The sequence below is a fragment of the Salvelinus alpinus genome, chromosome 2, assembly GCF_045679555.1.
Source record: "Salvelinus alpinus chromosome 2, SLU_Salpinus.1, whole genome shotgun sequence".
Lineage (NCBI taxonomy): Eukaryota > Metazoa > Chordata > Actinopteri > Salmoniformes > Salmonidae > Salvelinus > Salvelinus alpinus.
The window spans coordinates 24,376,583-24,448,671 of record NC_092087.1 but is presented as its reverse complement, the minus strand read 5'-3'; the positions used below and the strand labels follow the sequence as shown (position 1 = coordinate 24,448,671).

Here is a 72,089-nt window from a genome sequence, read left to right as displayed (position 1 = left end):
TTAGCTAAATATAGTTCACGGTTTTTCCAGGTTTCCTTGTTTCACTCTTAATTTTTTATTTTTTATTTATAGAGTACCAGTCCATAACAACGCTTAAACCACATCAAGAGACCATTTGAGGTCTGGGAGAAAGAAAAAAATATATATAATTGGAGGGTGTAGTTTACCTTTAAATCAATTGCTCACCTAGCAAAAGACCGTTGTGTTTGGCTAGCTGTGTTTTGTACTGTAGCCTACCAATCTACAGTGTAGGCTACATGATGTGATGGCAGGGTTTGCCAAACAAATGCCCCCCCAATGGATACAAATCATCATGATATCACGTAGACCTACTTTGCAGTCAACATTTAATTGGGCTGTTTTTTTTTTTTATATTTCAAAGCCTTTAGAAATGTTTATTCAAACAGCACACAATGATTGAATTGCATATCGCAAAGATTTAACCAAGACTTCGGACCAAACTATTTGAATACCTGGTTTGCATACCCATTGTTGCCTTAGAATTTACTTGTAGATATCATAAGTTGAAACATCTTTCCTACCTACCCTACCGTTGTCGTTTCTGATTCAGAGGGGTTGGGATAAATGCGGAAGACACATTTCAGTTGAAGGCATTCAGGTATGCCTTCAGGTATCCCCCTTCATTTTGTGAGCTGCTGCACCGTGTGCGGCACGTGTTTGATAAATAATCTACATAAAGAACTAACATTTTCAGGAATTCATCTGTTTTTTCATCAATTATGTAGCCTAGATTGAAAATAGCATTATTACAATATTATTTTCACTGGCCCAAGCGGGCCAATGATGTGGATGGTTGACTGGCCAAGGGGGGGTCCAAAACCTCCCCAGGCCAGCGGGTATCATTTACATTTACATTTAAGCGGGTATCCTTGTATGTCGAGCCCTGCTTTGTTGGTTTCTTTCAGGGTATCTATAGAATGTATCCTACAAGGTTATGAGGGGGTGATGTTACTTTATGGAGGATAGGTCTTTACCTAAAAGCTTTGCCCTGGTTGCGAGGTGAGGTCCCAGCCCCGTCGTTCCCACCATCCTTCCCCGATATGTCGGGGACTGGAGAATCCTCCATGGGTGATATGATATTCTCCTGCACGAAAAAACAACAAGATTAAAGAATTTAAATTCTACATTTTAATTATAAACTATTCAAATCAACTAGTTATTTGCAGGGTTAAGTTCTCAAAAGTCATTTAGAATTGTATGCGTAGTCAACAATAAAGCCTAAGATACAGTCGAAGTCGGAAGTTTACATACTAAGGTTGGAGTCATTAAAACTCGTTTTTCAACCAATCCACCAATTTCTCGTTAACAAACTAGTTTTGACAAGTCGGTTCGGACATCTACTTTGTGCATGACACAAGTAATTTTTCCAACAATTGTTTACAGTTGTTCACTTATAATTCACAACTCCAGTGGGTCAAAAGTTTATATACACTAAGTTGACTGTGCCTTTAAACAGCTTGGAAAATTCCAGAAAATTATGTAATGGCTTTAGAAGCTTTCTGTTAGGCTAATTGACATAATCTGAGTCAATTGAAGGTGTACCTGTGGATGTATTTCAAGGCCTACCTTCAAATTCAGTGCCTCTTTGCTTGACATCATGGGAAAATCAAAAGAAATCAGCCAAGACACCAGAAAAAAAAATTGTAGACCTCCACAAATCTGGTTCATCCTTGTGAGCAATTTTCAAACGCCTGAGGGTACCACGTTCATCTGTACAAACAATAGTACGCAAGTATAAACACCATGGGACCATGCAGCCGTCATACCGCTCAGGAAGGAGACGCGTTCTGTCTCCAAGAGATGAATGTGCTTTGGTGCGAAATGTGCAAATCAATCCCAGAACAACAGCAAAGGACCTTGTGAAGATGCTGGAGGAAACAGGCACAAAAGTATCTATATCCACAGTAAAACGAGTCCTATATCGACATAACCTGAAAGGCCGCTCAGCAAGGAAGAAGTCACTGTTCCAAAACTGCCATTAAAAAGCCAAACTACGGTTTGCAACTGCACATGGGGACAAAGATCGTACTTTTTGGAGAAATGTCCCCTGGTCCGATGTAACAAAAATAGAACTGTTTGACCATAATGGTCATCGTTATGTTTGGAGGAAAAAAGGGGGAGTCTTGCAAGCCAAAGAACATCATCCCAACCGTGAAGCACGGGGGTGGCAGCATCATGTTGTGGGGGTGCTTTGCTGCATAAGGGACTGGTGCACTTCACAAAATAGATGGCATCATGAGGTTGGAAAATTATATGGATATATTGAAGCAACGTCTCAAGACATCAGTCAGGAAGTTAAAGCTTGGTCGCAAATGGGTCTTCCAAATGAACAATGACCCCAAGCATACTTCTAAAGTTGTGGCAAAATGGCTTAAGGACAACAAAGTCAAGGTATTGGGAGTGGCCATCACAAAGCACTGACCTCAATCCTATAGAAAATTTGTGGGCGAGCAAGGAGGCCTACAAACCTGACTCAGTTACACCAGCTCTGTCAGGAGTAATGGGCCAAAATTCACCCAAATTATTGTGGGAAGCTTGTGGAAGGCTACCCGAAACGTTTGACCCAAGTTAAACAATTTAAAGGCAATGCTACCAAATACTAATTGAGTGTATGTAAACTTCTGACCTACTGGGAATGTGATGAAAGAAATAAAAGCTGAAATAAATCACTCTCTCTACTATTATTCTGAGTGGTGATCCTAACTGACCTAAGACAGTGAATGTTTACTACGATTAAATGTCAGGAATTGTGAAAAACTGAGTTTAAATGTATTTGGCTAAGGTGTATGTAAACTTCCGACTTCAACTGTATGTGACCTCAACAAGAGCTTGAAGGAGCCTCTGTGTGAGAGGACCGAAGGGACAACCATCCTCTGGGGGGTCGTGCTGGGACTCTGACTTCTTTAGCAAGGCATCCACATCTGAGAGAATAAAAGCATTCTCATATCAGACAAGTACACATGATAATTTCTATGCTGAATGTAGACAGACACAATACCCATTTATGAAGGCTCATCCATTCAATACATACTGTATGTCATCATTCCCATCCCTGGCGTGCACTCACCTTTGGCATCGAGCTCAGATAGTGGTCCCATGAGGCTTTTCTTCTTGTCGTTGGCTCGTGCTCCTTCCCTCTGTTCCTCCAGTAGATCCTCCTGAGCCCATCGCTGAGAGAAGTGTTTCCCCAATGCTGGAATCTTTACAATATAACCAATACTATTAATCTATGTTTTCTCCTTGGGGAAATCTGTAACAGAGGATGTGAGTAACACACCATTCCAAAGCACAACTCTTATCTGAATTGTCACAGAATACCTACTATCAGATATGCTAGTAGTGCTTGGGATCTAGCTACTAATGCACTACTAATGAAGCTAGCTACTAATGCAATGAGCATAATATGACATAAAACACAAAAGGGTTATGATTTTGGACATTCAATATTGTACCTTGTAGTATTCAGCCTCATCATCCGGGGGCTTCAATAGTTCTTCCAGAACCCGGATTTCTTCATTTGTGATGTCAGCACAGTATGGCTCTACTGATGCCCAAAATCTGGAAAACATAATAGACAGATGCATGTGGGACAATGAAAAACAAACACATATCCTATACTCAAACCAGCTTGTGTCTGTAAGTGGCCTTAGAGCACTGTTAAGGGTGTCCACCTACCGTGCCCAGAGTGGGTGAAAATGCCTTTGGTGATGAAATTTCACTTGTTATAAAATACATTTTACCAAAACAAATATGATTGATGTTCTGAATCGTTCAGTGGGGTCTTTCTCTAACATATCATTAACCTTATATCCAAAAAGTAACCTAATACATCCAATAATAAGCGCCAAGCTCTGTTGACATACAGTTGAAGTTGGAAGTTTACATACACCTTAGCCAAATACATTTAAACTCAGTTTTTCACAATTCCTGACATTTAATCTGAGTAAAAATTCCCTGTCTTAGGTCAGTTAGGATCACCACTTTATTTTAAGAATGTGAAAAGTCAGAATAATAGTAGAGAATTATTTATTTCAGCTTTTATTTCTTTCATCACATTTCCAGTGGTTCAGAAGTTTACATACACTCAATTAGTATTTGGCAGCATTGCCTTTAAATTGTTTAACTTGGGTCAAACATTTCAGGTAGCCTTCCACAAGCTTCCCACAATAAGTTGGGTGAATTTTGGCACATTCCTCCTGACAGAGCTGGTGTAACGGTGTCAGGTTTGTAAGGCCTCCTTGCTCGCACAAGCTTTTTCAGTTCTGCCTACAAATGTTCTATATGATTGAGGTCAGGGCTTTGTGATGGCCACTCCAATACCTTGACTTTGTTGTCCTTAAGCCATTTTGCCACAACTTTGGAAGTATGCTTGGGGTCATTGTCCATTTGGAAGACCCATTTGCGACCAAGCTTTGACTTCCTGACTGATGTCTTGAGATGTTGCTTCAATATGTCCACATAATTTTCCAACCTCATGATGCCATCTATTTTCTGAAGTGCACCAGTCCCTCCTGCAGCAAAGCACCCTCACAACATGATGCTGCCACCCCCGTGCTTCACGGTTGGGATGGTGTTCTTTGGCTTACAAGCCTCCCCCTTTTTCCTCCAAACATAACAATGGTCATTATGGTCAAACAGTTCTATTTTTGTTTCATCAGACCAGAGGACATTTCTCCAAAAAGTACGATCTTTGTCCCCGTGTGCAGTTGCAAACCGTAGTCTGGCTTTTTTATGGCGGTTTTGGAGTAGTGGCTTCTTCCTTGCTGAGCGGCCTTTCAGGTTATGTCGATTTAGGACTCGTTTTACTGTGGATATAGATACTTTTGTACCTGTTTCCTCCAGCATCTTCACAAGGTCCTTTGCTGTTGTTCTGGGATTGATTTGCACTTTTCGCACCAAAGCACATTTATCTCTAGGAGACAGAACAGAACGCGTCTCCTTCCTGAGCGGTATGACGGCTGCATGGTCCCATGGTGTTTATACTTGCGTACTATTGTTTGTACAGATGAACGTGGTACCCTCAGGCGTTTGAAAGTTGCTCTCAAGGATGAACCAGATTTGTGGAGGTCTACAATTTTTTTTCTGAGGTCTTGGCTGATTTCTTTAGATTTTCCCATGATGTCAAGCAAAGAGGCACTGAATTTGAAGGTAGGCCTTGAAATACATCCACAGGTACACCTTCAATTTACTCAAATGATGTCAATTAGCCTATCAGAAGCTTCTAGCCATGACATAATTTTCTGGAATTTTCCAAGCTGTTTAAAGGCACAGTCAACTTAGTGTATGTAAACGTTTGACCCACTGGAATTGTGATACAGTGAATTATACGTGAAATAATCTGTCTGTAAACAATTGTTGGAAAAATTACTTGTGTCATGCACAAAGGAGATGTCCGAACCGACTTGCCAAAACTATAGTTTTAACAGGAAATTTGGGGGTGGTTGAAAAACTAGTTTTAATGACTCCAACCTAAGTGTATGTAAACTTCCGACTTCAAACTGTAGCGGTGCAGATTTCTTGAATATTTTACATTTTGTGGTCGTCATCTTCAAAGTTGTTTCCGTGGATCGCAAAAAGAAAAATTAGCATGACCGGCGCTGAATGAAATGTTAAAGGCCTTGAAATAAAAAGCTTGGTATGTGCTCAGTTAGGGCTGTGGCGGTCATAACATTTTCTCAGTTGGTGATTGTCATGCAAATAGTTGCAGGTCTAATGGTAATTGACCGTTAATTAAAATAAACACGTTTAGCATCTCCTGGCTTCCACGCATAGCCTACAAGCCACTGATGCAGACCTTTGGAACAGTACATAAAAAAAAGTATAATAAATCAATTTAATATAGCGTACACAATCACAATAAATCCATTATTTATTTTAGACAGGTTTAAACAAACATCATATGAAGAAAATGTAGCCTATTTTAGAAGAGCATATTATGAGTTGGCCTTATGTTAGGCCCTGATCTGGCTATGCCATATGACTGTGGGCTACGCTAGTTCACTTAGTAGACAAGATTTGCTTAGAATTCAGTGGCATTATTTTATAGTATGAAGAATACAATTGAACATTGATGAATATAATAGATAGGGAGTGCGCACATGCGGCTATTCTGTGAGCCGTTAACAAAGAAACAGGTCCTCCTAAACTCAGCAAAATAAGAAACGTGCTCTCACTCAACTGCGTTTATTTTAAGCAAACTTAACATGTGTAAATATTTGTATGAACATCACAAGATTCAACAGCAGACAAACTGAACAAGTTCCACAGACATGTGACTAACAGAAATTGAATAATGTGTTCTTGAACAAAGGGGGGGGGGGGGGGGGGATCTAAATCAAAAGTAACAGTCAGTATCTGGTGTGGCCACCAGCTGCATTAAGTACTGCAGTGTATCATCTCCTCATGGACTGCACCAGATTTGCCAGTTCTCGCTGTGATATGTTACTCCACTCTTCCATCAAGGCACCTGCAAGTTCCCGGACATTTATGGGGGGGAATGGCCCTAGCCCTCACCCTCCGATCCAACAGGTCCCAGAAGTGCTCAATGGGATTGAGATCCGGGCTCTTCGCTGGCGATGGCTGAACACTGACATTCCTGTTTTGCAGGAAATCAGCCATACTGCTCGTTCTGTGCGTGGTGGCATTGTCATGCTGGAGGGTCATGTCAGGATGAGCCTGCAGGAAGGGTACCACATGAGGGAGGAGGATGTCTTCCCTGTAACGCACAGCGTTGAGATTGCCTACAATGACAACAAGCTCAGTCCGATGATGCTGTGACACACTGCCCCAGACCATGACGGACCCGCCAACTCCAAATCGATCCCGCTCCAGAGTACAGGCTCATTCCTTCGACGATAAACGTGAATCCAACCATTACCCCTGGCGAGACAAAACCGTGACTCGTGAGTGAAGAGCACTGTTTGCCAGTCTTGTCTGGTCCAGAGACGGTGGGTTTGTGCCCATAGGCGACGTTGTTGCCGGTGAGGTCAGGTGAGGAACAGCCTTACAACAGGCCTACAAGCCCTCAGTCCAGCCTCTCTCAGCCTATTGCGGACAGTCGGAGCACTTTTATTTTTTAAATTGTATTTTACCTTTATTTAACTAGACAAGTCAGTTAAGAACAAATTCTTGTTCAGGGGCAGAACAACATTTTTACCTTGTCAGCTCGGGGATTCGATCTTGCAACCTTTCGGTCACTAGTCCTACGCTCTAACCACTAGGCTACCTGCCGCCCCGAGTCTGAGCACTGATGGAGGGATTGTGCGTTCCTGGTGTAACTCAAGCAGTTGTTGTTGCCATCCTGTACCTGTCCCGCAGGTGTGATGTTCGGATGTACCGATCCTGTGCAGGTGTTGTTACACGTGGTCTGCCACTGCGAGGACGATCAGCTGTCCTTCCTGTCTCCCTGTAGCGCTGTCTTAGGCGTCTCACAGTACGGACATTGCAATTTATTGCCCTGGCCACATCTGCAGTCCTCATGCCTCCTTGCAGCATGCCTAAGGCACGTTCACGCAGAAGAGCAGGGACCTTTCTTTTGGTGTTTTTCAGAGTCAGCAGAAAGGCCTCTTTAGTGTCCTAAGTTTTCATAACTGTGACCTTAATTGCCTACAGTCTGTAAGCTGTTAGTGTCTTAACGACCGTTCCACAGGCGCATGTTCATTAATTGTTTATGGTTCATTGAACAAGCATGGGAAACAGTTTTAAACCCTTTACAATGAAGATCAGTTATTTGGATTTTTACAAATTATCTTTGAAAGACAGGGTCCTGAAAAAGGGACATTTCTTTTTTTTCTGAGTTTACATGCTTAATTTAGAGTTATTTATGCAACCTTAGTTGTGAAAAAACATTAGGCTATATGTTTTGATTTTTAATACATTCTAAGGCTGCATGATGCGACTAATGATTGGAAAAAAGTTGCATGAAAGGCATGAGCTCTGATTCTTGTGCTGGCTGCACACACTTAATCAGTCTCTCATTGACAATTTGACAAGTACTTGTTAATATTCTCACCCATCAGACTATTCTTAATTTAATCTGGTCTTTACATATAGCCTACTAATATATGTGTGGAATATTTTTATTTAGCCCACAAAAAAAAAACATGTAATCTGTAGCCAGCACTCGAATAGCGAATGGAAGTTACATGCGTTACGTTTTTAATACGCAAGCATAGGCGGCGCGTCCATAAGGCTAGGGGAAGCTTTCCCTAAAGTAAAATGTTGTGAATTGTTTTAAAATATCATTGCTTACAGTCGGAAGGAAAGGCAGCGTGCACAATTTGGGCAGATTATTGTTGAGTTGCGACTGTCTGTGAAAAGTAGAGAGGCCAAGCCAGGCATTTCACAATATTTAAAAATACAATCGCAGGAAAACATAGTTTAGAAAGAAAATGTTTATTGCTGTAAAGAGAAGACAATGAAAAGAATAATCTCTCTTTTAGTTAACAAAATTCTCAACTGAATTGCGCGAACAACAGTATAGCCTATCATATTGGCACCAGCAGAGAGCATCAGCAATATCCCCTGTGAGTGCACACTGTGCATATTCACTATTTATCATTGTTGAGTCAGTGCTACATAAAACAATTCTCCAGTCATATAAAGTGTAGTAGAATTGCATGAAATGTGTTTATAACAGGCCAAATTTTTCCCATGAAAAGAAAGAAATGTATCTAATATAAAATATAGCCTAGGCCTACTCTACACACTCAGCTGCATTGAACAGGGTTTTTTAAAACAGTGATTGAGTTAAATTAGAAGCCTAAATTATAACTATTCAATCTACTCATCACATTACGAATAGTAAGCTATTTTACATAAGTCTGAAAATGCTATGATGCAACGAAATACGTTTTATTCTAAAGGTGCATTTTTATGGTGAAAATTTGCTGCCCCCAAACTTGAAACTCACGCACCACATATGTATGCCAGGTAAGCTACACTGGTTATAAAGCGGATTAATGTGCTTAATTTTAAGAATTGAGCAATAAATATAGAAGCACGAGAAAGATAGGATCCTCTTAAATAGTGGCTAGTCAAAACTCTTTTCACACGCGACTGGACTTATAAGAACACATTTCACATTTCTGTAGGCTATGTGCTCTCCAACCGTGTTCCAGGGCTCTTAGACTTACAGGTTACATTTTTACTTATTTGGTCACTTTAGTTGTGATACAAATCTTATCAAAACATATAGGCCTATGGGCTAGGTTGCATGATGTGTGCGACTAGGATTTGAAAAAGTCACAAAAAAAAGGCATGTGCTGTTTCTTGCCTTAGGCTGCACACACGGCATCATTCACAAGTGATACTACTGTCACCAATCAGACTACACTCAATTTAATATTTTCTTTACATATACTTAATAATATATGCGTTAAATTAGTTTTGATTTAGAATGGACCATTATCACGCACCCGCCAGAACAGGGGCAGAGAAAAAAGTTATCATATGCACATAAATAGTGAATGGAGGACGCTTTTCCCTCTGTTCATTTTCATGCCAGTCAGTTAAGGCTACTCCTGATGTAAAGTGAAGCAATGTGCATAATATTAGGAAAGTTGAGAAATAAATATAGTAGGCCTAGCCTATAGAAAGCTGATGGTATCCTCTTCTTCTTAATAGAGTCCATCAAAACTGTTTTCTCACACAATTGCATAGCCTGTAGAAATGTTGCGCAACATGAGTCACCCAAATTCTAGCCATCCTACAAGGGTAAACACTTAAATAACATTTGAACAAATTATGACAGAGACATGAGGTGTGGACCATTTGTTTTCTTAGAAGATTATCTACACAATTAACATATTATGTTACTCATTGGTCAAAATATGCGGACACCCTACACTATTTGAGTTAGATGTGATTGTTACTGACCTGTTGGGGGCATCGTTCTTAGGATTACGGGGAATGTCCTGTGGATCCTCACTTAACTCGTACTCCTGGACTTTGGGCTGTAGATTTTTGGATTTGGGTCGCCCAGGACCAGGCCCGTGACTGCCCTTTCCATCGAGTTTCTGCTTCTTAGGTTTGTGACGTGATGAAGCTGAAAGGTCTGCATCCTTTCCCAGCTTCAGAAAGCGCTTGTCCCCTTTCTTATCCTGCCAGTCTGTGAGGATCTGAGAAAATAGGGACCAGTCACCAACACCAGTCACCAATTTGTAACATCAGGCAAGTATCAGACCACTTGCAGTTTCAGAACCACTATGGCACCAAAATATCTTTCCTGTCCAACATTACAGATGGAGGTGTAGCAACAGCAGGTAGAGCAAGGAGGCAAAATAAGATATTATTAGATTAATTTTTTAGACGCACATTTTCTCCTTTCCTCCGCCCCTGACTGCATGTGCTGCCATAGAAATAGAATGAATAGAACACGCTTTCCCATTCAAGTCAATGATAGCCGCCAGTCCATCCATTATGCTATCGCGAGTGTACCCATAGGAGAAAAGCAGGAAGCAACAGCAAGAAGTGTACCCATCAATATGTGCTGTGATTTGTTGATTCAACTCAACTGGCATTACAAAAAATACATTCCATTGCGTGAGCTACATCAGTTAATATCATTTAATTTGAATGAACACTGTACATTAACATGGAAGTTATTACATCACAATACCAGGCAGCAATTGCGAGTGTACCCATGAGTTTACAAGTCAAATTGCCAGGGTTAGAGGTTGCCAACCCATTATATTCATTGTTTGCTACAACACCTTGCTTGTTTCTGCAAGGGGCAACAAAGCTCCATCATGTTGTTAAGAGTCCATGTTATTGGCAGCGATTACAGCTATGAGTCTTTCTGGGTAAGTCTCTAAGAGCTTTGCATACCTGGATTTTACAATATTTGCAATTTTATTTTATTTTATTGTTAAAGCTCTGTCTAATTTGTTATTGATCATTCCAAGACAGACATTTTCAAGCCTTGCCATTGATTTAAGCCGATTTAAGTCAAGACGGTAAATAGGCCACTCAGGAACAATGTACAAAACATTAGTAGTACCTTCCTAATAGGCTAATTGAGGCTATTTTGCCCTCAAAATAGCCTCAATTCGTTGAGGCATGGACTCTACAAGGCGTCGAAAGCGTTTCACAGGGATGCTGACCTATGTTGACTCCAATGCTTCCCACAGTTGTGTCAAGTTAGCTGGATGCCAGTCGGGTGGTGAACCATTCTTGTAACACACGGAAAACTGTTGAGCGTGAAAAACCCAGCAGCGTTGCAAATCTTAACACACTCAAAACGGTGCACCTGGCACCTACTACCATATCCCGTTCAAAGGCACTTAAATCTTTTGTCTTGGCAATTCACAATCCATGTCTCAATTGTCTCAAGGCTTAAAAAATATTCTTATTCTTTATCTGTCTCCTGCCCTTCATCTACACTGATTGAAATGGATTTAACAGATGACATCAATAAGGGATCATAGCTTTCACTTGGATTCACCTGGTCAGTCTAAGTCATGGAAAGAGCAGGTGTTCGTAATGTTTTGTACACTAAGTGTATTTGGCCTTGTGTTTTAGGTTATTGACCAGCTGAAAGGTGAATTTGCCTCCCAGTGTCTGTTAGAAAGCAGACTGAACCAGGTTTTCCTCTAGGATTTTGCCTGTGCTTACTTACACTATATATACAAAAGTATGTATGTGGACACCACTTCAAATTATTGGACTTGGCTGATTCAGCAACACCTGTTGCTGACAGGTGTATAAAATCAGGCACACAGCAATGCAATCTCCATAGACAAAAAACTAAATCGGCAGTAGAACGGCCTTACTGAAGAGCTAAATTGCTTTCAACGTGGCACCGTCACAGGATGCCACCTTTCCAACAAGTCAGTTCATCAAATTTCTGCCCTGCTAGAGCTGCCCCGGTCAACTGTAAGTGCTGTTATTGTGAAGTGGAAACGTCTAGGAGCAACGACTTAGCCACGATCTGTTAGGCCACACAATCTCACAGAACGGGACCGCCAAGTGCTGTAGCACGTAGCGCATAAAAATCGTCTGTCCTTGGTTGTAACACTCACTAACGAGTTCCAAACTGCCTCTGGAAACAACGTCAGCACAATAACTGTTTGTCGAGAGCTTCATGAAATGGGTTTCAATTGCAGAGCAGCTGTACACAAGCCTAAGTACACCAGGCGCAATACCGAGCGTCAGCTGGAGTGGTGTAAAGCTCACAACCATTGGACTCTGGAGCAGTGGAAACACATTCTCTGGAGTGATGAATCACGCTTCACCATCTGGCAGTCCGGCGGACGAATCTGGGTTTGGCGGATGCCAGGAGAACACTACCTGCCCGAATGCATAGTGTCAACTGTAAAGTTTGGTGGAGGAGGAATAATGGTCTGGGGCTGTTTTTAATGGTTCGGGCTCGGCCCCTTAATTCCAGTGAAGAAAAATCTTAACGCTACAGCATACAATGACATTCTACTGTAGAGGATTCTGTGCTTCCAACTTTGTGGAAACAGTTTGGGGAAGGCCTTTTCCTGTTTCAGCATGACAATGCCCCCGTGCACAAAGCGAGGTCCATACAAAAATGGGGTGTCGAGATCGTTGTGGAATAACTTGACTGGCCTGCACAGAGCCCTGACCTCAACCCCATCGAACACCTTTGGGATCAATTGGAACGCCGACTGCGAGCCAGGCCTAATCGCCCAACATCAGTGCCGGACCTCACTAATGCTCTTGTGGCTGAATGGAAGCAAGTCCCCACAGCTGTGTTCCAACATCTAGTGGAAAGCCTTCCCAGAAGAATGGAGGCTGTTATAGCAACAAAGGGGGGACCAACTCCATATTAATGCCCATACTTTTGGAATGAAATGTTCAACGAGCAGCTGTCCACATACTTTTGGTCATGTAGTGTAGCTCTATTCCATTTGCGAAATGTTTTATACACTCAGTGAGAGTCCCAGATGGAAGGCAAACTGAGAATAGTGATGGATATGGAGAATTTTCCCAATACGATTATGAATAATTATAATTTTTATTGATCGGAAAAAAGTAATTGTCAGCTGCCATTTCTCTTTCACTCCAACAGTGTGAAGCACTGCGCGTTCTAAACAACAATTGGCTAGTTCTTGTCTGTAAGGAAATGGGCGGGGTATAGGTTGAGCATGCTGCAACGATTGGATTAGAACAAGCCACTCTCCCTCTGCTCTCATTTCCCCAGACAGACACACGCACACAGATTGGTTAGTGTGAACCATGCCTCGATCCCAACAACTTTCACAGCACCTTAGAAGATGCATTATTTCTTTTTTTATTTCACCTTTATTTAACCAGGTAGGCCAGTTGAAAACAAGTTCTCATTTACAACTGCGACCTGGCCAAGATAAGCTAAGCAGTGGGACACAAACAACACAGAGTTACACATGGAATAACCAAACATACAGTCAATAACACAATAGGAAAAAATCTATATACAGTGTGTGCAAATGAGGTAAGATTATGGAGGTAAGGCAATAAATAGGCCGTAGTGGGGTAGTAATTACAATTTAGCATTTAAACACTGGAGTGATAGATGTGCAGAAGATTAATGTGCAAGTAGAGATACTATGGTGCAAAGGAGCAAAAAAATAAATAACAATATGGGGATGGGCTATTTATGGATGGGCTATTTACAGATGGGCTATGTACAGGTGCAATGATCTGTGAGCTGCTCTGATAGCTGAAGCTTAAAGTTAGTGATGGAGATATGAGTCTTCAGCTTCAGTGATTTTTGCAATTCGTTCCAGTCATTGGCAGCAGAGAACTGGAAGGAAAGGCGGCCAAAGGAGGAATTGGCTTTGGGGGTGACCAGTGAAATATACCTGCTGGAGCACGTGCTACGGGTGGGTGCTGCTATGGTGACCAGTGGGCTGAGAAGGCGGGGCTTTACCTAGCAGACTTATAGATGACCTGGAGCCAGTGGTTTGGTGACGAATATGAAGCAAGGGCCAGCCAAGGAGAGCATACAGGTCACAGTGGTGGGTAGTATATGACCTCGTCTGGAGGTTAGTTAACACAGTGTCCAAAGAAGGGCCAGAGGTATACAGAATGGCGTCGTCTGCATAGATGTTGATCAGAGAATCACCAGCAGCAAGAGCGACATCATTGATGTATACAGAGAAAAGAGCCGGTCCGAGAATTTAATCCTGTGGCACCCCCATAGAGACTGCCAGAGGTCCCGGACAACAGGCCATCCGATTTGACACACTGAACTCTATCTGAGAAGTCGTTGGTGAACCAGGCGAGGCAATCATTTGAGAAACCAAGGCTGTTGAGTCTGCCGATAAGAATGTGGTGATTGACAGAGTCGAAAGCCTTGGCCAGGTCGATGAATACGGCTGCACAGTATAGTCTATCGATGGCGGTTATGATATCGTTTAGGACCTTGAGCGTGGCTGAGGTACACCCATGACCAGCTCGGAAACCAGATTGCAAAGCGGAGAAGGTAAAGTGGGATTCGAAATAGTCGGTGATCTGTTTGTTAACTTGGCTTTCGAAGACCTTAGAAAGGCAGGGTAGGATAGATATAGGGCTGTAACAGTTTGGGTCTAGAATGTCTAGATGACCGCGGCAGCTTTACAGTCTTTGAGGATCTCAGATTATTTGAAAGAGAGGTTGAACAGGCTAGTAATAGGGGTTGCAAACAATTGCGGCGGATAATTTTAGAAAGAGAGGGTCCAGATGGTCTAGCCCAGCTGATTTGTAGGGGTCCAGATTTTGCAACTCTTTCAGAACATCACCTATCTGAATTTGGGTGAAGAAGAAATGGGGAAGGCTTGGGCAATTTGCTGTGGGGGGTGCAGGGCTGTTTACCGGGGCAGGGGTAGCCAGGTGGAAAGCATGGCCAGCCATAGAAAAATGCTTATTGAAATTCTCAATTATCTTGGATTTATCGGTGGTGACAGTGCTTCCTAGCCTCAGTGCAGTGGGCAGCTGGGAGGAGGTGCTCTTATTCTCCATGGACTTTACAGTGTCCCATAATTGATTGAGTTTGTGCTACAGGATGCAAATTTCTGTTTGAAAAAGCTAGCCTTTGCTTTCCTAACTGCCTGTGTATATTGGTTCCTAACTTCGCTGAAAAGTTGCATATCGCGGGGGCTAATCGATGCTAATGCAGTACGCCACAGGATGTTTTTGTGCTGGTCAAGGGCAGTCAGGTCTGGAGTGAACCAAGGGCTATATCTGTTCCTGGTTCTACATTTTTTGAATGGGGCATGCTTATTTACGATGGTGAGGAAAGCACTTTTAAAGAATAACCAGGCATCCTCTACTGACGGAATGATGTCAATATCCTTCCAGGATACCCGGGCCAGGTCGATTAGAAAGGCCTGCTCGCTGAAGTGTTTTAGGGAGCGTTTGACAGTGATGAGGGGTGGTCGTTTGACCGCAGACCCATTACGGACGCAGGCAATTAGGAAGTGATCGCTGAGGTCCTGGTTGAAGACAGCAGAGGTGTATTAGAGGGCAGGTTGGTCAGGATGATATCTATGAGGGTGCCCGTGTTTATGGATTTGGGGTTGTACCTAGTAGGTTCATTGATAATTTGTGTGAGATTGAGGGCATCTAGCTTAGATTGTAGGACGGCCGGGATGTTTAGCATGTCCCAGTTTAGGTCACCTAACAGTACGAGCTCTGAAGATAGATGGGGGGCAATCAATTCACATATGGTGTCCAAGGCACAGCTCGGGGCAGAAGGTGGTCTATAACAAGCGGCAACAGCGAGAGACTTGTTTCTGGAAAGGTGGATTTTTAGAAGTTGAAGCTCGAATTGTTTGGTCACAGACCTGGATAGTATGACAGAACTCTGCAGGCTAACTCCGCCCCCTTTGGCAGTTATATCTTGTCGGAAAATGTTATAGTTATAGTGAGTCCATGACCTCAAGCTTAAGAGAGGTTGTGTGATGCAACAAGACAATGACCCAAAGCACACAAGTAAATCAACTAAAGAATGGCTGAAAAGGAAGAAGATTTGTGTTTTGGAATGGCCAAGTCAGAGTCCTTACCTTAACCCAATTGAGATGCTGTGGCATGACCTGAAGAGGGCTATGCAATCAAGACAACCCAGAAATATTGATGAACTGAAACAGATTTGTAGGGAGGAATGGTTCAAAATTCCTCCTCAACGTTGTGCAAGTATTATAAGCAGCTACAGGAAACGTTTGGTGGAGGTTGTTGCTGCTAAAGGAGCATCTACAAGTTACTAAATTCACAGGTTCACTTACTTTTTCCAGCCTGCAAAGTGGATATTTACTCAATGTCTTCAATAATAATTTGAAGAGTACAACTGTTTGTGTGTTATTAGTTTAGTCAGATTGTGTTTGTCTATTATTGTGACTTACATGAAGATCAGACCACATTTTATGAGTAATCAATGCAGAAATCCATGTAATTCCATAGGGCACAAACATTTTTCTTGCAACTAAGTGTCGGGAGAGAAAAGTTTTGCTCCTCTCTAAAGTAAAACAATATATGGGGCAAGTGAATTAGCCTACCTTCATCTAAATCTGTCTGGAATATATGCAGGCAGTAGTAGCCAGCCATGTATTAGGCAATTTATTATTCGTTGATAATTGAATAGGACTAAGTAAATAAATCATGTGCATTTTCATCTGTCAGGGTAATTTACCTTTTAACAATGTGCGTGAATGAGTGAAGGTACATAACGATGCGCTCTGAGTGATAGCGCAGTAATGCGCACTTGATGTACAGGCTTTAACAACATTTAAAGCGCACTTCCTGGTTTTCAGATTACGAGTATTGAGTGTGATAAAACAACAGATACGACTATGATGAGATCGTCACACCCCTAACTGACACCCCTATGCCATCTTAATTTACCCAGTGTATCAAGAGATTTACCATTCAAATAAAAAGTATTACCATTATGTTGTTATGTAGTTAGATTGGTAAAAACATAGTCAAATTTGTTTGATTTTAAAATTGATGCATTATCATACGCCCCTGGGAAATTGTAATCAAAATTGTCAAATGTAATGATATTGAATATGGGCCATCAGCCTCCTTGACCGGTCGTTCTCTAATATTGACCTGTGGTATAGTAATAGTTAACGTGTGTAAAAGTGTAGTGCATAAGGGAAGTACCAAAACACCTTGATATAGGGGAGGCGCATGCATGCTGATGAGGAAATGTGGCTAGGATGGAAGAAAATACTTTCATAAAACTTGCAAAGGTCAAATATAAACCAGGGGGAAAAACACAGTACCCTCCCGTGTCCAATAAAAAATAAATAAAACACAACCCTCCCCCCTTCACCCCAGTAAATTTAGAACTGTCCCTTATGACCATTGGTTACATAACCATGGGTTATACAGTAATTGTGCAAGCCCTAGAGGCAACTGAATCATTGGGCAGTCCAATGACACAAAAGCTAGTCAATTACTCAGTGACATTAAATATGTGCCCATTGACTCCTGTCTTACCTGTCTCTGTTCCTCCAGAGCTCTGAGACGACGGCTGGCAGAGGACAGGAGAGTCTCCAGCTCCAGCTGCAGTGTGTCCAGCTCTTCAATACCGATGCCATCGTCCTCTGAGCGCCCGAGCACTGCAGTGTAGCGGGGGCACACCTTCACATGCTCTACTGGCTTAAAGTCATAGTACTTTAGTGGCGGGCAGTCCTTCAACTCACTCATCTTGATGGTTAGAGTGGGCTATGTCTGTGTGGAGAGGCAGAGATAAAGTGCACCTTTGATCATACAAAAATTTACAGACTCATACATAATCATGAAACTAAGTTTTTTTTTAAACACACACACAAACATGCCTGCTTTTGTTCCAGCCCAGTATTAATCCACTTCATTCAACTATTAACGGGCTGGTTGAATCTGGTGGGTTAGTACTGCGCTGGAACTAAAATCTGCACATCCTGTGCGGGTCCCCCCAGGACTAGGGTTGATAGCTAGAACGCTCCATCTGTCCAAAAAAAAGAAACGCTCCTCACATTACTCACTGAACTCCATTAGCCTACTACTACTAACTTCAAGACCCGGGAACAACGTTGGTGATTGCCATTGAAGATATCGTGAACATTAGCGCGTTAGCTAGCTTAGCTAACCAGCTAACGTTAGCTAGCTTTAGCACAGTACCAGTAGTATCTGCGCTCAACGACCGGTGTTGCTTCCGAAACAAAAGTGACCATTCATAATATCATTCAGAACCCCAAATACAGTTTATAAATCGACAAAATAGTGGTTTGATTGCAAATACACCATGTAAATGGACCAAATGTTGAATATTTACGCACCAATATTTACCTCTTGACTGGCATCCATTATTGATTGAACCATCTGTGGAAGAGGGGGGATAAGAATATTCAGTAAGAGGGTCTCGTGCATTAACATACCAGCTATTATTGAGGCAGAAAAAAAATGAACAATATTTCTCTGAGTGTTGAATGATTCTCAATTGTTAATACTTTATTTGAGCAATTCCCATGTGACGAATACAGTGACCCTCTAAATTCTAGAATGGCATCCCTGACAAATACCAAATTGTATTTGGGGATGTGGATTCATGGTAACGGGAATCAAACGAATATTACGCGTCTAAATGTTTTTGTTTGTCGCTAATTTAAGTGTATTTGTAGGTATACTATTACAATAGTCGGTCATATAGTTATGATTTTTAGATGAGCAAATTCACTAAATTATAATTTTATTTAACTCCCCTAAAAAGTGAGGCCAACAAATGGATGCGTCCAAAGATGTTTTAGATAGCAGAAAGATGGCCGCGACGACCGTCAAGTCGAAATCCAATGAAACGCTCTATTCGCTGTGATATGAGATTTGCGGAAGAGGAGTTGGCAGGCGTGGCAAAGTAACTTCCGCCTTTAAAACCCACTACAACAGAGAAATGGTGAGTGAGTTGAATCTCTATTTAATCAGAAATACCGATTATATTCTCTGCTTTTAAATTCCCAGGTTGAACCTTAATCTTGTAGGTTGAACCTTAATCTGGTGGTTTGACAGGACGCCCTAGGAAAAAAGTATTGATCAAAGCAAGACAGACTAGAAATCTCTGACAACACCACAACATTATTAGATCGTTCAATACTATGCAAATGAATGAGGCTAATATGTTTGTAGTAACATGGTTGTAGCAAAACCTGTGACCATGGTACTGCCTGTCTAGAGGTCCAGACAGCAGTCTGTCTGAGATGGACATGTAAAGCCTTAGTAAAAAATATAAAAAAATCTGGATGATTGTCGTGATAATTGAAATGTAATAGTGATGTTTTCTATCCGTGAGTTAATGTTGGCACTACCTCCCTCAGACAGCAACCCTGCGCCCATACTTGAACGCTGTGCGTGCCACACTGCAGGCCGCCCTCTGTCTGGAGAACTTCTCCTCTCAGGTAGTGGAACGCCACAACAAACCAGAGGTGGAGGTCAGGTGAGTTGTGTGTGAAAGAGTCTCTCTCTCTCCTCATGATGACATTAGTGTTATTTGTGACACTGTCTTTTCTCATAACAGGAGTAGTAAAGAACTCCTACTACAGCCTGTGGTGATCAGCCGCAATGACAAGGAGAAGGTCCTAATCGAGGGCTCCATCAACTCTGTGCGAGTCAGCATTGCTGTGAAGCAGGTCAGGGAATATGACCCGTCTTTTTGCTTTCAATGTTATCCTTCCATTATCTTGATGTTGTGTGTTTGAAATCAAGCCTTTCATATAGATTTGAAAGCTATCGGTTGTAATCAGTATGGAAACAAAAGTGTGTTTAATGCAAATGCTGATTAGTGCACTGTAATTGGCTCCATCAGGCTGATGAGATTGAGAAGATCCTGTGCCACAAGTTCATGCGCTTCATGATGATGAGAGCGGAGAACTTCTTCATTCTCAGGAGGAAACCGGTTGAGGTGATAAATGAAAATCAACTTAGACGTTCATGTTTTAAACTGGGGTTGAAGGAACCAGTGAGATTCATATCAGGAAAGAAAACAGATGCAGAAATAGAAACAGGAAATTATTCAATTGGTGTTGTTGGTATTGCTGTTGTTGGACTTGCTAATTAAAAAAAAAAAACATTTTCTCTTTCTTCGTCCATCTTTCCATCCTGTCATGTAGGGCTATGACATCAGTTTCCTCATCACCAACTTCCACACGGAGCAGATGTACAAACACAAGCTGGTGGACTTCGTCATCACCTTCATGGAGGAGATCGACAAGGAGATCAGCGAGATGAAGCTGTCTGTCAATGCCCGTGCCCGTATTGTAGCGGAGGAGTTCCTCAAGAATGTAAGACTGCTATGTGTTAGAAGCAAAACCATCTACATTTTATAGAAACGTGGTCAAATCAGTGGGACTAATGGAACAGTATTATGATGCTTGTCAATGCCTTCCTTTTGTTGCAGTTCTGAGTTGTCCTCTCATCCCTCACTGATCATATGACTTGGCCATCACCATGGATCTGTGAGACAGGGCAGGCTCAAGGGTCCGATAGCAGGAAGAGGGTGGAGAAGCGTACTGTAAGTGAACAACCAATCAGCAAGGAATACCCTAGAAAAGTGACCAATCCAGTGTGTGTGGCACCCAACTGCGTCTCACAAGTATTTCCCTGTACTCATAAATATTGATGACTGTATATAATTAATTATTTTCTAATTAGAACAAATCTCAAAGCCAAGGCGGGTCCTTAAAAGTATTAACCAGGTTGATATTCATGATTACCGGGACAATGAGAATGTGTTGTTGCAACTGAAACAGCCTGTGTTGTTTTTATACATTCTGTGACTTTATGTACTATTGTATTTTGTTACAACAAAGAAAATGTAACCTCAAAATGTAACGATCATCATGGAGATAAATAAAAAAAATATGTATGTTTACATTTTATTACAAGATATCACAGATTTATTGAACTGTCCTAAAATAAACCATGTTTGAAATTATCACCAATAAAACTCATGAGAGCTTGTTTGTAGTTCTGAGTAATGGTGCTCGTGTGTCCCATCCATGCTCTTCTTTTTGTCCACATCCTCATTCTTGAAGTTGAGTGTGTGTGTATACCATTAGATATGTACACTGAGTATACATAACATTAGGAACACCTGCTCTTTCCATGACAGACTGACCAGGTGAAGGCTATGATCCCTTATTGATGTCACTTGTTCAATCGGTATAGATGAAGGGGAGGAGACGGGTTAAAGAAGGATTTAAAATCTTGAGACAATTGAGACATGGATTGTGTATATGTGCCATTCAGAGGGTGTGCCTTTGAACAGGATATGGTAGTAGCAGGGGACAGTCGCACCGGTTTGAGTGTGTCAAGAACTGCAATGCTGCTGTGTGTTTTCACGCTCAAAAGTTTCCTGTGTGTATCACGAATGGTCCACCACCCAAAGGACATCCAGCCATCTTGACACAACTGGGAAGCATTGGAGTCAACATGGGTATGCGTTCAGGTGGAATGCTTACGACACCTTGTAGAATCCATGCCCTGATGAAATGAGGCCGTTCTAAGGACGAAAGGGGGTGCAACTCAATATTAGTGTTCATAATGTTTTGTACACTCAGGGCACTTTAATTTCAAATTATATTTCTGTGGCACTAGCTGTGTTGTTTGGGACTCAAGTATCTGCTAAGATCAGCTGTTTCTCTTCAGTTTGCGCAGAGTAAGGCTCACTGTATTATTTCAGGTGTGAGAAAGGAGAAGTGAATGTGTTGCTGGTTCTAAAATGAGCGAGTCAGATCTTGCATGTTTCCTGGTTAGAGTGTGGGCCTGTAGCGCTGAACTGGGGGGAAGGTAGCTGAGCGTTGGGCAAGTAACCGAAAGGTTAGAATCCCTGAGCGACTGTGAAAAATCTGATGTGCTGTTAAGCAAGACACTTAACCCTAATTGCTCCTGTAAGTTGCTCTGGATAAGAGTCTCTGCTAAATGACTAAAATGTAACTAAAACAGACTGGTTGTAGTATTTATTTTGTTTACGGTTTCCCTCCGTTCGTAAGCCATAAGCTGCAAACACATTTCATTATGGCCAATTATTATCTTCAAATATTATTTTCATAACACTGAGTTCCAGCATATTCATTCAACACTGGTGCTTCTTGGTAATTTGTATGCAGTTATGTGCTTGGCTGATTTTGAGAAAATCCAACTGTTAGGTAATCTGTAATAGAGGAACTATGTTCGATGAATCTGAGGCAGCTGTATAAAAACACATCTTTATTGAAGATTTTGAAAAATCACAGGAAAAACATTTAGAAAAACACAGGAAAAATGATCAAAATTTTGGATTCAATAGCAGCCAACATAAGCACCAACAATTGAATATGCCCACATATTTGCATATGCTGATGGTGTAGCCATCACATTTTTATAATTGCACATCTCAAAATACTTTTTAATATAAAACATTGACATGAAGAACAATAGTGACACTTCTGAGGTTCAAAATGGACAAGTGAATCACACAATCAATAGTTTGAGGGGCTCATACTTTACAAAAATAAGTTGCAGTCCATTTCTCTCCTAGACAAGACAACGCTGTAAGCTATATATAAAGCCTTAACACACATAAACCAAACTACTAACAAGGACTTACTGCTCTTCCTACCATGAGAATGGAGCAGCAAAAGGTAATGGGTCTGAGTAATTCCCTGAAAGCATACCCCAAAACCCTAGAATGCAAGCAGAACTGTTCATTTAATTCCCATTTCTGTTTGGACCTCTAAACCATTGGTCTGAATGTGCTGTAGACTGACTGAGATAACTACGGAGGAGTAATAAGGCCAACTGATACAATTGTACAGGCCAATTGAGGATGCTTACAGAAAAGCCAAAAGGCTCTGGATCCTTCAGTTAACATTGCTCTGAACATAGACACCAAAACAGGACAAGAATGTGCTCAGAGAGGGAGAAGGGGCAGAAAAACAACCTGGTCTCAGAGCAAAACGTGTTATATTTTACTCAAATCCTTGCCACTCCATTTAGTATGATACACTATATATACAAAAGTATGTGGACACCCCTTCAAACCTGCTGACAGGTGTATATAATCGAGCACACAGCCATGCAATCTCCATAGACAAACATTGACAGTAAAATAGCCTTACTGAAGAGCTCAATGACTTTCAACATGGTACCACCTTTCCAACAAGTCAGTTTGTAAAATGTCTGCCATGCTAGAGCTGCCTGGTCAACTGTAAGTGCTATTATTGTGAAGTGGAAACGTCTAGGAGCAACAACGGCTTAGCTGCGAAGTGGTAGGCCACACAAGCTCACAGAACGGGAACGCAGAGTGCTGAAATGCGTAAAAGTTGTCTGTCCTCGGTTACAACACTCACTACCGAGTTCCAAACTGCCTCTGGAAGCAACGTCAGCACAAGAACTGTTCGTTGGGAGCTTCATAAAATGGGTTTCCATGGCCGAGCAGCCCCACACAAACCTAAGATCACCATGCGCAATGCCAAGCGTCGGCTGGAGTGCTGTAAAGCTTGCCACAATTGGACTCTGGAGCAGTGGAAACACGTTCTCTGGAGTGATGAATTACACTTCATCATCTGGCAGTCCCGCGGACAAATCTGGGTTTGGCGGATGCCAGGAGAACGCTACCTGCTCGAATGCAGTGTCAACTGTAAAATTTGGTGGGGGAGGAATAAAGGTCTGGATCCCTTAGTTCCAGTGAAGGGAAATCTTAATGCTACAGCATACAATGACATTCTAGACAATTCTGTGCTTCCAACTTTCTGGCAACCATTTGGGGAAAGCCCGTCCCTGTTTCAGCATGACAATGCCTCTGTGCACAAAGCGAAGAGTGGAGGATGTTATAGCAGCAAAGGGGGGGGAGGGATTCCATATTAATGCTCATGATTTTGTAATGAGATGTTCGACGAGTAGGTGTCCAAATGTAGTGTGTGTTACTTAAAGTTAGGTTACATTACATTGACCTACAAATGTAATGTCGATCGTACAATATAATATGTATTGTAGGACGTATAGTATCCTACGTCTTGATCGTTTAGTATGATATATTGCGTTCGACTGCTTTAGTAGGATATGCTACGTTCCACTGCTTTAGTATAATATATTACATTTGACTGCTTTAGTATGACATGCTCCGTTAGGTTAGGAGTTAGATTAAAGGGTTATGGTTAGGGGAAAGGTTAGCTAACATGCTAAGTAGTTGCAAAGTAGCTTAAAAAGTACAGTGCTTTCAGAAAATATTCATACCCCTTGACTTATTCCACATTTTGTTGTGTTACAGCCTGAATTTAAAATGTATTAAATCGTTTTTTCCCCCTCACCCATCTTCACACAAAACCCCATAATGACAAAGTAAAAACATGTTTGTAGAAACTTTTGCAAATTTATTGAAAATTAAATACAGAAATCTCTCATTTACATAAGTATTCACACCCCTGAGTCAATACATGTTAGAATAAGATTTGGTGAGATTACAGCTGTGTTTTTCTGGGTAAGTTTCTCAAGAGCAACACCTGGATTGTACAATATTTGCCCATTTTTTTTTTTTTTTATTCTTCAAGCTCTGTCAAGTTGGTTGTTGATCATTGCTAGACTGACATTTTTAAGTCTTTAAAACAGAACAAACTAGGCCACTCAGGAACATTCAATGTTGTCTTGGTAAGCAACTCCAGTGTATATTTGGCCTTGTGTTTTAGGTTATTGTCCTGCTGAAAGGTGCATTTTTCTGTTGGAAAGCAGACTGAACCAGATTTTTCTCTAAGGATTTTGCCTGTGCTTAGCTGTATTAATTTATTTTATCCTAAAACAACTCCCTAGTCCTTGCCGATGACAAGGATACCCATAACATGATGTAGCCAACACCATGCTTGAAAATGAGTGGTACTCAGTGATGTATGGATGTTGAATTTGCCCCAAACATGATGCTTTGTATTCAGGACATTAAGTTTATTTATTTGCAATTTTACTTTAGTGCCTTATTGCAAACAGGATGCATATATATTTTTATTCTGTACAGGCTCCCTTCTGTTCACGCTGTCATTTAGGTTAGTATTGTGGAGTAACTACAATGTTGTTGATCCATCCTCAGTTTTTCCCTATCACAGCCATTAAAAACGAACTATTTTAAAGTCACCATTGGCCTCATGGTGAAATCCCTGAGCGGTTTCCTTCCTCTCCGGCAACTGAGTTCGGAAGGATGCCTGTATCTTTGTAGTGACTGGGTGTATTGATACACCATCCAAAGTGTAATTCATAACTTAGCTTTGCTCAAAAGGATATTCAATGTCCACTTAATTCTTTTTTATTTTTTTTACCAATCTACCAATAGGTGCCCCTTTGTAAGACATTGGAAAACCTCCCTGGTCTTTGTGGTTGAATCTGTGTTTGAAATTCACTGCTCGACTGAGGGACCTTAGAAATAATTGTATGTGTGGGGTACAGAGATGAGGTAGTCATGTTAAACACTACTATTGCACACAGAGTCCATGCAATTTATGTGACTTGTTAAGCGAATCTTTACTCCTGAACTTATTTAGCCTTGCCCTAACAAACGGGTTGAATACTTATTGACTCAAGACATTTCTAAAAACATTATTCCACATTGATATTATGGGTTATTGTGTGTAGGTCAGTGATACATTTAAAATGTAATCAATTTTAAATTCAGGCTGTGTCAATACTTTTCCGTAGTTGCTAAAATGCTAATGTTGTCTGTGATGAGATTCGAACACACAACCTTTGGGTTGCTAGACATTCACGTTATACGCCTACCCATCCACCCTCCTTTTGTTTTTGCTTTAAGTAATCTATCATCCCAAACATATAACTAATTTACCATACTAATTTGAGTGTGCCAGATGTACGCAGGCTAATGTAATGTAACCTAACAAAGTAACATATCATACTTAATGGAGTGGCATGGATTTTTGTAAAATACAGCACCAGTCAAAAATTTGGACACACCTACTCATTCAATGGTTTTTCTTTATTTTTACAATTTTATACATTGTAGAATAATAGTGAAGATATCAAAACTATGAAATAACACATATAGAATCATATAGTAACCAAAAAAGTGTTAAACAAATCAAAATATGTTTTATTTGAGATTCTTCAAAGTAGCCACCCTTTGCCTTGATGACAGCTTTGCACTCTTGGCATTCGCTCAACCAGCTTCATGAGGTAGTCACCTGGAATGCATTTCAATTAACAGGTGTGCCTTGTTAAAAGTTCATTTGTGGAATTTCTTTCCTTAATGCGTTTGAGCCAATCAGTTGTCTTGTGACAAGGTAGGGGTGGTATACAGAATACTATTTGGTAAAAGACCAAGTCCATATTATAGCAAGAACAGCTCAAATAAGCAAAGAGAAATGACAGTCCATCATTACTTTGAGACATGGTCAGTCAATTCTGAAAATGTCAAGAACTCTGAAAGTTTCTTCAAGTGCAGTTGCAAAAACCATCAAGCGCTATGATGAAACTGGCTGTCATGAGGACCGCCACAGGAAAGGAACACCCAGAGTTACCTCTGCTGCAGAGGATAAGTGCATTAGCATTACCAGCCTCAGAAATTGCAGCCCAAATAAATGCTTCACAAGAGTTCAAGTAACAGACACATCTCAACATCAACTGTTCAGAGGAGACTGCGTGACTCAGGCCTTCATTGCTGCAAAGAAACCACTACTAAAGGACACCAATAGTAAGAAAATACTTGCTTGGGCCAAGAAACACAAGCAATGGACATTACACCGGTGGAAATCTATCCATTGGTCCAATTTTCCAAATGTGCGATTTTTGGTTCCAACTCCCGTGTCTTTGTGTGACGCAGAGTAGGTGAACGGATTATCTCCGCATGTGTGGTTCCCACCATGAAGCATGGAGGTGGTGGTGTGATGTTGCTTTGCTAATGATACTGATTTATTTAGAATTCAAGGAACACTTAACCAGCATGGATACCACAGCATTCTGCAGCTATATGCCATCCCATCTGGTTTGGGCTTAGTGGGACTATCATTTGTTTTTCAACAGGACAATGACCCAACACACCTCCAGGCTGTGTAAGGGCTACTTGAGCAAGGAGAGTGATGGAGTGCTGCATCATGCAAGGAGAGGGATGGAGTGCTGCATCAGATGACCTGGCCTCCACAATCACCGACCTCGACCAAATTGAGATGGTTTGGGATGGTTGGAACGCAGAGTGAAGGAAAAGCAACCAACAAGTGCTCAGCATGTGGGAACTCCCTCAAGACTGTTGGAAAAGCATTCCAGGTGAAGCTGGTTGAGAGAATGCCAAGAGTGTGCAAAGCTGTCATCAAAGCAAAGGGTGGCTACTTTGAAGAATCTAAAATATATTTTGATTTGTTTTACACTTTTTTGGTTACTACACAATTCCATGTGTTATTTCATAGTTGTGATGTCTTCACTATTATTCTACAATGTATAAAATAGTACAATCAAAGAAAAACCCTTGAATGAGTTGATGTGTCCAAACTTCTGACTGGTACTGTGTTTTGCTTTGAGACCAGGCTGTGAAAACATTACATCGCCCAACAAAGAACCATCAATTGAGTGAGTTGCACAGATAGAATGTCCACTGACTCTGTACCACTAGAGACACAAGTAATGACACGTAGTAACAGGGAGGTAGAGGAGAGAGCCCAAACTTCAATCCGAGTGGCTTGCATTTCAGAGATGAGGTGGGACTGTCTGCAAGGCATCTTCTGTGGTGCGATGAACGTTGACGTTCTGAAAGAGGAACATACACGTTTTACATCCCTTTGAAGACACACCAGAATGACGAATCAAATCTCATTTCCATGGAGTTTCAAAATAAGGGACATGTTCTGTGGTTACCAACTTCAAAAAAAAAGTCCCCCATAGCTTCAAGGCATAGAAGTCCTAGAACAAGGCATTTCATTTCAGTGAGTGACACTATGTGCTATACACAGTGAAATTTGTTTATGTTTGCGGCAGAGATAATGGTTTAGAGAAATAGATATTAGTTTAGACAACTGAGCATTATTGTTCCTGGTCAGCTGATTATGTACACTTCCGAGCCCGTGTCTAGGACAAGTAAATGTATGTATGAAAAAGGCATGTTTTGCAGTTGGCTTTGTGGATGAGGAGAATTACTGTTATGGTGATGGGTACGGTGTCAGGAAGAGATGCACTGTTCTACAAACAGTTGTTTATATTGAGTCTGATGAATAGGCATTAGTACTCTACAGAGGAAATTACTTCCAATACAGCCTCTGCATATTAATAAAAGGTTGAGGACCAAATGCTCTGCATAGCACAGTAAAAGAGGTTTATGAACACATTTATAGAACAAAAATGTGAGGGTCAATGTATCGATACATAAAATACAGCAGGGCTGGTCAAGTCGATTTTATTAACATAGCCAGTAAACAGTGATATGTAAATTACTTCCTCATATTCCATATGGAGCAGAGACCTTCACATTCTAATAAAAAAAATTCCTCTGGGCCGTCTTCATACATGATTATAAAATTAACATTTAATCTAACTTGATCAAATTAAAAATACACTAAACTGAATGAACTTTTAAAAATAACTAATTAAAGAAACACTCAAGAGTTTAGGTTTCAGAGTAAAGGTGCAAAACACTACCTCATCAAGTAGACATTTGTGCAACGCTATGAACACCGACAGACACACATTCAACTTTTAAACTAATTAAGACAGTGAGTCACATTGAAATCCAGACTCACTACTGACAAATAATAATAAAATACTGAGCTTCCCGAATAAAAAAGTGACATACATCCATGAGACTAAATTTAAAAAAAGGTTATCCTAAAATGAAAATATTTGAACTGAAATTTGCTTCGGGTTAATCGCTTCACATTTGGCAGTTCAACATTGATTTACAAAACCATTATGTCAATTTGGAGAGGGAGAAAAGCAGCAGGTCAATAAACAAAAGAAATGACACCAGACCCTTATGGTAGGGATATTTACAAATTAACTAGATTCCAGTTAATTATAATTATTATTGAATACTCCAAAACAAATCAGAGTACTTCTGATGTCAGGAAGTAAAGAGGGTATGGAGTGACTGAGGACTAAGTGTCTGATTGAAGGACAAGTTAATGGGGCAGGGCCAGAAGGAGGAGTGGAAAGAAGGGAGTGTGAGAGCATGAGGGATACTATCTCACTGATGAGCTGGTACTGTTAGCAAAGCCTCCTCAGCCATCCGCGACACCTTTACGTTCTGTTCAGCAATGAAACAAAAGGTTGGGGTCAAACATCAGGGAAACAAAATAGCTATAATGGAAGGATGGGTGGGAAAGACAGGGGGCTCTATTCTAACAAACCTAGCGCAATGGTAAATCTTAGCGCTGGTGGTAGCGTTATAGGTTCAGGGTGAGTCAGAAATAGTTTTGCCATTTTCACAACTGGAATTATAGGCAGAGTAGTTGGTGGTGGCGTGAAAGGGCTGGGTTTTGATGAATAAAAAAGTTGAGTGTGTCAAGACTTGGCCCTTCACTGGCCAATCAGAACATAAACCATAACTAAATATGCAGTTGCTTCAAGTTGTGTATTTATGGTCTTTTATGTATTGTAACCCCAATTCGAATGTTAGTCCGTTACAACCTAGTTTGCTAAATATGTTGAACATGTCAGCCCACATTGTTCTAAAACACATTGCTTCAATATGGAAACATAGGCAACAGCATTCGCACTGATACAGGGGCAATGTCTACTGTAAATTGCAGTCTGGACATGCCAAACGTAGTCAACAAGCAACATTAAATTCACTAGGCTATTGATAAGGCCTAAAATGACAGTCCACAATTCTAATAAAAACAAAATAACTTGTTTTAAATAGGCAATGTCTAAATAGAGTTACAGGCACCATAATTGCTCCCCATGGGCATATAATACAGACCAGGCAAATAAGACTATGGAGGGTTTTACACACATCCAAACTTTTCACAGGAGCTGGATAAAGATCCAAAGTAAAGAGAACGGGGAATGTCCACTCACCATTATACTTCACAACTGTAATGTTTTATAAACATCATGGAACCACCTTACAGATCATATTTGCACTTCTCCAGAAATAGCAGACAAAATGTCCATTGCATTGAAGCCAATACTAGGCTCCTGTCAATTGTATCATTAAAAAAATAATAATAATCTGTCGTTGATATGGCATTATGAGGACTGAATATTTTGGAAGAGCATGTCTTCGGTAAATCGGATGTGGGGTGCTCTTTGAAAATGGGGATGGATAGCCTACTTGAACAAGCAAAACGCAGGTATGTGAATTGTGAATAATTAAAATGCACAAGGGCTTAAACCTCCAATATTTAAAAGCACTCCCAGTAGAAACCATTTATTCAAAAGCTACCTTTGGCCAGGATAAAAAGGCATACCTATGCGATGTTGCTAAACCAGCCTTGTTTAACGGGAGGGTAGGCTATGCTTGTTTTTTAATCCAATTAAATGAAAGGGGCGGAAATCAATAATTTGTTAACGTTTCTAAATATAAGGTTCACTGGCACATGTCTCCTTCCATTGGCACTGTGCATCATGGCTGGATAGGCTGCACTTCTGCTCTCAAAATCATGCCATTATCAACAGCGTTACCGTTAAGACCTGCATTTTGTGAGTCTTAAAACTTACCATTAGTGCTGCATGAAATTTTAACTTTTGCCTTTGTTTTTAAAGGACACACCTCAAATATTGCCACCCCTCCCAGCTCAGTGCAAACGAGCTGATGTTCGACAGGTAAATTGACAAACCTGGCGTTAGTACTGGAAAATGGCAGTCTGTCATTTTTTTTACATGCCTAAATTGCAAACTAATGTGCATTTGACACTAGTGCCTCCTTAGCACCAGCTGAAAACAGAGCCCAGGATGTGATAAAAGTCCATTTAATAATTTAATTATCAAAGTTAATTTGAATAGTTACACTCCCTAAATGCTTCTCTACGTATACGATAAAGAAATGTCATGAACATGATTCCTAATCACACAGATTTCACCTGATGATATAACATCATGAATCATGTCGTTCCATCCCACTATCCTCTAATTGGTTTATTCAGGATGAGCGTGTGAAATGGTGTTGGACAATGGATGAAGGTCACAACATTAGTCACAATCATCATCTTTAGTACTGATACCAGTGCACATGACATCTTTACAATAAAAAATCCACTCTAAGCATTACTATTAAACACTCCTCTGATTATGAAGCCATTGCAACCAGGACTGTTGAAAAGCACCACAGCTGCACAGGTTACAGAGTTTAGAGTCATCTGTCAAGCGTAGCACAGATTCCCCCTTATGTTTACCAAATCTGCCACCAAATCAGTATCTGTGTGTGCAAGTATGTAGATATACCAACCTCCGGTCTATCTCTGTGAGTGTTCACTGCGTCCACATTTAGGTAGATGGACTCCACCTTACAGCCTGAAAACACAGAGCACAGAAAGGTGCATTCTTGCATTATAAACAACTAAATCCAATGTGAAATATTTCTGTTATTTCACAATTCACAGTGAAGCAGGTACAAACAGGCCTGCGTAGCAGTGGAAGGCCAGTCTTACCATAAGCCACTGGTGTGAGCTTCAGCACGGTGTGCAGTGGGCACTTCAAGTAGGGCAGCTCCTCTGAGAAACAACACACAAACATTACCAAGGTCTCTTCAGAGATGTTGAAATCGGGTTCAAGTCTGGTCTCTGGCTGGGCCACTCAAGGACATTCAGAGACTTGTCCAGAAATCTATTACAAAAGAGATCTACAAAAAAGGGACTAAACAACACCTTCCATCGGTCTTATCCAGGAGAGACAACGAGACTGACCTGCGGTCTTATCCAGGAAGTATGCCAGCAGGCAGCGCATGATAGCCTGGTGACAGACAACCAGGATGTTCTCCTGCCTCTCCAGCTCCATGATGACCGGCTCCAGACGCTGCACCAGGTCTTCATAGGACTGAGGGGACAGGTCAACGGTCAGGTACACTCAGAGACAGACAGACCAACCAAGACTCTCACTCGGCCAAAAAGGGTGACAAAAACTTAAGGCAGGGGATAAAAAACACCCCCCAAAAACCAGGGAACAGACAAATACTACAAGATGAGAAATTATCTTCAGTAATGGGGTCTACAGTGGAAAACAATGTAGAAAGCATTTTTGCAAATTAATACAAAATTAAAACTGAAATATTACATTTACATAAATATTCAGACGCTTTACTCAGTACTTTGCTGAAGCACCGTTGCCAGCGATCACAGCCTCGAGTCTTCTTTGGTATGACGCTATAAGCTTGGCACACCTGTATTTGGGAGTTTCTCTCCTTCTCTACAGATCCTCTCAAGCTCCATCAGGTTGGATGGGGAGAGACGCTGCACAGCTATTTTTAGGTCTCTCCAGAGATGTTGAAATCGGGTTCAAGTCTGGTCTCTGGCTGGGCCACTCAAGGACATTCAGAGACTTGTCCCAAAACCACTCCTGCATTGTCTTGGCTGTGGGCTTAGGGTCGATGTCCTGTTGGAAAGTGTTCCTTCGCCCCAGTCTGAGGACCTCAGTGCTCTGGAGCAAGTTTTCATCAAGGCTCTCTGTACTTTGCTCCGTTCATCTTTCTCTCAATCCTGACTAGTCTCTCAGTCCCTGCAGCTGAAAAACATCCCCATGGTATGATGCTGCCACCACCATAGGGATGGTATTGGCCAGGTGATGAGTGGTGCCTGGTTTTCTCCAGACGTGACGCTTGGCATTCAGGCCAAAGAGTTCTATCTTGCTTTCATCAGATCAGAGAATCTTGTTTCTCATGGTCAGAGTCCTTTAATTACCTTCTGGCAAACTCCAAGTGGGCTATCATGTGCCTTTTACTGAGGAGTGACTTCCGTCTGGCCACTCTACTATAAAGGCCTGATTGGTAGAGTGCTACAGAGATGGTTGTCCTTCTGCAAGGTTCTCCCATCTCCACAGAAGAACTCAGGAGCGCTGTCAGAGTGACCATCGGGTTCCTGGTCATCTCCCTGACCAAGGCCCTTCTTCCCTGATTACTGCAGTGTCTTAATTGTCCAAACACACAGCTGCTTTCCAACTATATATTGCTATAGAATTTTCACAAATGCCTTACTCTGTCAATCCCAAACATTCCATGAAAGTATGAAAATGACCATATCGAAGTGCTCGCTTGTCAAAAACATTGTTAAGAACTGTACAGCTCTTCAGCAGAAGCAAATCCTCACACATATTTCTTGACACATAAAACCAGCATTCAGGTTGGCAGAGCACTTCCATAATACATAAAGATGATTTAACAAATTAGGCATTAGAGAATGTTCTTCTCACTCACCTCTCCCTTTGGGTAACGGTAGCGGTATTTGTCCTGGTCCCTCATTGCAAACTCCAGCGGGTAGTGCTGCTGGATCTCCTCATACATCATCTCCTCACACACACCCTGAGGATAAACACACATGCACCACTTCAGTTACTCAAACACACCACAACATATTTAGTAAATCACAGACTTGCACAATTTTCTAAATCTACATCTGTATATTGCATTTTAGTTACACTGTTTATGCACACTCCATATTTATTTATATACTGGGTTCTTGACAAATCTCACTAATATATCTTCTGCCGATGCAGTCCGGACCCTGAACAGCACCTACCCCCAGGCCAAAAGACTGCTAAATAGTTAACCAATAGCTACTGGTAGTTAACCAGGGGCTACTAGTAGCTCGCAACCTGTTAGAGACCCCTGGTATAGATTGTAGCTATGGGGGTAGTCGGCTGTACCTGCACCAAAACTCCAGTATTTTTCCTTCATAGCCTGTTCTCCATCTTGTTTTTAAATAGGGAGCCAATTTGTTGTCAGCACTTTTATTTCCATGATCAGCAACTGCTGGGGGGGGGGGTCCGTAAAGGGGGAGTAGAAGGAAGAAAGAATGTCCATGGGGGAGTAGAAGGGAGAAAGAATGTCCATGGGGGAGTAGAAGGGAGAAAGAATGTCCATGGGGGAGTAGAAGGGTGGAAGCAGCAGGATAAAGAATGTCCATAGTGGGAGTAGCAGGTAAGTTGAGGGTGTGGTTGAAGGGGATGTCCATGAGAGGGGGGGAGCAGGTAGCTGACTAGTTGTTGTGGCTATTCAGCAGCCTGATGGTCTGAGGGTAGTCTCAGTTCAGTTTTTGCCATGATGCTCCTGCACTGCCCACGTCTGAATGATTGAAGCAGGGAGGACAGGGCATTGGTTGGGTGGATGGGGTCTCTGATGATCTTCTTGGCCTTCCTGCAACATCTGGTGTTGTATGTGTCCTGTAGGGCAGGCAGTGCGCACCCACCCTCTGAAGAGCCGTGCGGTCTGCTGCGGTGAAGCTGCCGTACCAGGCTGTGATGCAGCCCAATGCTCTTGATGGTGCTCCTGTAGAACACTGAGGGGCCTCGGGGCCAAACTGCTTCAGCATCCTGAGGTTGAAGAGTCGCTGCCGTGCCTTCATCACTATGGTGTGTGTGGTTAGACCATTTCATTTTCTTTGAGATGTGTACGCAGAGGAATTTTATTGATGAGGATGGGGGCGTGTCCAGCCTGGTTCCTCCTGAAGACCACAATCAGCTCCTCTGTTTTGCTAACGTTTAGGGAGAGGTTGTTTACCTGGCACCACGCCATCAGTGTCCTACCTCCTTCCTGTAGGCTGTCTCGCCGTTGTTGGTGATCAGGCCTACTACTGTCGTGTCGTCAGCTAACGTGAATATGGAGTTGGAACTGTGAGGCCACGCAGTTGTGGGTATACAGAGAATACAGGAGAGGACTGCGGACGCATCCTTGTGGTTCCCTATGTTGAGGATCAGCGTTGAGTAGGTAATGCTGCCTACCTTCACCACCTGGAGGCAGCCCGTCAGGAAGTCCAGGACCCAGATACATAGGGAGGAGTTCAGACCCAGGGCTGTGAGCTTTGTAATGAGCATATAGGGCAATATGGTATTGAAGGCCGAGCTATAGTCAACGAACAGCATCCTCACATATGCATTCCTTTTGTCCAGGTGGGTAAGGGCAGTGTGCAGTGCAATGGCAATTGGATCTGTCAGGGCGATAGGCGAGTTGGAGAGGGTCAAGTGTGTTGGAGAGGGAGATTGGTGAGAATCTATTTAATCATTTTTAATTTAATTCAGTCTAACACAAAATGTGGAATAAGTCAAGGGGTATAAATAAACTCAGCAAAAAAAAGAAACGTCCTCTCACTGTCGACTGCATTTATTTTCAACAAACTTAACATGTGTAAATATTTGTATGAACATAAGATTCAACAACTGAGACAAACTGAACAAGTTCCACAGACATGTGACTAACAGAAATGGAATAATGTATCCCTGAACAAAAGGGGGGTCAAAATAAAAAGTAACAGTCAGTATCTGGTGTGGCCACCTCATGGACTGCACCAGATTTGCCAGTTCTTGCTGTGAGATGTTACCCCACTCTTCCACCAAGGCACCTGCATGTTCCCGGACATTTCTGGGGGGAATGGCCCTAGCCCTCACCCTCCGATCCCACAGGTCCCAGGTGTGCTCAATGGGATTGAGAACCGGGCTCTTGACTGGCCATGGCAGAACACTGACATTCCTGTCTTGCAGGAAATCATACACAGAATGAGCAGTATGGCTGGTGGCATTGTCATGCTGAAGGGTCATGTCAGGATGCCTCAGTGTAACGCTCATTCCTACGACGATAAACGCAAATCCGACCATCACCCCTGGTGAGACAAAACCTCAATTCTTCAGTGAAGAGCACTTTTTGCCAGTTCTGTCTGGTCCAGCGACGGTGGGTTTGTGCCCATAGGCGACGTTGTTGCCGGTGATGTCTGGTGAGGAACATCCTTACAACAGGCCTACAAGCCCTCAGTTCAGCCTCTCTCAGCCTATTGCAGACAGTCTGAGCACTGATGAAGGGATTGTGCGTTCCTGGTGTAACTCGGGCAGCTGTTGTTGCCATCCTGTACCTGTCCCGCAGGTGTGATGATCGGATGTACCAATGTTGTTACACGTGGCAAGGACGATCAGCTGTCCGTCCTGTCTCCCTGTAGCGCCGTCTTAGGCGTCTCACAGTACCCACATTGCAATTTATTGCCCTGGCCACATCTGCATTCCTCATGCCTCCTTGCAGCATGCCTAAGGCACGTTCACGCAGATGAGCAGGGACCATGGGCATCTTTCTTTTGGTGTTTTTCAGTCAGTAGAAAGGTCTCTTTAGTGTCCTATGTTTTCATAACTGTGACCTTAATTGCCTACCGTCTGTAAGCTGTTAGTGTCTTAACAACCGTTCCACAGGTGCATGTTCATTAATTGTTTATGGTTCACTGAACAAGCATGGGAAAACCGTGTTTAAGCCCTTTACAATGAAGATCTGTGAAGTTATTTGGATTTTTACAAATTATCTTTGAAAGACAGGGTCCTGAAAAAGGGACGTTTCTTTTTTTGCTGAGTTTACTTTCTGAAGGCACTGTAGAGTCATGAGAACTGCAATATATATCGTATCGGCACCTGAGTATCGTAATATCGGATTGTGAGGTCCATGGCAATTCCCAGCCCTAATAGATTGCATTTAAATTACTTTTAGGAGCTAGTAACATAAGCATTTTGCTGCACCCTCTATAACATCTGCCAAACTGTGTATGTGACCAATAAACTTTAATTTGATATCACACAGGTGGCACTGTGCAATATTGAGAAGGCGTGGGTGAGTTCTTACCGCGTCTATCTCGTTGAGCGCCTTCCACTGCTCGTACGGCACAGACACTGCCTCAGCTGTCTGGATAGTCCTCTTCATCTGGCTGGTCCACACCTTCAGATCACTGATTTCCTGAGACTGGATGAACTGGCCCAGATAATTGGCAAACTGCACATGGAAAAAATCCACACAAAAGAGAAAAGAGAAAAAAAATAAAAAATAAAAATATGTAAACTTATTCAATATTAAAGAAATTAAAAAGTAGAATATGTAAGGTACAGATCAAGTCTAGGGATAGAGTTAGCCATACCTCCTTGCCCCTGGGGGAGAGTCCAGAGTCTCCTCCAATGCAGCCCTTGACATTGAGGTCACTCTCTCCATGGCGACACAGGTAGATGGAGCGTGGTGTGATGTGGATGTTCATGAGGTAGTAGACGATCCGGCTCTGGATGTGGTCCTGGACCTGGTTCACCAGGTACCTCCGGCCCACGTCCATAATCTTGATGTAGGACAGATCCCTGGGAGAGAGGGGGCGAGGGACAGGCCAGAGAGCTTTAGGAATCCCGTACTTTACAAGAGAGAACACCTCTTAGAAACAACACGCATTGAAACCAGCTTTAAAAAATTTCACATTAAAAGGACAAGCAATGTAATTGACTGATGTAATTGGAAATTATTTGATTCATTATTTTCATGTATTTGACAGACAAGATGGCGCCGACAGACATGATCACCCTATTTCTAGCTCCTAGACAACTTTGTAGTATTCTTTGGTGTTATTTCTTACATTATTTGCTAAGAATGTTTCTTGTATTATTACCGACAGCCGTAAATAACTTTCAGATATTCAAGCAGAAATTTGACTTCCAGGGCTTCCGAGTGGCGCAGCGGTCTAAGGCACTGCATCGCAGTGTGGGAGGGGTCACTACAGACCCGGGTTCTATCCCAGGCTCTGTCGCAGCCGGGAGACTCACGAGGCTGCGCATAATTGAACCAGCATCGTCCGGGTTAGGGGAGGGTTTGTCCTTGTCGCATTGCGCTCTAGCTGCTCCTTGTGGAAGGCCGGGCGCATGCGCGCTGACTTTAGTCGTAAGCTGTACGGTGTTTCATCCGACACACTGGTGCGGCTGGCTTCCGGGTTAAACGAGCAGTGTGTCAAGAAGCAGCTTGGCGTGGTCGTGTTTCTGACAATGCATGGCTCTCGACCTTCGCCTCGCCCAAGTCCATACGGGAGTTGCAGCGATGGGACAAGACTAACTACCAATAAATTTGACTTCCCAGACATGGATCCTTTGTTTAAACTTCCAGAGGCAGCCGTAATCATGCCGGGAGCTGCACTAAAGAGGTAGAAGGAGTAGGGCCCTAGTCAGACTCAGGTGTTGCTGCTTCCTAGTATATTACTCGCCAATGTTCAGTCCCTGGACAATAAAGTAGACGAGCTCAGGGCAAGGATCTCCTTCCAAAGAGACATCAGGGACTGTAACATACATGACTCTCTAGGGATATATTGTCCCCGTCCATTCAACCAGCGGGGATCTCCGTCCACTGTGCAGACCTGAAGAAAGAACTGGATAAGAAATGCGGAGGGGTTTGTTTCATGATTAACAACTCATGGTGTAATTGTGGTAACATACAGGAACTCAAGTTCTTTTGTTCTCCAGATCTGGAATACTTCACCATCAAATCCCAACCACATTACCTCCAGAGAGAATTTTCTTCGGTCATTGTCACTGCCATGTACACTACCATTCAAAAGTTTGGGGTCACTTAGAAATGTCCTTGTTTTTAAAGAAAAATCACATTTGTCATCCATTAAAATAACATCAAATTGATCAGAAATACAGAAATACAACCATATAATATGGTTTGAGAAAAACAATATTGGTAGGCCAATATGCTGTTAAAATGCATTAGGCCTACAGCACAAACCTCATTCCTACCTCCCGGTTTTATTAAGTTGTTGCATAAGTCATGTTTAAGTCATGTTTCTGTTGGTGATCACTGCCCTAGACCCACTACAATTTGCATATGTACCAAAAAGATCCACGGACGACGCAATCGGCATTGCACTGCACACGGTCCTTTCCCACCTGGGCAACAGAAATACCCATGTAAGAATGCTGTTCATTGACTACAGCTCAGCCTTCGATACCATAGTGCCCTCCAAGCTCGTCACTAAGCTCAGGGCACTGGGTATGTCCCCACCCTGTGCAAATGGGTAATAGACTTCCTGACGAGCCGAGTGGTGAAAGTAGAAAACAACACCTGGACCACGCTGATCCTCAACACGGGGGCCCCACAGTGCATGCTCAGTCCCCTCCTGTAGTCCCTGTTCACCCATGATTGCGTGGCCACGCACATCTCCAACTCAATCATCAAGTTTGCTGACAACAACAGTGGTAGTAGGCCTGCTTATCAACAGCGATGAGACAGCATACAGGGAGGTGACTGTTTTTTGATCATTAATACATTTTAACAATTTCTAGAAAACAGTCTTAATTTTGTCATTATTGTACATATATACACACACACATACATTTTGTAGATCCATTTTAGAATAAGACTGTAACTCAACAAAATTTGGAAAAAGGGTCCCATATGTTTAAGTAGTTGTCACTTGTTAGTCTATAATTATCTGTTGTAACTAAATACAGATGTTATTACCTTTGACCTGTTGAACTGCCAGAATCAAATTGTAAGTGTTGAATGCTATGGTTAAAGTTTGCACCAGACTGGATTCGAGGACACACTGAATATATCTGTGACACCGTGTGATTCTGTAGCAGCTGATGTTGTGACTTCCTACAAGCTTCTCGGGGTGGTGAGAAGGCCCGTTAAACATTCTTCGCTTCTGCTCTGGAGGTGTTCTCCCTGAAATCTTGTAATAAACTGTATTGATTTTGATTGGCTCTCAATGACTACTCTCCTTTTTGTTCACCCGGAAATTCTTGTACTGTTAAGTATCCCTATATTCCTGTTATTACAGTGCTATCACTCTTATTAGTACGACTGCGCAGTAGTCTCACTGGAGATGGACCTGGCCTGAGTGTGATGTGACTATGTTCTGTGGTAATAGGGTGAAGTAAACGTTGTTAAACTGGAACCTAGTCTGTCTTTTTTTAAATTATATATATTTTATTTTTGCATTTTCCAATTAAGAACATTCAAAACAAAAGTGAAAATATACTAGACAGCAATAGGACAAAGTGACACTAACAGACGAGCGTACATTTTAAAAAAGATAATAATTGTATATACAAACATACAATAAATAAGTCATAATAAAGAGTCAAATTTAAAATAATAATGAGACATTGGATCATATGGTCACCTGCCGTAAGCTACATATTATACATTACGTGTGAAACATTATATAAGGGTTATATAGAGATTCAATCAATGTGATGTGAGGGGAGATTCTCCATATAGTCAATAAAAGATTGCCAAATTCTGTAAAACGTCTAACTTATTCCTCAAGCAGTAAGTGATTTTCTCTAGTGGGATACAACTACTAACTTCCGATAGCCACATTGCAACTGACAGGGGGGAATCCGATTTCCATTTCAAGGCAATACATTTCTTGGCAATTGCTAGCAATATTTCTGTCAGCTTTATAGTATGTCTTTGCCTAAGATTGGAGTTAGTAAAGTTACCCAGTAGACAGACCTCCGGGTCTAAAGGGAATGCAACCCCGCGGATTGAGGATATGGTATCGCATACCCCCTGCCAGAAACTGTGTAGTTTTGAACACTGCCAAGTGGAATGGAGGAATGTTCCTTCATCTGAGCCACATCTAAAACATAGGGAGGAGATATCAGGGTTGAACTTGTGCAGTCTAGATGGGGTGATATAGAGCTGATGGAGGAAATTAAACTGGATCAGTCTGTATCTGGAGTTCAATGTGGATGTAACACCATCCCTGCATAGGTCACTCCATAGACCCTCATCATGATCAATACCCAGATCTTTTTCCCATCCAAGTTGAGGTTTATCTAGCTCAGGCAGTGTTAGTCCTGACGTAAGAGCATCGTAAAACACGGGAAATGGTCTTGAATAGTGGTTGGTCTGCGTGGCAGAGTTGTTCAATAGGTGAAATCTTAGGTAGGTTCCATTGTCCCTTGAGAGTCACCGTAATAACGTTTCATAGTTGTAGGTAGCTAAAGAAGTCCCTGTTAGGCAAATGGTATTTCTGTTTCAGCTGATCAAAAGACATAAGAACTCCCTCCTCATAACAATGTTCCAGAAGAGTGGTACCCTTATCAGACCATGGTCTTAAGTTACTATTCTGGAAAAACATAGGGATCAATCTATTGTTCCATAGAGGGGTTTTAGGGGAAAGAAATCCCCCTCGTCTGAACAGCTCATGCAGTTTGCACCATGCCAGGACAGAATGTATGATTAAAGGGTTGTCTGTGATGGTTTTTATAGATTTTATGTCCCATTTGTAAAACAAATCTGCCTCAGTGTCATCATTTACCTCAAACTTTTCAATGTTCAACCATGAAGGAGAGGGATCATTGTCAAACCTCTGAGCCAGAACCCTAGACTGTGCAGCCCCAGTAGTACATTCTAAAATTGGGGAGGTTTAAGCCCCCTTGACCGTAATCAAGGGTCAGTTTATCCAGGCCAACTCTAGGGGTTTTGCCTTGCCAGATAAACCGTCTGGTCAGCTTGTCGAGAGAGGAAAAGAATGCTGCGGGAACAGGGATAGGGAGAGATTGAAACAAATATAGAAATCTGGGCAGAACATTCATTTTAATTACATTTATTCTACCCAGTAGTGAGAGGCAAGTCCATCCATTTACAAAGGTCTGAGAAGTGTTCACTCAGGCGCTCTCTGTCTTCCTCTGACAGGCATGGGAGGTTGAGAGTGGAGAGAAAGGAGTCGATCTCTGATAGATCATCGCTTGATTGGGAAGTGTAGAGGTCTTCATAGTATTTCATTAATTTCAGTAGTGTCGAAAGATCTCATTAGTAAGAGTTTCTATATTGTCCTCTTACTCTGCTTTCAGTTGCCATGCCAATACTTTGTGTGCTTTCTCTCCAAGCTCGTAATAACGTTGTTTTGATTTAATGATTGATGGCCCTCTCAGCTTGATATGTGTTCAGAATATTATATTTCAGTTTATTTACCAAAAGCCTGTATAGATCTTTAGTCGGGCCTCTTTGGTAGGTTCTCTAGCTCAGAGATTTCAGATTCAAGGACATTCAGTTCCGCACCGTGTTTTCTCTTCAGCCCTTTAGTATAGGAAATTATCTGTCCCCTCAGATAGTTTCATTCTTTGGGACACATTTTAAAGCTTGTCAGGAGCGGAGGGTTTGTTTGTCAAAGTAAAAATATTGATCTGCTCTTTGATGAATGCACAAAATTCGGGTTGCTTTAGGAGTGTAGAATTTAGTCTCCATCTATATGCTCCATTTACCTTGGTAGGAATGGAGATTGATAATACGAGGAGAATGGTCACTAAGCAATCTGGGGAGATACTCGATATCTAACACTATGAAATAGTTGGGTCGATAGTAAAAAGTTATCTATGCGTGTGTGTGTGTGTTGTGTGGGTGTGAATAAAAAGAGTAGTCCCTATCCTGTGGGTGCAACTGTCTCCAGATGTCTAGCAAATTAAGATCTTTCATGAATGACATGGTGAGCTTGCCGGCTTTGGTAAGAAGTGAGGGTTTATCAGAGGACCTATAAAGAACTGTATCAAGGCCTCCCGGGTGGCACAGTGGTCTAAGGCACTGCATAGCAGTGCTAGCTGTGCCACCAGAGACTCTGGGTTCGAGCCCAGGCTCTGTCGCAGCCGGTTGCGACCAGGAGGTCCATGGGGCGACGCACAATTGGCCTAGCGCCGTCCGGTTTAGGGAGGGTTTGGCCGGAAGGGATATCCTAGTCTCATCGCGCACTAGCGACTCCTGTGGCGGGCCGGGTCGCTAGGTGTACGGTGTTTCCTCCGACACATTGGTGCGGCTGGCTTCAGGGTTGGATGCACGCTGTGTTAAGAAGCAGTGTGGCTTGGTTGGGTTGTGTTTCGGAGGACGCGTGGCTCTCGACCTTCGTCTCTCCCGAGCCTGTACGGGAGTTGTAGCAATGAGACAAGGCAGTAACTACTAACAAATTGGATATCCAATTATCTAAACTAAAATTAAAATCTCCTCCAACCAGTAGCCATCCTGGTGGTGCTTGAGCAACCTGAAGGAAGACATTCTGAATAAACATATGGTCATCGAAGTTAGGAGCATAAATAGGGTCCAAGACTCCGAAAACATATGCCCCTGCACCGAAACAAACCTGCCCGAGGGATCAGAGATGGTGTTGTTGACGCAGAAGGGGATGTGTCTACTTATCAAAATTGCAGTTCCTCTTGCTTTGGAGTTAAAAGAGGACGCAAAAACGTGTCCTACCCATTCCCTCTTCAATTTCTTGTGTTCACTGGCTGTAAGGTGTGTTTCTTGTAAAAACACAATGTCAGCCTTTGCGACGTCTGGTGAGATCCGCGCTCATATCCGGGAAAAGGATATCACCATCTTGCCATTGATGGTGATGTCCCCTTTGGCTCTTGCGAGTTGCAGTATCTTCTCTCTGTCCTGGAAACAGAGGAACCCGATCAGGAGGGCCCGTGGGGGCTCATCTGGCCGGGGTTTCAGCGCTGATGTTCTGTGGGCACGTTCGATTTCACGGCTTGGTGAAGTTGATTATGCCTAGAACATCAGGGATCCATTGAGTGAAGAAACGGACCGGGTCACGGCCATCGCTGTCCTCTTTCAATCCCACCACACGGATATTGCTATGTCTGTTCTGGTTCTCCATCTGGTCTAGCTTGTTTTTGAGGTAGGCATTGTCCTTCTGCAGTTGTAGCAGAACCTGGTCCTGTTGAGTGATTGTATCTTCAACTGTGCTAATGCGCAACTCCGCCTTAGTCGTTCTCAAAAGGAGACCATTCATGGAGGATTTCAGGTCGTCATTGGAAGAATGGAGTTCAGCCGATTTCTTGTCAATTTTCAGAGAAAGACCTTTATTACCATCCCGAATTTCCCGAAGGAGAGTAGCCAGCATGTCGGCAGAGCCAGTCTGGAACTGTTGTCTGAGTATGAGGGCTAACGCTAATCTTGCTAGCTGTAGCATTATCGTTATCTTGGGAATCAACAACGTTTTGGTCGTCCTTCTTGCCTCTTGGTCGGAGGTCCATGGCTCTTTGGGAAGGTAAGTACTTGACAATTTATCAGCCGATGTTAGAATATTGTTTCAATGCTGTTATTTAGGTAATAATGGAATAACTTTGAAGAGCTCGGTTTGTCAATGTCTGCTCAGCTCCACAGCATCACGTGCTCCTCATTGTGTCTTTGGGTTTACATTGGTAGCAGAGGATGGCCAATAACTACAATGTGCCACCTCACTTCGACGAGAAGAGGTTGTATGAAAGTTGTGAAAATTTACTTGGAATCTGGACACGGGTTACTAATCTGGACGAGAAAAAGCAAGCACTTGTGCTCGTGGGAAGAGCGAGAGATACAGTACAGGAAATATCCGTGGAGGATTTGAACAAGGATGACGGTATGAGAACTGATCAGAGCACTGGATTCTGTGTTTCTTAAAGAAGAGAAAGACCATGCCTACGAGGCATACTTAAAACTTTGACAGTGTTAGAGACATTTCGGTTGCAATGACGGACTACATAATAGATTTCGAACAGCAGTACAATATGACGCGCAAGTACAACATGGTTTTCCCAAATGCAGTGCTAGCTTTCAAGTTGCTAGATACTGCCTGTCTTGATGGTAGGAAGAAACAGTTGGCTTTGACTGCTTGTACTGTGCTGACTTTTGCGTCCAATCTGAAAACTGAACTAACTGTTAAATACATGGACAGAGAAAGTGGTATTCCACACACAGCAACAGTCATTGGACGAGCAGGAAAAGCCAAAAGAAAACACCAGAACTGGTACAATTTTCAGTACTCTGAACCAGCTACACTTTCTGGTACAACAGGGTCAAATTACCTGTGACTTGTAGATCATCTCAGAATTGAACCAATGGAAAACTGAGAAAAACAGAATGACATTCAAAATGATGTACTCGATACAAAGGACGTGTCATTTGACTCAGCTAAATTAGATGCGCTCAGTAATTGGAGGAAAAATTTAGTGTTTGAGGAAGTCACAGACATTGGCCAAAAATGTGTCTCAACAAGGTAGGTGTGTTCCCTTAAAGCATCCTTAACTGGAATAGTGCCAAAAGCACATCTAGTGGCTAGAGGTTTTGACGAGCTGGCTGCTAAAGAACTCAGTCACTCAGATTGCTGCTGACAGTGATCTGCCAGAAAAAAATGGAAATGTCATTCCATAGACATCAAATGTGCATTTTGCAGGGAACAAAGCTGTCAAGAGACATTCACATCCGACCTCCGCCTGAACTAAGACCTAAGGAAACTAAAAAACTGTTTGTATGGCCTGGCAGATGCATCACTCTACTGGTACAACAAAGTCAAGGCAACAATGCTGTGTACAGGTGGAAAATTGTCACAAGTGGATCCTGCAGTCTTCTATTGGCTTGATCAAGACTGCAATGTGACTGGAGTACTTGCCTGTCATATTGATGACTTCATCTGGGGTGGCTCACAGACCTTTGCTACAACTGTGATTCCACACCTCAAAGCTGTTTTCCTGGTTTCACGTCTGCTGCAGAGGCAGTTGAGCTTATTTCTCAAGTCAGTTGTTCGAATGAAGCTAGGAGTGTTCATGTTTCAAACATGTTCTCAAATGCCATTGAAATGGCAGCAGAGGTATGAGAACCAGCATATTCTTAAGCATGCAATGCGGCTTTCCTCAGTAGGAAATCCTCGGCGACCCACTGTGCTCGACCAGTCGGCGAAAGCCAACATCATCCACGACAGAGAACGGTTTATTATCAAGGGCATTGAATTCCATTATCTTGGCGTTAATGGATTTCGCATTTGAGTTGTCTGGCTGAAATGTTCTTAATCTTTCAAATGACTGCTCGATCCACACAGAAGACAATGAAAGGCTAGGTGTTGCACGTGTAGTGCTATATTTTTCGTGGCGCCATTATGGGATCTACCTACGTTATATAGGTACGCAAGTCAGCTTTGATATCGATTTTGCACATCGGCCGATGCTGGCATTTTTAGCTAACATCGTCCGATTCCGACATGCTTACCGATATATCATGCATCCCGACTTTAAACCGGTCAACATACACAAGGCCGCAGGGCTAGGCGGATTACCAGGACGTGTACTCCGAGCATGCGCTGACCAACTGGCAAGTGTCTTCACTGACATTTTCAACCTGTCCCTGACTGAGTCTGTAATACCAACATGCTTCAAGCAGACCACAATAGACCCTGTGCCCAAGAACACTAAGGTAACCTGCCTAAATGACTACCGACTCGTAGCACTCACGTCTGTAGCCATGAAGTGCTTTGAAAGGCTGGTCATGGCCTGCATCAACACCATTATCCCTGAAACCCTAGACCCAGTCCAATTTTCATACTGCCCCAACAGATCCACAGATGATGCAATCTCCATTCATTGACTATAGCTCAGCTTTCAACACTTTAGTGCCCTCAAAGCTCATCACTAAGTTAAGGACCCTGGGACTAAACACCTCCCTCTGAAACTGGATCCTAGACTTCCTGACAGGCCACCCCCAGGTGGTAAGGGTAGGTAACACCACATCTGCCACACTGATACTCAACACAGGGGCCCCCTCAGGGGTGCGTGCTCAGTCCCCTCCTGTACTCCCTGTTCACTCATGACTGCACGGCCAGGCACGACTCCAACATCATCATTCAGTTTTTTGATGACAACAGTGGTAGACCTCTCCATCAACGTGATCAAGACAAAGGAGATGATTGTGTACTACAGCACACACCCATTCTCATCGACAGGGCTGTGGTGGAGTGGGTTGAGAGCTTCAAGTTCCTTGGTATCCACAAAACCAACAAACTATCATGGTCCAAACACACCAAGACAGTCATGAAGAGGGCACGACAAAGCCTATTCCCCCTCAAGAGACTGAAAAGATTTGGCATGGGTCCTCAGATCCTCAAAAGGTTCTACAGCTGTACCATTGAAAGCATCCTGACTGGTTGCATCACTGCCTGGTATGGCAACTGCTCAGCCTCCGACCGCAAGGCACTAAAGAGGGTAGTGCGTATGGCCCAGTACATCACTGGGGCCAAGCATCCTGCCATCCAGCACCTCTATACCAGGCGGTGTCAGAGGAAGGCCCTAAAAATTGTCTCTGCTACCGCACGGCAAGCGGTACCAGAGCGCCAAGTCTAGGCCCAAAATGCTTCTCAACAGCTTCTACCCCCAAGCCATAAGACTCCTGAACAGCTAATCAAATAGCTACCCAGACTATTTGCATTGTCACCCCACCCCTCTTTTACACTACTGCTATTCTGTTTATTATCTATGCATAGTCACTTTAACTCTACCTACATGTACATATTACCTCGACTAACCAGTGCCCCCGCACATTGACTCTGTACGAGTCACCACCTGTATATAGCCTCGCTATTGATATTTTACTGCTGCTCTTTAACTATTTGTAACTTTTATTTCTTATTCTTTTCTAGGTTATCTATTTTTTACTTAACACGTATTTTTCTTAAAACTGCATTGTTGGTTAAGGGCTTGTAAGTAAGCATTTCAATACAACACCGGTTGTATTCAGCGCATGTGACAAATAAAATGTGATTCCATTTGATTATTAGTACGCTTGCGCAGTAGTCTCACTGGAGATGGACCTGGCCTGAGTGTGGTGGCGACTATGTTCTGTGAAGTAAACGTTGTTAAACTGGAACCTAGTCGTTGTGTAATTTTGAATTAACAGTTACAACTGTAAAAGCAACAACTTTTGAATAGAAAACTGTCCACAGAACGCTTTTCGATGAAATAGTAGGAGACAACTCTTTGTTCCTCATTGAGATAAGATGCTCACCTGTCCAGAACTTCGTCCAGGGTCTCATAGGAGTTCTCATAACACTTGATCCTCTTCTTGAAGTCCTCCATAGCCTCCTCTGTGTTGCAGTTGGTGTAGTCAGGGCTGCCCAGCTTCACTTGCTGAGCAGAGAAATAGACAGTGGAAATAAGACTTATTGGTGCTCTCTATAAAGAGTTATCAACAGGAACTGTGGATGATCACTCACCACAATGTTTTCTGCAATGACTTCAGGGTCTTCACAAACAGACTCTACAAAAAACACCTAGGAGAAATGGGAATACAGTAAACCCCCAGGATAGACAAAACATCTAAGTCACATAGATGGGTAGGGTGTTAACCAACAAAACCAATGCATGCGTGACCACAAGGCTAAAAACAGACAGGGTTGGCTTACAATCAAAGGATTATTGACAACATGTAAGTTATATTTTGTCTGCAAATGTTAATTGAAAAATAGATTTGCCCAATAAGCAGTTGTTCGCTTTCAGATACATTGTTACAGTTGTTGGTGAGCTAGCGACCCTAGCCATGTTACTGCAGATATGACGTGTCATAACAAGAGATGGTACCAAGAACAAAATACAACCAGCTGAAATAAACCATCTACAATTCATCACACAGCAGCTTCTAGTTATTGCCGCTAGCTAGGGCTGATAAATCGAATTCAGATCAAAATTTAGATATTGACATGTGCAATATCCATATAGCAAGAGGCTGGCTACAATTTTCTCCTTTCTTTGACATGCCATTAATACAACAAAAAACGACACTACGGTACCTCCAATGAGATGCGCTAGACTCTGTTTATTCCCTCTGTACAAGCACAGAGGATGCTGACCAATCACAAGCGGGCTCTCTCACCTTCTGCATGGCATGCTCATGCTGGCCAATCCGCATAGAGCGAGCAGTTACATGCTGGTGAAGAGAGAGTGCGAGTCGGAAACACAAATGCTGCTAGTCCCAATAAGAAGCCGATTTGGTGCCAAAGAAGGGCGCATCTTCAGTGATGGCAGTATTTCGGCTACAGGCAATCCGGTGTCAACCAAATGCAAGTGTTTTGCAAAATGTACCTCAGAGTTGTGGTGACAAGAGGCAACAACAAATCTATTCCATAATTTGAATTTAAAAAACATCCCGCCGACACAGAAATCACAGAGGCAATTAACTATCACATAGCCAAAGACATGGTTCCTATTTACACAGTCAGCAAAGGCTGCTTCAACAAGATGATAAACAAGCTGGACAGGAGATACAAGATTCCATCTCGCACATTTATTTCTCCCAAGTCGCCATCCCAACACTGTATAACAAACTTAAGGAGAAGTTTAAACATTGAATGTTGTGTTGAATGACTGGACCAGACTCCAATGTTTTGGACACAGGATGCACCTTGTAATCGATAGACTACGTGTTACATGTTTTTAAGGCACTGACTTAACATTTAAATTATAATAATGATGGAGACTACCTCTACATAATTACACAATCATAAGACTATTCCATCTGCAGCCTATGGCTGCCTGAATAAACAATGAACTTAGTTTATTTAAGAACTAATAGGCCTAATGGTAAAATAGGAACTCATGTTAATGAATTAATGAATAAGTGCTGCGCTTATAGCACACTATACATTTTATGATCATGTTTTTCTTTTTTTTCTTCTTTTTTTTCCCACCTTTATTTAACCAGGTAGGCTAGTTGAGAACAAGTTCTCATTTACAACTGCGACCTGGCCAAGATAAAGCAAAGCAGTTGACACATACAACAACACAGAGTTACACATGGAATAAACAAACAGTCAATAATACAATAGAAAAAGTATATATACAGTGTGTGCAAATGAGGTAAGATAAGGGAGGTAAGGCAATAAATAGGCCATGGTGGCAAAGTAATTACAATAAACCAATTAAACACTGGAGTGATAGATGTGCAGAAGATGAATGTGCAGGTAGAGATACTGGGGTGCAAAGGAGCAAGATAAATAAATACAGTATGGGGATGAGGTAGTTGGATGTGCTATTTACAGATGGGCTATGTACAGGTGCAGTGATCTGTGAGCTGCTCTGACAGCTGGTGCTTAAAGCTAGTGAGGGAGATATGAGTCTCCAGCTTCAGTGATTTCTGCAGTTCGTTCCAGTCACTGGCAGCAGAGAACTGGAAGGAGAGGCGGCCAAAGGAAGAATTGGCTTTGGGGGTGACCAGTGAGATATACCTGCTGGAGCGCGTGCTACGGGTGGGTGCTGCTATGGTGACCAGTGAGCTGAGATAAGGCGGGGCTTTACCTAGCAAAGACTTGTAGATGACCTGCAGCCAGTGGGTTTGGCGACGAGTATGAAGCGAGGGCCAGCCAATGAGAGCATACAGGTCGCAGTGGTGGGTAGTATATGGGGCTTTGGTGACAAAACGGATGGCACTGTGATAGACTGCATCCAATTTGTTGAGTGTTGGAGGCTATATTGTAAATGACATTGCCGAAGTCGAGGATCGGTAGGATGGTCAGTTTTACGAAGGTATATTTGGCAGCATGAGTGAAGGATGCTTTGTTGCAAATGTTCAAAATGTATGTTTGTTAATATGTAGGTGTAATAATCCTATCTATTATTATATGTAGCCTATAACAATGTTGGAACATAGTTCTACATTCATATAATCTCATTTTATAAGTGATTTTCTATACCCTGACAGTTGGTTTAACCATGTCTGATGGAATTACCAAGTTTTCACCCAAGTGTTGAAAATTGCAATTCATAATTGATATTCCAATATCTGGCCCCACAAAAAATAAATTGCTATTCGATTTTTTGTTGTTGTTGAAGAAGCCAACATTACCTTGAAGCCATTCCGCTCAGCAAACGCGGTGATGGTCCCTCTCCTCTCTCTAGTGGTGTTAGTGGCATCAAACACCTGGAGAAAGAACGAAACACACACCATCACACAAACTGCCAGAACCACTCCACTGTAATCCATATACAAATAAATACACAATGAGATATCACAGCATTTCATGACGGGATAATCCCATCCCAATGTTAACGGGCAATTCCACCACTTTCAACCTAATTTTCATTATCTACATCACAATACCAGTGCCAACATAAGTGTAAAACACACATTTATTTCTACAGCACATTTCTATCACAGAAACACACCACTTCCACATATGTAGACACTAGTATTGTGCTTGTAAAAATGTAATACGGGATTGAAAAGTGTCGGAATTGACAGTTAATGCGCACATAATCCGGCCACAATATTATATTTGTTTTTATAGTGATTGTACACACCGCAACTTGGCCTCCTTTGTCAGCGAGGTACTGTCTGACATCATTCAGTGCTGCTGACGCACACTGCCTACAAGGGACAGTGGGAAAATTGAGTCAGAGGCAGCAGTGACAAGACTAAAAGAGCCACTGGTGGGTTAGCAGAGACAAATAAATGTAGGTTGCTTAATCACAGACACTGGTTAAAAACAGGAAGTAATATCATATAATACCGTGATATTGTTAGGCAATTTAAACCTGGTTAAATAAAGGTGAATTCAAATAAATAAAATACAAAATTGGGGGGATTCAAGGACAAGTGGATCTTCTCAGTGTTTTAACTTGTTCACAGTAGAGGATCAAAGCACTGGAAATGTTTCTTACTGTCTGATCTTCAGGCCCTCCTCGTTGTCTGGACGGAAGAACTCAAAAGACTTGTAGATCTTCACACACTCACGCCGGTACTGCCCAACATTGAACTCTAAATAGGGGAAAGAAAGAGTTACATGCTTTACTTTTCTAGATACTATTACAGACTAGAGGTCGACCGATTAATCGGAATGGCCGATTAATTAGGGACGATTTCAAGTTTTCATAACAATCGGTAATCTGCATTTTTGGACACAGATTGTGGACATTTTTTTTTAACCTTTATTTAACTAGGCAAGTCAGTTAAGAACACATTCCTATTTTCAATGACGGGAACGGTGGGTTAACTGCCTTGTTCAGTGGCAGAACGACAGACTTTTACCTTGTCAGCTCGGGGATTCGATCTTGCAACCTTCCGGTTACTAGTCCAACGCTCTAACCACCTGCCTTAGATTGCACTCCACGAGGAGCCTGCGTGGCAGGCTAACTACCTGTTACGCGAGTGCAGCAAGAAGCCACGGTAAGTTGCTAGCTAGCATTAAACTTATCTTATAAAAACAATCAACCTTAACATATTCACTAGTTAACTACACATGGTTGATGATATTACTACGTGTCCTGCGTTGCATATAATCGATGCGGTGCCTCGAATCGCAGCCTACTTCTCCAAACAGGTGATGATTTAACAAGCGCATTCGCGAAAAAATCTCTGTCATTGCACCAATGTGTACCTAACCATAAACATCAATGCCTTTCTTTAAAATCAATACACAAGTATATATTTTTAAACCTGCATATTTAGTTAATATTGCCTGCTAACATGACTTTCTTTTAACTAGGGAAATTGTGTCACTTCTCTTGCGTTCCGTGCAAGCAGTCAGGGTATATGCAGCGGTTTGGGCCACCTGGCTCGTTGCAAACTGTGTGAAGACCATTTATTCCTAACAAAGACCATAATTAATTTGCCAGAATTGTACATAAATATGACATAACATTGAAGGTTGTACAATGTAACAGCAATATTTAGATTTAGGGATGCCACCCGTTAGATAAAATGCGGAATGGTTCCGTATTTCACTGAAAGAATAAACGTTTTGTTTTCGAAATGATAGTTTCCGGATTTGACCATATTAATGACCTAAGGCTCTTATTTCTGTGTGTTATTATGTTATAATTAAGTCTATGATTTGATATTTGATAGAGCAGTCTGACTGAGCGGTGGTAGGCAGCAGCAGACTCGTAAGTATTCATTTAAATAAGCACTTTCGTGCGTTTGCCAGCAGCTCTTCGTTGTGCTTCAAGCATTGAGCTATTTATTACTTCAAGCCTATCAACTCCCGAGATTAGGCTTGTGTAACCAATGTGAAATGGATAGCTAGTTAGCGGGGTGCGCGCTAATAGCGTCTCAATCGGTGACGGCACTCGCTCTGAGACCTTCAAGTAGTTGTTCCCCTTGCTCTGCAAGGGCCGCGGCATTTGTGGAGCAATGGATAACGATGCTTCGAGGGTGGCTGTTTTCGATGTGTTCCTGGTTCGAGCCCGGGTAGGGGCGAAGAGAGGGACGGAAGCTATACTGTTACACTGGCAATACTAAAGTGCCTATAAGAACATCCAATAGGCAAAGGTATATGAAATACAAATGGTAGAGAGAGAAATAGTCCTATAATTCCTATAATAACTACAACCTAAAACTTCTTACCTGGGAATATTGAAGACTCATGTTAAAAGAAACCACCAGCTTTCATATGTTCTCATGTTCTGAGCAAGGAACTTAAACGTTAGTTTTTTTACATGGCACATATTGCACTTTTACTTTCTTCTCCAACACTTTGTTTTTGCATTACTTAAACCAAATTGAACACGTTTCATTATTTATTTGAGGCTAAATTGATTTTACTGAAGTATTATATTAAGTTAAAATAAAAGTGTTCATTCAGTATTGTTGTAATAGTCATTATTACAAATAAATAAATCAAAATCGGCCGATTAATCGGTATCGGCTTTTTTTGGTCCTCCAATAATCGGTATCGGCGTTGAAAAATCATAATCGGTCGACCTCTATTACAGACTGTTGAGGGGAATTCTTACGAGTTTGAGTGTGTGTGAGTGGATTGCCGAAATGTAATTTCAGGTAAAAGGGCTGAGAGTTGGTACCTCTGGTGGGCACGCCGATCCAGTTGAGATAGCGGGTAAGCTTCTTGGAGATGTAGGTCTTCCCTCTGGCTGGGAGGCCCACCGTCACTATCAGGGTGGGGCAGTTGGTCATACATACTGCACATGGAAAAAGAGTAGAGGGAGAGACGGGTTAAATTATTCTACTATATTTGGACAGAGACCGGCATTGAAAGATAAACAGAACAGAACACAGTGCAGGCTATAGCAGTGAAGGGCTCTGATAACAACAAAAAAATCATTAAATTGTCCTAAATGACCCTTTGGAGTTAATTCCCAAGTGAACTTTTGTCCCTCAACTGACCTGCCCTCTGTAACTCACACTAACTATTGAACCAAGTGAAAGAGAGCAGTTTGCAAAGATGGAAGCATTGTGTTGAAATCGGATAAGGACATATGATGATTCCACCAATCACTGTGTACCATTGCTATCTAACATGAAGAAATAAAACCATATCAGAAAGTACTGGTGTAACAGTATAACTTTAAACCGTCCCCTCGCCCCGACACGGGCGCGAACCAGGGACCTTCTGCACACATCAACAACGGTCGCCCACGAAGCATCGTTACCCATCGCTCCACAAAGGCCACGGCCCTTGCAGAGCAAGGGGAAACCCTACTTAAGTCTCAGAGCAAGTGACGTAACTGATTGAAATGCTAGTAGCGCGTACCCGCTAACTAGCTAGCCATTTCACATCCGTTACACTCACCCCCCTTTCAACCTCCTCCTTTTCCGCAGCAACCAGTGATCCGGGTCACGGCACCAATGTAACAGTATAACTTTACGTCGTCCCCTCGCCCCGACACGGGCGCGAACCAGGGACCCTCTGCACACATCAACAACAGTCACCCACGAAGCGTCGTTACCCATCGCTCCACAAAAGCCGCGGCCCTTGCAGAGCAAGGGGCAACACTACATATTGGTTTCAGAGCAAGTGACGTAACTGATTGAAATGCTACTAGCGCGTACCCGCTAACTAGCTAGCCATTTCACATCCGTTACACTGGGAATGTTGTCAATAAGGAGCAGAGGTACCAAATGTCACAAGTGCCACCATGGCATGCTATTGTGAAATGACAGTACAAGCCAAGGCATCTGGAGACTTGTAACCTAGTTTCCACACACACACTTTCTCTCACCCGGTCTGTAGAGGACAGGGTGAGAGAGGAGCCAGTGTCTCGGCTTCATATCATATCCCTTTGGTGAAAAAGATACTCCAGTGGTGTTAATACAACAAGTCAATGCCAGGAACAAATGTCAAAGTTGCCTATATGTTTGTGAGTTTCAAACATAAAAACCTGTGCAGCAAGCCAGCAACTGATCAGGTTATGTATTACAAACCATGGTGATATTCTATGATTGACCAAGCCAGTGAAACTTGAAGTTGTCATAGAGATCTCTCACGAAGAAAATGTAGCATGCAAAAGACTGGAAAGTGGCCTATGATGTCTGGTCAACCCACAGAACAAATCATACTAATAAAAATACTATTGAACAGGGTAATACAGGCTTAGAGAAGCAGATCCACAGAGTCCAGTGCCAGGAGTCAGGACTACAATTCATGTTTACCAATAAGTTTGGATTGATAAAGGATGGAGCGGTGATTTAGAACAATGCCATCATGGATTACCATCTACTGGCCTGTTGTGAACAGTCAGTACTCGGAAAACAGACAATAGATACTTCAATGAGCAGTGTGTCCTTAAAGTGACTTAGTTTGCCACTAATGCTCAACCGCTTGGGTTGTTGTACTGGCATCTGCTTCTTTCACAAATCAGGACAAAATATACAATGAGATTAACAATGAGAAGCAAAGGACGTTGCTCTGGACTGGAGGGGCCAGTCCAACGACAGTATGAAGAACCAGTCAGAACAGACAGTCATCAGATAACAGGCAGCAAGTATCATCAATAATCGATTGCCAAGAAGACAAATGTTCTTTCTCTGGCTGACGATCACGCCGTTGATACATTTACATTTTCTCCACGTAATCAACGAAAATTACGTTACGACACAATATATGGATAAGAACCTGGCTTGACGCTTGGCTGCACGTTTGTAATGTTAACTAGTAAGAGATACATGTAACGTTAGCGAACTATGAATAAAATGCATTTTCACCACGTAAACAACGTCCATTAAATGTATTATTCGTGCGTGTGCAACAACCGGCTTGCTGTCTAGCCACGTCGGTAACGTTATATACGAACCCTTTCTCTGAGATATGTGTTTCTCGGGAAGGCCATTTTTACACGGCAACGGCATCCAGATTTTCTTAAGCGGGTTTTGAGTGAGTTCACGCGGCGCTGCAGTGGTCGATGGTCGTTCTTCCATTCCAACTTCCATTGAGGACATGGTGGTTGCTTCGACTACTGTGGCGCGGAGCCTTTTGTCATGCGTTTCAGGCGAATGGTCTCCCATCAGTGTTCTGATGAAGTCTGGCGGTGTCGTGGTGAAACCACAGAAGGTTGTGCCTACCCTAATCTCGCGAAAACACGCGCACATTTGCTCAGAAACAATGAAGTAACGCTGTTGCTGTTGCTATTACAATTTCCCTCAAATGTCATACTTCCAAGATTATATTGGGATTATTGGCCTACTAAACGACTTAATTATTCCCTAAACATCTGTAGTTTCAAGCTCTCTACAAACACGGACAATGTATCAATTCGGAGACACTAATACGTTGTATTCTGTTTACCGTAGTAACTACACAACACGACATCGAAAACCGAGTATTTAAGATCAAATCACATTTTATTAGTCACATGCGCCGAATACAAAAGGTGTAGACTTTCTCCATTAGACGCAGCAGCTAATCTTCCTGGGGTCAACATAAAACTTGCAAATACATGACAAAGTACAGAACAGTAATAGACAAGAACAACATAATATATTACATTAAATTCCAATTAAAATAAATTATATATAGGACAGACACCAAGAGACAACAAAAATACTATTTACGCACTATTCATATTATTATATACAGCACAGTTAAATTAGATCTTTAGAAAGAGGAGAGGCTCTGTGATACAATGTTTTTTTATCTGTTTTTAAATCTAAATTTGCTTTTTGCCTTAGTAACCTTCTGTGAGCTTGTGTGGCCTATCACTTCGCGGCTGAGCCATTGTTGCACCAAGACATTTCCACTTCACAATAACAGCACTTACAGTTCTAGCAGGGCAGAAATTTGACGAACTGACTTGTTGGAAAGGTGGCATCCTATGACGGTCCCACGTTGAAAGTCACTGAGCTCTTCAGTAAGGACATTCTACTAACAATGTTTGTCTATGGAGATTGCATGGCTGTGTACTCGATTTATCGACCTGTCAGCAACAGGTGTGGCTTAAATATAATATCTTAAATGTAATACCTAATGTCTCACCGAGTCGTGGCTGGACGACGACACGGATAATATAGAGCTGGTGGGATTTTCCATGCACCGGCGGAACAGAGAAGCTACGTCTGGTAAGATGAGGGGTGGGGGTGTGTGTCTATTTGTCAATAACAGCTGGTGCGCGATGTCTAATATTAAAGAAGTCTCAAGGTATTGCTCATCTGAGGTAGAGTACCTTATGATATGCTGTAGACCACAATATCTACCAAGAAAGTTCTCATCTATATTATTCGTAGTCGTCTGTTTACCACCACAAACCGATGCTGGCACTAAGACCGCACTCAACCAACTCTATAAGGCCATAAGCAAACAAGAAAATGTTCATCCAGAAGCGGTGCTCCTAGTGGCCGGGAACTTTAATGCAAGCAAACTTTAATCCGTTTTACTTCATTTCTACCAGCATGTAAAATGTGGAACCAGAGGGAAAAAAATTCTAGACTACCTTTACTCCACACACAGAGATGCATACAAAGCTCTCCCACGCCCTCCATTTGGCAAATCTGACCATAATTCTATCCTCCTGATTCCTGCTTACAAGCAAATACTAAAGCAGGAAGTACCAGTGACAGTGGTCAGATGACGCGGATGCTACGCTACATGACTGTTTTGCTAGCACAGACTGGAATAGGTTCCGGAATTCATCCAATGGCATTGAGGAGTATACAACCTCAGTCATCGGCTTCATCAACAAGTGCATCGACAACGTCGTCCCCACAGTGACCGTACGTACATGTCCCAACTAGAAGCCATGGATTACAGGCAACATCCGCATCGAGCTAAAAGGCTAGAGCTGTCACTTTCAAGGAGTGGGACACTAATCCGGATGCTTATAAGAAATCCCGCTATGCTCTCAGACGAACCATCAAACAAGCAAAGCGTCAATACAGGATTAAGATTGAATCCTACTACACCAGCTCTGACGCTCGTCGGATGTGGCAGGGCTTGAAAACACTCCAATTCGCATACCGCTCCAACAGATCCACAGATAACGCAATCTCAATCGCACTCCACACTGCTCTTTCCCACCTGGACAAAAGAAACACCTATATGAGAATGCTGTTCATTGACTACAGCTCAGCGTTCAACACCATAGTGCCTACGAAGCTCATCACTAAGCTAAGGACCCTGGGACTAAACACCTCCCTCTGCAACTGGATCCTTGACTTCCTGACGGGCCCGCCCCCAGGTGGTAAGGGTAGGCCATAAGGCGCTATAGAGGGTAGTGCGTACGGCCCAGTACATCACTGGGGCCAAGCTTCCTGCCATCCAGGACCTATATAATAGGCAGTGTCAGAGGAAAGGCCATAAAATTGTCTGAGACTCCAGTCACCCAAGTCATAGACTGTTTTCTCTGCTACCGCACGGCAAGCGGTACCAGAGCACCAAGTGTAGGACCAAAAGGCTCCTTAACAGCTTCTACCCCCAAGCCATGAGATTGCTGAAAAATTAATCAAATGGCCACCGGACTATTTACACTGACACCCCTCTCCATTTGTTTTGTACACTGCTGCTACTCGCTGTTTATTATCTATGCATAGTCACTTCACCCCTACCTACATGTACAAATTACCTCGACTAACCTGTACCCCCACACACTGACTCGGTACCCGTACCCCCTGTATATAGCCTCGTTATTGTTATTTTAATGTGTTACTTTTTTATTCTTTTTACTTTAGTTTATTTGGTAAATGTTTTCTTAAGTCTTCTTGAACTGCACTGTTGGTTAAGGGAATGTAAGTAAGCATTTCATGGTAAGGTCTACACTTGCTGTATTCGGCACATGTGACAAATAAAGTTTGATTTGATTTGAAATAGCTGAATCCACTAATTTCAAGGGGTGTCCATATACTTTTATATGTATAGTGTAAATAACATTAGGCCTTGCCTTTGGTACTTTGGCTTTCCTTGTTATGGTCACTATAGCCAATGGGAATTGATATTGCTTGGGAGCAAAGCTCTGCAGCATTGGTGAAGATATGATCAATACAAGTGGATGTCACAGATCCAACACTATTGGTATACACTCTAGTTGGTTGAATGATAACCTGGGTCATGTTGGCATTAGTCACGGTAAGAAGCTTCCTCTTGAGAGGACAACTAGATGATAACCAGTCGATGTTCAGGTCCCCAAGAAAATACATTTCTCTGTTAGCATCAGAGACCTTATCGAAAATCACACACATATTCTCCAGACACTGAGAGTTTGCACTTGGCGGGCTATAGCAGCACCCTAAAAGAAGAGGCTACAGATGAGGCCGGAGAACCTGCAACCACAGCACACCTACTTTATTTGTCATGAGATCCTCTCTGAGCTTAACAGGAATATGGCTTTGAATACTCAGTACTTTGTTGAAGCATTTTTGGTGGCGATTACAGCCTCGAGTCTGCTTGGGTATGACGCTTCAAGCTTGGCACACCTGTATTTGGGCAATTTCTCCCATTCTTCTCTGCAGATCCTCTCAAGCTCTGTCAGGTTGGATGGGGAGTGTTGCTGCACAGCTATTTTCAGGTCTCTCCAGAGATGTTCAATCGGGTTCAAGTCTGGGCTCTGGCTGAGCCACTCAAGGACATTCAGAGACTTGTCACTCCTCTGTTGTCTTGTCTGTGTGCTTAGGGTCGTTGCCCTGTTGGAGGTGAACCTTTCTCTCAATCTTGACTAGTCTCCCAGTCCCTGCCACTGAAAAACATCCCTACAGCATGATGCTGCCACCACTATTCTTTCCCGTAGAGATGGTGGCAGGTTTCCTCCAGACGTGATGCTTGGCATTCACGCCAAAGGGTTCAATCTTGTTTTTCAAGGTCTGAGATTCATTAAGTGCCTTTTGGCAAACTCCAAGTGGGCTGTCATGTGCCTTTTACTGAGGAGTGGCTTCCGTCTGGCCACTCTACCATAAAGGCCTGATTGGTGGACTGCTGCAGAAACGGTTGTCCTCTGGAAGGTTCTCCCATCCCCACAGAGGAACTCTGGAGCTCTGTCAGAGTGACCATCGGTTCTTGGTCACGTCCCTGACCAAGGCCCTTCTCCCCTGATTACTCAGTTTGGCCGGGTGGGCAACTCTAGGAAGAGTCTTGGTGGTTCCAAACTTCTTCCATTTAAGAATGAAGGAGGCCACTGTGTTCTTGGGGACCTTCAATGCTGCAGACATTTTTTGGTACCCTTCCCCAGATCTGTGTCCAATCTGGAAGGGGCCCAATGTTGTCTGGTGGAGCCGGCCTCTCTGGAAGGGGCTCCATGGTGCAGGGTGGAGCTGGCCTCTCTGGAAGTTAACCTATGGTGTAGGGTGGAGCTGGTCTTTTTTGGAAGGGGCCGATGGTGCAGGGTGGAGCTGGCCTCTCTGCATGAGGCCTGGTGGTGCAGGGTGGAGCTGGCCTCTCTACATGAGGCCTGGTGGTGTAGGGTGGTGCTGGACTCTCTGAGTGGGGGCTGGTGGTCGTGATCTTGGAGGATGTATGGCAAAGTTCCTCTTATTTGGGTTTTTGCTTTGTCCCAGAGGAGTTTCTTTCAGTTCCTAGCAAACGCCTTGACACCCTGCTTGTTGAAGTGTACTAGGTCGTATATCACCTGGGGGTGAATCTCACGGTGGTTCGCCAGGTAAACATTGTCCAAGAGAGCACAGCCTCTAGACAAATCATTGTTGTTGCTTTGAATAATGTGGAAGGGCACAGCTCCATGTGGCAACAGGGTTGACATACTGATTTTGGTGTTAGGAAATCTCTTTGCATCTCTGGCTGCCACATGTCCTCTCATTGCCATCAAATTATTTGGCTCCCGAGTGGTGCAGCGGTCTAAGGCACTGCGTCTCAGTGCAAGAGGCATCACTACAGTCCCTGGTATCGAATCCAGGCTGTATCACATCCGGCCGGGATGGGGAGTCCCATAGGGCAGCGCACAATTGCCCCAGCGTCGTCCGGGTTTGGCTTGCCTAGGTAAATAAAGGTTAAATTAAAAAAAAATAACAAATTAGTACCTGTATGAATTATAATATTTGGCCCCATTTCATTTGTTTCTTGACAGACTTTTCAAGGCACTTGGTGTTGTTGGTGACCATAGCTTTCTGACTGACATGCCAGGGAATAGCAGTTTCTGTCTGAGAAATTTCCCATTGGAGTCACATTAAAAATGAAGGAAATAGAGTGCTCTGCTGCTGTTGTGGGCTGTGGTGTCTGGAATGATTTTTGGGGGGATGGAGTGGGGTGGGGACCACAGATGGCCTTTCGTTGTCTTCCTCTCTTCTGAGGGTCCCAGCATGGCTCCACTGGCGCTGGTGCTCTGGGGCTGGGATGTAAAGATCTTGGGGAGGTCGGGTCAGACCTGGCTACTGATCTCATGTACTGAGTCTGTGTGAGTTCCGCAGGTTCAATACGTGGTACTGCCGATGAGGGGATGTGAGGGTGTGGTAGTGAGGGTTGTGGTAGGCTCCAGTTGTTCTCTTAGAGTGTGGATGGTGGTGTCTCTGTGTTGTAGCAATTATATGACTGCTGACAACTCCCTTTGTAGCTCCTCCCTGATGTCAGCTACCTCTCTCCTCATGATGCTCTAGACCGTTGCCAGCTTCTCTCTCAGCCCCTCGTTATCCTGCCTCAGAACTGTCACCTCACCACAAAGCTCATTCACCTCTACCTCCAGTAGGGAGATACTCCCAAAGCCTAGAAACGGTTGTCGCTCTCCATGTCTGCAAGGGTGGCTTGGTTAGATATGAGAGTGTGGGACTTTAGGAATTAACTGATTTCTCATCAGTCTTCTGATTAAAGTGTAGCAGTTAGTGTCATTCTCTTTCAAGGTGTCTGTTAGCTCTTTCAGTGATGTAAACTCTTGTATATATAGAGGATTAGTACAATTTCTAGGCCATTGAATCATTACAGTGCCATTGTTGTAGGCATTAATGGTGAAGAGTCGATTATCAGGCTCCTGTTCATGAAATATCAAGATTTGTGGACCATTAGTGATTCATCTCTTTCCGACATGGCCAAAGTACCTTATTTAACTTAACTAGGCAAGTCAGTTAAGAACAAAATCTTATTTACAATGACGGCCTACCAAAAGGCCTCTTGCGGGGACGGGGGCTGATAGTTAAGTCAACCAATAGAGGCCAATTATTTTAGTGCATGTATCCTCCAAAGATGGAGAGGGACAGTTCATGACTTGATCAGAGGAAGGTTGGTTAGGGAGATGGTTATGAAGAGTCTGGTGATGATCATGTGGAGGGTTACTCTGGGAACCAGCCTGAGTTGTGTAGCTACTGGACTAATGAAAATATCAAGCTATTAAATGTGTAATTTAGGGCAATTAAAACTGTTCTGTGGTGGCATATTTCTGCTTACCAAATGAGGAGAGTTACAAACTACACACCAGTCAGAGTTATACTTAAACTACATCTTTAATAATAAGCTTTGCAATAGCATTTGACTTTCAACAATTCACTATTTCTAATGAACCGTTGAGAAGTACCAACAGAAAAGTACAAAGATCTTTTATAGCCAAGATACACCCCTCTCAACTTACACTGACGAACCACAGATCTTAGGAACAGTCCACAAAGGTAAAGATTTGTATGAAAGATATCTATAAACCATAGCAGACAGTTACTGCTGTGTCAACAGTTTATTGTAAAGACCAGTGTCTGGCCCTCTTACTCCAAACTAGAACCATCTCTCCCTGGTACGGCATAGAACAGAACCATTAGCTCATGTTCTCTGGAATGCTCTAGGTTTTATCACCCAAAGACATTGTAAATCACCTCTGTCAGTGCTATCTCATAGAGGCCCATCCTCAGTGGAACACACACACACACAATAGTTAACAGAATACTCTATTCTGTCGAATGTAACAACTATTATAATGTAATACAAGCATTATTTTTAAATTATTTTTAAGCATTACCTTTAAACTCGGACAAAACAGAGATGCTTGTTCTAGGTCCCAAGAAACAAAGAGATCTTCTGTTGAATCTGACATATAATCTTGATGGTTGTAAAGTCGTCTCAAATAAAACTGTGAAGGACCGCGGCGTTACTCTGGACCCTGATCTCTCTTTTGACGAACATATCAAGACTGTTTCAAGGACAGCTTTTTTCCATCTACGTAACATTGCAAAAATCAGAAACTTTCTGTCCAAAAATGATGCAGAAAAATTAATCCATGCTTTTGTTACTTCTAGGTTAGACTACTGCAATGCTCTACTTTCCGGCTACCCGGATAAAGCACTAAATAAACTTCAGTTAGTGCTAAATACGGCTGATAGAATCCTGACTAGAACCAAAAAATGTGATCATATTACTCCAGTGCTAGTCTCCCTACACTGGCTTCCTGTTAAGGCAAGGGCTGATTTCAAGGTTTTACTGCTAATCTACAAAGCATTACATGGGCTTGCTCCTACCTATCTTTCCGATTTGGTCCTGCCGTACATACCTACACGTACGCTACGGTCACAAGACGCAGGCCTCCTAATTGTCCCTAGAATTTCTAAGCAAACAGCTGGAGGCAGGGCTTTCTCCTATTGATCTCCATTTTTATGGAATGGTCTGCCTACCCATGTGAGAGACGCAGACTCGGTCTCAACTTTTAAGTCTTTGTAGTCTGGCCCAGGAGTGTGAAGGTGAACGGAAAGGCTCTGGAGCAACGAACCGCCCTTGCTGTCTCTGCCTGGCCGGTTCCCCTCTCTCCACTGGGATTCTCTGCCTCTAACCCTATTACAGGGGCTGAGTCACTTGCTTACTGGTGCTCTTTCATGCCGTCCCTAGGATGGGTGCGTCACTTGAGTGGGTTGAGTCACTGACGTGATCTTCCTGTCTGGGTTGGCGCCCCCCTTGGGTTGTGCCGTGGCAGAGATCTTTGTGGGCTATACTCGGCCTTGTCTCAGGATGGTAAGTTGGTGGTTGAAGATATCCCTCTAGTGGTGTATTTATGCCGCAGTAGTTTATGTGTCGGGGGGCTAGGGTCAGTTTGTTATATCTGGAGTACTTCTCCTGTCTTATCCGGTGTCCTGTGTGAATTTAAGTATGCTCTCTCTAATTCTTTTTCTCTCTTTCTTTCTCTCTCTCGGAGGAACTGAGCCCTAGGACCATGCCTCAGGACTACCTGGCATGATGACTCCTTGCTGTCCCCAGTCCACCTGGCCGTGCTGCTGCTACAGTTTCAACTGTTCTGCCTGCGGCTATGGAACCCTGACCTGTTCACCGGACGTGCTACCTGTCCCAGACCTGCTGTTCTCAACTCTCTAGAGACCGCAGGAGTGGTAGAGATACTCTTAATGATCGGCTATGAAAAGCCAACTGAAATTTACTCCTGAGGTGCTGACTTGCTGCACCCTCGACCACTACTGTGATTATTATTATTTGACCATGCTGGTAATTTATGAACATTTGAACATCTTGGCCATGTTCTGTTATAATCTCCACCCGGCACAGCCAGAAGAGGACTGGCCACCCCTCATAGCCTGGTTCCTCTCTAGGTTTCTTCCTAGGTTTTGGCCATTCTAGGGAGTTTTTCCTAGCCACCGTGCTTCTACACCTGCATTGCTTGCTGTTTGGGGTTTTAGGCTGGGTTTCTGTACAGCACTTTGAGATATCAGCTGATGTACGAAGGGCTATATAAATACATTTGAGTTGATTTGATGATTATAACATAATCTTACAAGCATTATAACATAATCTTGCAATTTTCCACGACAGTTCACACCAACTACAATGTCCAGAATAATCCTACCTTATGTGCTTGTTTTGTTTTTGTTTCCTTTTCAATGCCTTGTACTGTCTTTCCTTTAGAAATCTTCCAGAAACCCTCCAAATCAATTCCTTTTTCTGTTGGTTTTATCCTCTATTTTTCCTCTTTCTCGTTGTCCTCATGTTCTAGTCCCTCAATCCTGCTCTTGTTGCTTCTTGCCAGATGATAGTAGACTAGCTAGCTTTCATAGCCAGGTTGATCAATCTCAATCTTCTCAAATGAAAAATATCTCCAGATGTGGAGACAGCACTCCATTGAAACAACCAAACTGTTCCCAAAAAACAAAATTATTTAACAATAATTTAAAAAATTAGGAGGAGCCTAACTGCTGCTGCTCAGATGGGGTTGAGGTGATTGAGCTAATATGTACATATAGGTAGGGGGAAAAGTGACTAGTCAATCAGGATAGATAACAGAGTAGCAGCAGTGTGTGTGAGTGAGAGTATGTGTGTATTGGAGTGTAGTGTGTGTGTGGGTAGAGCCAGTGCAAGATGGTCAGTGCAACAACAAAAAAGGGGGTCAATGCAAATAGTCCGGGTAGCCATATGATTAACTGTTCAGCAGTCTTATGGCTTGAGGGTAGAAGCTATTCAGATAGACTGTAGGCTGCTACAGACAGGGAAATAATGGTACAGGTATAACTCACAAGATATACAGCTTAACACTAAATATATAGATGTTACGGTGTAAAACCATAGCGTAAAACAAATATGGGAGCTATATGCTACTCAGAAAAAATTATATCTAAAAACACTTTAAGAGTTGTTTTTTACAAAACTGTTCAAACCACAATGGTGAGACAATTAGCTGATGGGTAAATACCAAAGTAATATTGTAATGCTTGCATGACCTCAGGATACCAACAGGTTCAGTGTTTGTGAATAACTTTTATCTCAATCCCAAACAAAAGGGTGCACCTCTCCAATACAGGTAGTGTTTGTCCATAAGATAGCAGCATTGGGCTAGCTAAGCTTAAGATTTTGAAGCATTGATAGTACATTATACTGGATGGTGGATCAGAAGACCTGATAACACACAATAGCCCATGCATGCACAATGCTCAGAAGTGGGCACATCGTGGGCACACCTCATAGTGATTATAATTGGTACCCGAAGGTCATAACGGTAATGAATATGAATATGAAAATAACCTCTCACTCAATGTCAACAAAACAAAGGAGCTGATCGTGGACTTCAGGAAACAGCAGAGGGAGCACCCCCCTATACACATCGATGGGACAGCAGTGGAGAAGGTGGAAAGTTTCAAGTTCCTCGGCGTACACATCACTGACAAACTGAAATGGTCCACCCACACAGACAGCGTGGTGAAAAAGGCGCAACAGCACCTCTTCAACCTCAGGAGGCTGAAGAAATTTGGCGTGGCACCTAAAACCCTCACAAACTTTTATAGATGCACAAACGAAAGCAACCTGTTGGGCTGTATCACCACCTGGTACGGAAACTGCACCGCCGGCAACCGCAGGGCTCTCCAGATGGAGGTGCGGTCTGCCCAACGCATAATCAGGGGAAAACTACCTGCCCTCCTGGACACCTACAGCACTCGATGTCACAGGAAGGCCAAAAAGATCATCAAGGACAACAACCACCCAGGCCACTGCTTGTTCACCCTGCTATCATCCAGAAGGTGAGGTCATTACAGGTGCATCAAAGCTGGGACCAAGAGACTGAAAAACAGCCATCAGACTATTAAATAGCCATCACTAGCACATAAGAGGCAGCTGCCCTATACATAGACTTAAAATCACTGGCCACTTTAATAATGTTTACATATTGTGCATTACTCATCTCATATATAAACTCAGCAAAAAAAGAAACATCCCTTTTTCAGGACCCTGTCTTTCAAAGATAATTCGTAGAAATCCAAATAACTTCACAGATCTTCATTGTAAAGGGTTTAAACACTGTTTCCCATGCTTGTTCAATGAACCATAAACAATTAATGAACATGCACCTGTGGAACGGTCGTTAAGACACTAACAGCTTACAGACAGTAGGCAATTAAGGTCACAGTTATGAAAACTTAGGACACTAAAGAGGACTTTCTACTGACTCTGAAAAACACCAAAAGAAAGATGTCCAGGGTCCCTGCTAATCTGTGTGAACGTGCCTTAGGCATGCTGCAAGGAGGCATGAGGACTGCCGATGTGGCCAGGGCAATAAATTGCAATGTCCGTACTGTGAGACGCCTAAGACAGCGCTACAGGGAGACAAGGCCTCTAGAAGTGCAAGTGATATAAAACACAAAATATTCATTAATATGCTGTAATGTTTGCAAACACTTTACCTAGAAGGCAACCTGCTTGCACCAATCCTTTGTAATTACAGTAAAATACTGTGAAATACAAACCCCTCCCATCAACCAATTTCATTCATTCAATAATTCTGATTAAGGTAGCATTTACTTTTTTACAAAATAATAGTCAATTTTACTGTGTGTCATTACACAGTACTTGCTTTGATACCATATTTACATTACAGTAAGTGTACTGTAATATGAAATATAGAATTTGACTTGCCACAGAGCTGCCTGTAAGATACTGTCAAATTCACGGTAAACTCTTTACAATGTGCCCCTGACAGACATTTGCCCTTTTATAGTTATGGTTTGTGCATTCTGTAGTGTAGATTCTCTAACCAGTCCAGTATTACCCCTCCACATTCTTTAGAGCTAACAAACCTGATTTGTCAGCGTCAATCTGGTTATGACAAGGTTTGACTTCAAACAGTGAGCTTTAGTCACTACACTTTAAAGGGGTTGCCCAGAATTGTAAGTTACAGGCAGCTAGCAGCATCAAAGTTACTGTATTTCATACTGCAGTACACCTACTGTAAAGCAAGTACTGTGTAATGAGTACTGTGTAATGACAGTTTGACACACAGTACAATACTGTAAAAAAGTAAATGCTACTGTAATGAATGAATTAAATTAAAGTAATTTAGGTGAGATGGGGTTATTAATTCATAGTATTTACATGGGATTGGTGCAAGCAGGTTGGCTGCTATAGTCAGGGGTTCCTTGCGAGCGCCACATCTATTTCTATGGGCACAAGCACTGTTCATGACACAAACTGTTCACACCCCTCTTGTTGGCGAAGATAACATTTTGCAGGTATAAAGCTAATTTCCTGCAATTCTACACATTTTGTCATGGGGTGCAGAGAACATATTGGGAAAGAGGATACCTAGTCAGTTGTACAAGTGAATGCATTCAACTGAAATGTGTCTCCGCATTTAACCCAACCCCTCTGAATCAGAGAGTTGCGGAGGGCTGCCTTAATCGACATCTACGTCTTCGAACACCCGGGGTTTTGCAGTTTTAAAGCAAATGTTCTTGCAATTCTATACATTTTATCCATGTCTAATGTCACAACAAAATCATCACAACAAAATCTATGGGCTAAAAAAAACCTAGCTAAAAAACGTTAGCTAACATGGGCTAGTTGATCTGGATATTTCTGACAAGTTATACAGTACATAGCTCTCTAAGGTATGCAATGAATGACATGACAAGAGGAAAACTGATAATGCACTTCCCAATTTCGAAATCTACTATTACAACTTTCAAGAGTAAGTTGTTTGGGAACCACTGTGCTAACTAATTACAGAATATCAATGAATATTTGATGTTATATCACTTGCACTTAATAGAGGCCTTAACAAAGGCTTCCAAACGTACAGCAACTACAGGGCAAAACAGGTCATGGCAAAATGCTCAACCAATAAAGGTTTACGACTTGCTACCACTCTAAGCTGTCTCCTATACATTTTCAACTAAATAAAGGTTAAATAAAGGTTAAATAAAAATTGATATCCATATATCAGTTAAAATTTTACAGCATTCTCACTAACTGGTGCAACAAATATAGCCTCTTACAAAGCACACCTCTAAATAAGTTAATGAACCAGAAACAACAATATTTGTTTTTGAAGCAAAAGTTTTTTAAATACATTTTTTACCCCCTTTTTCTCCCCAATTTCGTGATCACGATCTTGTCTCATCGCTGCAACTACCCAACAGGCATGGGAGAGGCGAAGGTCAAGTCGTCATGCGTCCACCGAAACATGACTCGCCAAGCCGCGCTTCTTAACACCCGCTCGCTTAACCCGGAATCCAACTGCACCAATGTGTCGGAGGAAACACCGTTCAACTGACGACCGGAGTCAGCCTGCAGGGGCCTGGCCCACCACAAGGAGATGCTAGAGCACAATGAGCCGAGTAAAGTCCCCCCCTCCCCTAACCCGGATGATGCTGGGCCAATTGTGCGCTGCCCTATGGGACTCCCGGTCATGGCTGGTTGTGACAGCCTGGGATCAAACGCCAGGCTGTAATGATGCCACAACATTGTGATGCTGTGCCTTAGATCGCTGCGCCACATGGGAGTCTGACACAAAAGGTTTTTTGACGCTCCAAACATATGGTACGGTACTGTAATCTGGGGTGTAATTACAGTACAATTCTTTCCCTGCCCAGAACATTTTCCCACAACTCACTATAATTTACAGTATGCTGCAGTAAAACGTGTCACACAGTATTTCACTGTTGATAATACACAATTTCCCTTTATACATGTTGCCGTTACAGTGTATGTAAATTCCCTGGTTTCTCAACCTGTCAGATAGGTGTGCTTGCCAGGAAGCCTTTTAGCCTGTCATTTATAGTCAAAACATTAGGATAGCATACAGTGAATGCCCTATGAGCAACTAAGGCAGTGAAAACACAATTCATACATAGTTGCCAGTATTGTTTTTGGTATAGCAGCTGCAACTCCACAGTGAGGTGGTTTTCCAAGACATCTGTGAGGATATAAATCAACTCATGACAAAACCTTCTACACTACATTGTATCATGAACAGAAAGTGGGTCTAGCATGGCCACTCCCACACAACCTGGCCTCAGAGCATTTCATATTATTCTGTACATAAATCCGAAACACTACATTTAGTATATGTTATATTTCGTATGGTACATATTAATTTGTGGTGTCCATCACCAATTTCATATATGTTACGAATTACAATTTGTATTATATGTTATGAATTTGCAAATTTCCAATATGTTACAATTTTGCAAAACCTTCAATATGTTAAGAATCTGCAAAAAAATGACATGTTGCAAATTCTAGCTAGGTGGTTAACATTAACATTAGCTAGCTTGCTAATGTTAGCTGGGTTAGGGGTTAAGTTTAGGAGTTAGGTTAAAGGGTTAAGGTTAGGGGTACGGTTAGCTAAAAGAGTTAAGGTTAGTGTTAGGGAAAGGGTTAGCTAACATGCTACGTAGTTGCTAAGCAGTTGCAAAGTATCTAAAAAGTAGTAAGTAGTTGAAAAGGTGCTAATTAGCAAAAATTATAAAGTTGTCCGTGATGAGATTCGAACTCGCAACCATTGGGTTGCTAGATCTTCTCGTTATACGTCCAGCCATCCACCCAGACGTAACCATTTGTCTTATGTAACCATACCAAACATAACATATCATACTCATTCAGGGTCCTGGATTTACGTTTACTAGTGTAACGACCCTGGGTTTATAAGCTTGGATATCGACTCTGCCGCTTGAGCATGCTTTTGGGGCACAGTCAATAGCGCACTGGACTTCGGGCTAGAAGGTCGGGGGTTCGAGGCCTGCTCTCTGCCTGTTTCATTACATTGGTGTCAGAAGTGGGATCAGACCTTGCATCCACGACAGTGCGTGTGCTTGGCCAGTGAGCGCGTTCCTATAAGACGTAGAGTCGCAAGCTAGCGTGAGGAAGCGCTCTTTGAAAGGAGGGATTAGTGTAACGACCCTGGGTTTATAAGCGCGGATATCGACTGTTGCTTGAGCATGCTTTTGGGGCACAGTCGATCGCGCGCTGGACTTCGGGCTAGAAGGTCGAGGGTTCGAGGCCTGCTCCCTGCCTGTTTCATTACACTATGTTACGTCTAGTGTATGAGACCAGGCTGTCCACGTCGCAGCTGTCAGGGAGCTTTCGCCCTTAATAGCTCAATGGTTGTGCTAGAAGCAATAACACATAGAAACTCACTTAGCCTAGAAATGCCAAGGTTATCAGTAGCATGTTTATCGTTTCCCATATAATATATTGTAACTGTTCCTAAAAAGTCAGTTTATTTGAGTCTAAATGAAAGATTCCAAAGGGGTATGTGGTTAAAATATCGATTATTTTGCAGAGCCTAAATTCAGCAGACTGTCCTTCCAAATCGGCCACAAGAAACTAATGCATGTCACTGTCACATTACATTATTACCTTTGTCTGGCAAACACCAGTAATCCTGGTAGCGCCAGGTAGGCTATAGGAATGAGTTGTCAAGCTTTGATCACATATTGCAAACTAAATGTAGACTTTATCCTATGAAACTATTCTGCCTATGTTGAATGAATGGACTTGTACGACTGAGTGAAATCAGCTTCAAATTAAATAGCTGCTCATTGGCAATAAATAACATCTGTTTGTCAGTGTGGTAAAACAATCTGTCGTGAATGTCAATCTTCAAAACGTCTACATTGTAGGTCGTATCGTCGTCACTATAAGGTCATTTTTCAGCGTCAAAACAACACATCGCCTATGACATCTACACTTGTTTACGTCTTCCCGAAAAGCCCATACGTCGTTTTCGGTTGGCTATTCACAGCCCAGCTTTGGTCGAATGTATGCATGCATAGCACATAATAAACCTTATTATCTAAAGTCCAAATTTCTTACCCGTCCGATCCAGATTCTGCGTGCTTTTTGAACGACTGGAGCCTCTCATCATCCCTATTTAGTTCTGGTGTAGCCTACGTTGCGTAGAGGTTGGTTGTGGTGTGTGTGCGTCTGATGAGAGAGGAGCAATCACACGGAAGAAACGTGCCGCAGCCAGTTGAGGTCTAGAGCTGTGTGATACTGTGATGCATGTTGTCTATGCATGCACACACCCACTTCTGCTGGACTGCTTCAGAGTGATTGGGATTCCTCTGTAAGAGGCGCAGGCTGAGTTACTATTCAGTTTCTCAAGATGAACATATTTGAACACATATGATATTTGTCTTATTGTTCACACTGTGTTTCAGCTTGGGCCAGGAAATCAAATTAAATCACAAGACAGTCAGGTAGGAGTTTAGGACAGGTGACTGATGCTGTGTAGCCTACTGAACAATGCCTACATATCCTTGGCCTGCTGCATTGAATGAGTTACAGGCTATATATAGACTGAGATGTGGGCCAAGGTCTTCCAGTGAGTCTAAGAACTCCTTTATTTAAGTTTCCTCTGGGAGATTGTGTTTACCATAGATGGGGATCTGAATGAACACATTTTCAGTGCAATACACCTGAAAGTTAAGCTGCTGTAGCCTAATCTGAATTTTGCGATGACATGGCCTATTGATTTAGTAGCGACACTAAATTAGCTATATGGGTTAAGTGGACACACACGCACACACACACCTAACAATGTGACCCAGCAGCCCAGCAGAGATAACAGTGCAGCACGTGACCCGCCTTTGTGGACTGAAGATCGAGAGAGAGCAAGAGAGAGAGAGATAATTGCAGGGT

The 72,089-nt window shown here is 42.5% G+C and overlaps 3 protein-coding genes across 8 annotated transcripts in view; 1 reads left to right on the top strand and 2 right to left on the bottom strand.

Moving 5' to 3' along the window:
* Positions 1-18,507, bottom strand: part of LOC139557337 (transcriptional adapter 3-like) — a 20,182-nt gene extending 1,675 nt beyond the window's left edge. The window contains exons 1-8 of one of the 3 annotated variants that reach the window (XM_071372018.1): positions 18,438-18,507; positions 18,277-18,309; positions 17,446-17,679; positions 9,898-10,139; positions 3,474-3,579; positions 3,089-3,221; positions 2,839-2,942; positions 996-1,105 (exon numbers count right to left, since the gene is read on the bottom strand). In XM_071372018.1, coding sequence (XP_071228119.1) covers positions 996-1,105; positions 2,839-2,942; positions 3,089-3,221; positions 3,474-3,579; positions 9,898-10,139; positions 17,446-17,655 — 905 coding nt within the window. In that variant the 5' untranslated portion in view covers positions 17,656-17,679; positions 18,277-18,309; positions 18,438-18,507. Of the gene's footprint in view, positions 1-995; positions 1,106-2,838; positions 2,943-3,088; positions 3,222-3,473; positions 3,580-9,897; positions 10,140-17,445; positions 17,680-18,266 lie in introns of all 3 variants that reach the window. The other 2 variants (XM_071372027.1, XM_071372034.1) reach the window with 2 other exon arrangements.
* A 225-nt stretch (positions 18,508-18,732) lies between these two features.
* Positions 18,733-20,943, top strand: LOC139557364 (actin-related protein 2/3 complex subunit 4-like). Its single transcript, XM_071372084.1, has 6 exons — positions 18,733-18,877; positions 19,296-19,414; positions 19,496-19,607; positions 19,784-19,879; positions 20,088-20,258; positions 20,375-20,943. Exons 1-6 carry the CDS (start codon positions 18,875-18,877, stop codon positions 20,378-20,380), a joined length of 507 nt encoding a protein of 168 aa, XP_071228185.1. The 5' UTR covers positions 18,733-18,874; the 3' UTR covers positions 20,381-20,943.
* A 6,546-nt stretch (positions 20,944-27,489) lies between these two features.
* On the bottom strand, positions 27,490-71,434 carry pfkfb4a (6-phosphofructo-2-kinase/fructose-2,6-biphosphatase 4a). Of its 4 annotated transcripts, none has more exons than XM_071371882.1 (14): positions 71,262-71,434; positions 53,404-53,520; positions 51,265-51,361; positions 50,905-50,971; positions 50,450-50,524; positions 47,826-47,882; positions 47,618-47,739; positions 36,966-37,173; positions 36,677-36,823; positions 33,284-33,388; positions 31,782-31,911; positions 31,527-31,589; positions 31,325-31,389; positions 27,490-27,690 (listed from the first exon to the last, which is right to left on the bottom strand). In XM_071371882.1, exons 1-14 carry the CDS (start codon positions 71,311-71,313, stop codon positions 27,631-27,633), a joined length of 1,365 nt encoding a protein of 454 aa, XP_071227983.1. In that variant the 5' UTR covers positions 71,314-71,434; the 3' UTR covers positions 27,490-27,630. The 4 variants fall into 4 exon arrangements, with proteins under 4 accessions (XP_071227983.1, XP_071227964.1, XP_071227973.1 ...); XM_071371863.1 differs by lacking the exon at positions 71,262-71,434 and adding an exon at positions 55,633-56,088; XM_071371854.1 differs by lacking the exons at positions 27,490-27,690; positions 71,262-71,434 and adding exons at positions 28,318-29,179; positions 55,633-56,088.
* Positions 71,435-72,089: the final 655 nt, after the last annotated feature.

Excerpts from the sequence above, each read along its gene's own strand:
- LOC139557364 (XM_071372084.1), top strand. Across the intron at positions 19,608-19,783 it reads TCAGCATTGCTGTGAAGCAG|GCTGATGAGATTGAGAAGAT; the intron begins GTCAGGGAATAT and ends TGGCTCCATCAG. Across the intron at positions 19,880-20,087 it reads TCAGGAGGAAACCGGTTGAG|GGCTATGACATCAGTTTCCT; the intron begins GTGATAAATGAA and ends CCTGTCATGTAG.
- pfkfb4a (XM_071371863.1), bottom strand. The coding sequence starts at position 55,927 with ATGTGCGCGTGTTTTCGCGAGATTAGGGTAGGCACAACCTTCTGTGGT. Across the intron at positions 51,362-53,403 it reads GATCGGCGTGCCCACCAGAG|AGTTCAATGTTGGGCAGTAC; the intron begins GTACCAACTCTC and ends TCCCCTATTTAG. Across the intron at positions 31,912-33,283 it reads ACCGTTACCCAAAGGGAGAG|TCCTATGAAGACCTGGTGCA; the intron begins GTGAGTGAGAAG and ends CTGTCCCCTCAG.